General features: G+C 33.7%; 3 protein-coding genes across 5 annotated transcripts; 1 reads left to right on the top strand and 2 right to left on the bottom strand.

The window, feature by feature from the left end:
- Positions 1-3,576: 3,576 nt before the first annotated feature.
- On the top strand, positions 3,577-30,232 carry LOC134236377 (fibronectin-like). Its single transcript, XM_062718539.1, is given in 6 exon segments — positions 3,577-3,760; positions 16,679-16,972; positions 21,732-21,843; positions 22,025-22,199; positions 29,170-29,373; positions 29,663-30,232. Coding segments are annotated over 6 exon segments (1,539 nt in total).
- Positions 30,233-36,770: 6,538 nt separating this feature from the next.
- Positions 36,771-43,412, bottom strand: LOC134236390 (uncharacterized). Of its 2 annotated transcripts, none has more exons than XM_062718559.1 (2): positions 43,333-43,412; positions 36,771-38,305 (listed from the first exon to the last, which is right to left on the bottom strand). In XM_062718559.1, the coding sequence occupies exons 1-2, from the start codon at positions 43,408-43,410 to the stop codon at positions 36,962-36,964; spliced, it is 1,422 nt and encodes a 473-aa protein (XP_062574543.1). In that variant the 5' UTR covers positions 43,411-43,412; the 3' UTR covers positions 36,771-36,961. The 2 variants fall into 2 exon arrangements, with proteins under 2 accessions (XP_062574543.1, XP_062574545.1); XM_062718561.1 differs by lacking the exon at positions 43,333-43,412 and adding an exon at positions 42,982-43,115 and having other exon boundaries at positions 36,773-38,305.
- A 6,665-nt stretch (positions 43,413-50,077) lies between these two features.
- On the bottom strand, positions 50,078-54,575 carry LOC134236389 (kinesin-like protein KIF21A). 2 transcript variants are annotated; one of them, XM_062718557.1, is made up of 2 exons: positions 54,246-54,575; positions 50,078-51,319 (listed from the first exon to the last, which is right to left on the bottom strand). In XM_062718557.1, exons 1-2 carry the CDS (start codon positions 54,252-54,254, stop codon positions 50,171-50,173), a joined length of 1,158 nt encoding a protein of 385 aa, XP_062574541.1. In that variant the 5' UTR covers positions 54,255-54,575; the 3' UTR covers positions 50,078-50,170. The 2 variants fall into 2 exon arrangements, with proteins under 2 accessions (XP_062574541.1, XP_062574542.1); XM_062718558.1 differs by having other exon boundaries at positions 50,078-51,316.
- Between the last annotated feature and the right edge of the window lie 546 nt (positions 54,576-55,121).

Genomic DNA, 55,121 nt, shown 5'->3' with positions numbered 1-55,121 from the left:
TAACCCAAATGTCAAACTTTCGTACCAAAATTAGGGTCATATAAGTTTAAACAGAATATTTTCAACTAAAATTATTAAATATGTAGTTCCCAAAATATTCCTGAATAAAGATCGTTTTAAAATAAAATCTAACTGCGTCTTTGTGACATTGTCTTTTCACCAAATTTTGGAATTTTCATTACGTAATTTGAGTGGAAATAATCCATAATTTCTCCAAGATAAGCTTACACGGACCTCTAAAGCAGCATAGGTGTGATCAGGTGCCATTTAAAGTTTCTTTTTAAATTATCTGTTGTAGAATTGCGCCTTTTACATCCCTCAACTTGCAATCATGGTATGCCTTGATGCCTGTATACTAATCATTTTTAATTAAATGTAACAAGCATTATGAGAGTATTGTAGAAGCAATACATGTCCCCTACCGAGATCCCCTTTTATATCTCTAGGGTGTCATTTAACCTAATTTAACGCCTATTAACCTGTATATGATAAAGTGCCCCAAAATGTAGATATATCCTAGAATAGAAAGATTATGTAAATTTTGTTCAATGTCAGAGGTTGAAGACGAGTATCATTTTATTCTGGTTTGTCCATTTTTTTCTAATGTTAGAAAAGAGTATATTAAGAAATATTATCACCAAAAACCCTCTACCTTTAAACTTGTTCAATTGTTGTCGACAAAAAATGTAACAGAGTTATGTAAACTGGGAAAATATCTTTATAAATGTACAAAATTAAGAGCAGATGTAAATTGAATTGATATTACGACTTTATCCTCACTACTACTATTACTAAACTATATTATTGTGCTTTTTCTGCTTTATGAATTTAGAATGAATAGTTTGTAAAATTTTTCTATGATCCTGCTTTACTTAACGTTCAAACGATATTGAAATGTTATACATATACTGTACAACTGATTTATGTATATACGTTAAACCTATGAACTGTATGGTTCTTGGTAATAAACAATACAATACAATATCGTTTGTTAACTATTTCTGAATGAAATGTTTTGGAATTCAGTCGATCTGTCTTACAAAGAGGTGGTTGAGTGCCATTAAACATACATGCATGCTTTGATAAGAACATATCATTTTACAAAGTTGAAAAAACAATTTTATTTTTAAAAAATCAAACTTGATCTCTGGTTTGACACTGTAAAGCTACCCATCAAGTTTAAAGTCATGGATCGTTGATTTAAAACTCGAAAATGTCATAAGACCGTAAAAAAATTAATGAAGCGGAACGAAATGTAAAATTGCTCTATAACCCATCAAGGTAAACTTTCGGCTGGAGTTGCACGGCTAGGAGGCGCGTCCCCCGGGTGGCGGATAGGGGATCCCTCTGTAAACGAAAAGCGCACCGGATAGACGGAAGAAGGTTCCGTTGACTAACACAGCATAAGAGAAGGACTCCCTGACAGAAAACCACTGGTCCTCCAAGCTTAGGGGTTGGGCAGGAGGCCGACTACCTCCTCACAGAAAAAAAACCCCACAATTATTGAAACAATGGACATCAAACAGCAAAGATGACCGAGTGAAGCGGGGACCGCCAATAGTGGCAGTAAGACGACGAGGGGTAAAAGCCTTAGGAAAGCCCATTGTCCGACTAGATCCCATGTGACACCCAAACACACATTCACCATCGGACACTGGAATGTGAGAAAAATGCATAGAAGAGGAGATTCAGCACAGACTGCCAGAAAAATGGAAGGATACGAAATGGACATTTTGGGAATCTGTAAATGCAGATGGATAGGAGCTAAGAAGATGAAACTTGCCTCGGGCCAGACCGTAATATACAGCGGAGATGAAGAAAAGATGGAGGATTTGCCATAATGATCAGCCAGCAGGCAATGAAATCACTCATGGAATGGACACCTGTCAGTAAGAGAATCATGACAGCACGATTCTATTCAAGATACAGGAGAGTGTCGGTGATCCGAGCATATGCGCCATATAATGAAACGGTAGAGGAGGAGAAAGACCAATTCTATCAGGAGTTACAAGAGACCTTGGATGGATGTAATAAGAAAGATATCATTATTATCATGGGGGACCCCAACGCCAAGGTAGAGAGTGACAATAATGGATATGAAAGAACTATGGGTATCCATGGAATGGGAACACAGAAGGAGAATGGAGAAAGACTAGGTGAGTCAGACCAACGGACTTGTGATTACGGGAACATTGTTTTATCACAAAGACATACACAAAGCAACATGAGTGTCTGCTACTGAAACAGTGAAAAACCATATTGACCATTTTCTCATTAGTGGACAGTGGAGACCTTCTGTTCTTGACACCAATGTTCAGAGGGGAGCAGATGCAAACAGCGATCACTACCTGGTGAAGACCCGAATCCGGCTACGGCTCAGCAAACACAAGAATAAAAAAAAGTTGAAAGTAAGATTGGATGTAGAACGCTTCTAAAATAACGAAGTAAAATCAAAGTTCAATGACTGTGTGAGTGTGATATAATGAAATCTATTTTTATATGTATTTATTCGTTTTTATTTATTTTTTCATATCGTTTTGAGAAATGTAATCTTAAAATTTGATTAACCAAATGTTCGATTGCGCATCTGGATTGAGTTGCCTGAGTAAAGTTTTATTCTATGATTTCATTGGTTCTTTAATTTGATTGGTTATTTCCTATTTTTTCATCCAATAATACATTTTCATTATAAGTATAAATTTACCGCGCTTTACCTATGTATGTCAGAGCAGTAATACGTTTTCAAGAAAGAAGTATATTTATAATCCAGTGTCCATCATACGCATCTTATGGTATGTAACTTATATATTTGATTATGTATTTCCTTACCATATAAAAATTTGATTTACGTAATTATTTTGATTGCAAACTTTTTACTTTATTGTATTTTTGCATTCAAAGTTGTAACTGAAATAGGAATGAGTCTGTAAAATTTTAATTTGAATTGTTTACAGTACACATTTTTTTCATAGAGTTCATTTTTTCTTAAACATATGCTGTAGGTAAATTATATGTTATTCTCACAATTTATATACTTTGTTTATTTTAGATCAATGCCTTTATATCCTCAATAAACGATGAAAACATAACATCTGCCTTACTGCTCGGTTACATGAGAAAGAAATAAGAAGAGCACAGGGAAAAGACTAAAGATATCTAGAAAATGTGGGAACAGCAGAAGATGGCATATGTAAATTCAGCAAAGGAAGTACTTGGCTACAGAAAAGGCAAAAGTAAACCTTGGATCAGCAAAAACACCCGGAAGTTGATAGATGAAAGAAAAGACATGAAGACAAAGATAAAGAACACAAGATCAGAAAGAGTCAAGACTAGATTGAAGAAAAATTACAGAGAGAAAGACAAAGCAGCCATGAAAAGTGCGATAGAGGAAAAGAGGAGATGGCTGGCAGAGAAAGCTGAGCAAGCAAAGAAAGCAACCGAGAACGGGAGGCATAAGAAACTGTACAGCATAGTAAAACAGCTGACAAGAAACTTGAAGAAAGAGTAATAAACAACCAGCACTTTGAGGAGCAAAGATGGAGAGCTGCTGAAAAATAAAGAAGAGAGGCTACCCAGATGGAGGAAAAATTTAGAGGAAGTACTCAACAGGGACACTCCAGAGTTACCACCAAAAAATGTACAGGAGGAGGGAGAAGAGAGATAACTGCAGAAATGTTCAAGGCAGATCTTGATAAGAGCTGCCAGGAATTGAAGCACACCTTTGACCACATATGGAAGGAGGAAAGGGTGCCCAAGAGAGGTAACATACATGACTGCAGAAACTTGAGGGGTACATTGCTGCCACTAGCCAGCAAAGCACTCACTCAGCAGGGTCATCATCAACAGAATACAGACTGGAGTAGACCGCATCCATAGGAAACAGGAGGCAGGGTTCCGGAGAGGGACTATCAACCAGACTTACATCCTGGAACAAGTCAATGAGTGGAATGCTACACTGTACATCCATTTTGTGGAGAAAGCTTTCGATTCGGTGCACAGAGACAGCCTTTGAGCATAATGAAGAAATATGGAATACCCAGAAAAATGATTACGATGTTCAAAGCCCTGTATGACAATTTTCAGTGTTCTGTGATTGATGAAAACGAGAGACAACAGACCCCTTTCCTGTGATGACTGGTGTCAGACAAGGATGCTGCATGTCAGGCTTCTTGTTCCTCCTAATGATAAACTTGGTTAGGCAGCAGACTGTCAGAGAAAAGAGAATAGAAATTGGATGGGACTTCACCGCTATGCTTGAAGACCTTGACTTTGCGGACATTGCCCTATTGTCATCAGCAATGAACATTTTCAATTAAAGACAACAAAACTGGAAGAAAACTCCGCAAAAGTTGGATTCAAGCTGAATGCCAAGAAGTGCAAAGTGATGAAGATACGAGGGCTGTTCAATAAATAATGTCCTCGGTGCTCGGAAAGAAGCAATAGACGCTTATCAGATTTTGTCTTAATGATTTAACTTAATATTCTCTTTCATTTAAAACACATGTCCGTAACATTTTTTATCCAATTTCTGATTGTTTTTAGAACTCATTTTTGGGTATGACCCTTAGTATAATGGAATATGGCAGATCCTATGATTTCCTGGACTTGCTTCTTCCTTCTGAAAGGTGTTTTTTTCAAGTTTAGAAAATGAAACAAGTCAAAAGGCGAAAGATCTGGCGAATATTTTTAATGTGAAAAACTTTAACTTTCTAATTATCCCAAAAATCATTTACCCTTCAGGACGTGCGGGTTTGGACGCCGTCATGAAGAAATTTAATGTAGTGGATTCATGATTCCGGTTCCTTCTTCGATTTTTTGCAAAAAAAAATGCTTTCTAGACTCCTACAGAAATTAATCGGTCTCCCCAAATACGAAATTGAACAACAAAACCGCTAATCGTTAATAATGAAGAAAAATTCATATAAATCTGTCTGTGTGCTCTTGCAATTCTTTGCTCTTCTTAGACCTTTGCTGTTTTGTCAAGTACATCTTATTGTAAATTTTGTTTTGAGGGTTTTAAGCAATATATTCAAGTTTCATTATCTGTTTGAATTTCAAACAAACGTGGATAACTACAATTACTAATATATTAAAATAATTGTTTAGGTATTCTTACACGCTCTCTTCACTCAGTTTTCAAAACATATGGTGATCTTTGAGTACTAAGCTTTTTTACTGTCAAACGTTTCTTTAAAACATTGTAAATTACCCCCAAAATGATGCCTATCAATTTTGCTATGTGTTTTAAAGTCAATCATACATCATTAGTGATTATTTGTTGAATTTTGGCAAACAGTACATTAGTAGTTATAATTCTTTGTTGGCAAGGACGGTGCCCATTTTTGACGCCCATTATATAATTGATTATCATTGAAATCCACCTGCTTATTTGTCTATAAAACAGACATTGGTTGCCGTAAATTTTACATATTTCAGTGCATATTTCTTTGATATTCTTAACAAGTTTTGCAGCAGCTTTAATGAAGCGTTTAATTTCACTCTAGTTTACTGATTCTCTACCATTCATTTTTAATGCAGTGTCTCGAATAGCCCTTGTTTTGCAGCTTCTCACAATGAAACTATGTGATGAAAAGTGGTAACATAAACTGTTATGAATTCATTAAAGATTCAATGAGAGAAAGTCAAGATTAATGTCATATGATATCTGTTATATATGTCATACAGTTCAGGACATTTATTGAACAGCCGTCTTAAATAGCAAGAGTGAAATAAGCTGACAATAGGAAACAGCGAAGCCGATGGGGTGGACAGCTTCACTTACCTCGGCTCCAATGTCACCAAGGATGGAGGAGGAACTGCTGACATCAGGGAGAGGATAGCACTGGCCGGTGCATCCTTCAGGAGGCTAGCCAACATCTAGAATACTACAGACATCGGTAGAAACATAAAAGTCTCCTTCTTTAAGAGCCTGGTCCTCTCTGCATTGTTATGCGCATGTGAAACTTGAAGCTTACGAAGACAGAGGAAAAGAAAATTGACATCTTTCAGAACAAGTTCCTCAGAAGGATTCTTAAGTTCAGATGGCAGCAGCATATCCCTAACAAGACAGGTCTGTAGATGGGAGAAGCAGAAACAATCAGAGGCTAGGTGAGAAGGAGGAGATGGACTTGGATCGGCCATGTGCTTAGGAAGGATCGCACGGATTACTGTGTTGTGGCTTTCAGAAGGACCCCTAACGGGTTAAGGAAGCGAAGCCGCCCCAAGATAACATTGCTGCGGATGGTGGAGGTGGAGCGAAACAGAGCAGGCTGGAACTCCTGGAACACGGCACGCCATGTAGCCTCATACCGGTCCTAGTGGAAAAAAGATGTTCAGGCCTTGTGTGCCTCCTGGCACGGAGAGAACTAAGGTAAAGGTAAGGTCATAAAGGTAAAGTTACCTTCCCAAAAATAGCTCAATATCTGCAAGCTTTTTTGGAAAGAATGCAGGAAACATTAATAAATTAAAAAGATCGTAAAACCATCAAAATCATTAAAGTGGAACAAAATGCAAACTTGACCAGTAACCCATCAATATACACTCACATACTAAATATCAGCTTAATATCTGCAAGTGTTTTGAAATAAAGTATGGAGAACCAAGTGGGGCAGACTACAAGAAAGACAGAGGGACAGACGGACGGACTCAGAGGAAACTTATAGTCCCCTCCGCTTAAAATGACATGGGAACAAATTTTAACAAGTATTATATAAATTTAATTTCATTTTAATCAATAACATTTAATAATTTACGAAGGTTGTGCGAAATCCATTTGTGATAAGGCCAACAAAGGGCATGAATTGTAGACTTGTGACTAAAGCTTAAAATGATAAATTTATGGAAATTAATATGCTTCTGAATAAAAATTGACAATTTTTTGCAATTGAAGAGAATTCTTTTTTAAAATCTAACAATGTAGCTTTGGGACCTAATCCGCACCGGATTCATTTTTCCTTGCCTTGTTTATCTTAGACTTTGTGAATTAAATTCTAAAATTCAGAGAAAGGACAAATTGTTTTACTGTTTATTTATATGAGACACATCCTGTGGGGATCCGGGTTAGAATAGGTCCTCCCCCCTTGCTTGTCGTAAAAGGCTTTGTGGGCACAGCAGGTGTGGCATGGCTCAAAGGCCGTAAGTGCCGAATAAAATTTGCAGCCCTTCACCGGCAATGGTGACGTCTCCATATCAGTGAAATATTCTGGAGAGGGACGTTAAACAGTATACAATCAATCATATATGAGACGCTTACTCCCTTACTTTGTGGGCTATGGAGAATAAAAGCAAGGACAACACCTCAGGGGCCAGAACATTTAGAGGTATCGTGTAGGAGATCAGGAGTGTGAGTAGGATGTATTCTCCAATGTGTTCTTCAAAACCACTTTCCTTTAAACCTTTATAGTTCTAGTTATTTTGCTTTGTTTATATGTCCCCTGCTACAAGGAATTGCATTATATTTTTTTCAATATTTGGGATGTCTTTGATTTTGATTGTAACCCAAAACATGGTTCATATCTTTAGTCCTCTGCCGGTGAAAACGGAGGGGACTATAGGTTTCCTCCCCGTCTTCCTAGCTGTCCCTCTGTCTGTTTCTCAGTCTTGGTTTTCCTCACTATTTGCACGCGTGGCGTAATGTTTGGGCGTCTGCTCTATATTCGCGAAGATAGGAGCTGATCCCTACGTCGCGGATTCGAATCCCACTGTGGGACGTGAAGAAGACTGGTCCTTTGGATGAGACCGTATAAAGTGAGGTATTGTCGCAGTAGATTCTGGCACGAAAAATATCCCTCACTGCTCAATGGCCGTAAGTGCCGAGTATAAGACAAAATTAATTTCAGCTCTCGAGAGGGACGTTAAATAAAATACAATCAATTAATTTGAAAACCTGTAGATATTGTGTTGGGGTTTTTTGGTATGTGAGTGTAACTGTATGAACTAGAGATTAAGTTTGCATTTCGCCCCCCCCCCCCCTTTATTTTTTTTTTAAGTGCTTCCGCAACTTTTTTCCGAAACGCAAGCAGATATTGAGCTGATTTTTTTGTATATGTACGTTTATTTTGATGAGTTATAGATCAAGGTTGCACTTTCTCAGTAATTTTTAACAGTATTGTGGCATTTTAGATAGGGAGCATATTACACTTGCCGGTAGGACACAGCAATTGCTAATGCAATGCTTTCAGAATGCTTTTCCTCCTAAAATAAGTAAGAAAACTACGGTAGTAAAACTTCATAGATAACGTAAAATCAGAAACAGTTGATCATTTTGACTGATTTCTTATTTTTGTTTCTCAATCATAAGTCAAAAGGCGTGCACTTTCACGAGTCCCTGACCAATTTGGAGCATGTTACCTCAAACTTACAAGGTTCTTTTCTGATAATGTCTCATAAATAAAACAAAAGTAATAAACAAATCAACTGACTAGTCATTGAGGGGTTAAATACACTGACCTATCGGAAGGCAAATGTGAATCTATTCCAAATTATATTGTTCTGAAGTAGCTTCGATAAGAAGTTCGAGGCAAAATGTAATCTTATCCTCGATGAATTAGCACGTATGTAAAACCTATCACAAACCAATTTAGAAATTAACAAGCAGCAGTATAAATCATGATAGGATTTTTATTGACCATTAAGTACTAAGTAAATACTATTAAACAAGATTGTAAATTTATCTTTGTTATTCTACTCCACGGTTACTGTTTTAATAAAAAAAAACAATTTTTGGAAACTTGAAACGGGGTAAGTTTTAGGCAGAGTGAAGATGTAGTATTTATTAATTCACAAGTCATGAATATGGAAAGAACAAACGTTATGTGTAGAATATTAAAAAAACGAAAAGCATGATTTTAATATACATCAACAAGATCTGATGCTGCCCCTAGGATGCACGTTTGAGAAAACTTCAGAACTCCTACGAGCATTTAACGCTGTCTAATTTACATTGATCAAATAACATTGGTTATTTCCCGGACTTCAGCTTATGCAAACATTATGCTTGAGTTTCTGATTGACAATATCTATGTAGTTATTTGGAGACCTAGTCCTGGAATTTCCGTGGGTACCAATCGCGTCCCATTATTATCAGAGCTTTTTGAATTCATATGAAGCAGAAAATTTATTAAATATTTTATAATCGAAACGGAAATTCTTGCTGTGGTCAAGTTACCATATAGACATTTTGACGACATATTATTTGATGATATTAACAATGGTTACTTCCATTCATTTGTCGACGTGATATATCCCACTGAGCTTGAAATAAAGAGAACACGGGGTCTGTTACATCTGGTTCAAAATTTCATACCGTATTTTACTAAAAAGATATATTTATTTATATGGAATGACAGCAAAACTTTATGAGAAGCGTAATGAGTTAAAGTTTTCAATCGTCAACATCCATTACTCTCTTTTTACCTGCATAATTATATGATTTATGTCTCTCTGTTGATTACATACGCAAGAGCATGCTCTACATACAGATAATTTTTAACACAATGCAAGCTACAGACTAAATAGTTGATGAAACAAGAACACTTTCAGTTTCATTTAAAGTTATCATTTCTATGAAACCTCATATTAACATATATTCAAATATTAGAACCTACTGTATTCTACAAATAATTGTACCTAACTTCAATTAATTAAACCTTTCTCTAAATGAATTGAAGAGGTTACATAGTCTTCAATTTATTTAAAGAAAGGTACAATTGAATAAAAGATAAGTACAATAAATTTATAAAAGGGTACAGTTGAAACATATCCACAAAGGATTTGAAGATATGTACAATTCTATTATACTTCGTGATCTCTCCCTCCAACACCGACTTGAACATGAATGGACCTGCGCGGGTATTTTATATTTTATTTTACCAGTTGTTTTTGTCAATATATTTTTGATTAAAGATAGGTTCAATTTAATTTGACCTATCTAAAAATCATTTACACCTATCTTTAATTTGTGGCATTTGTATTTCAAATCAATAATATCTGTCTTCAAATCAATTGCACCTATTTTTAAATGAATTAAAGATACTTACGTTTTTATATGCTAACTTTAGGTCATTATACATTCATACATAATATCATTTCGGTCGTTATGCAGTCAATTATCTATGGGTTTTCACACTTTCACGATCATGACAAGGATCCCACTTCGGGTGTGAATGTTCGACAGGGAAACTTACTCCTCCATGGCACTTAATCCCACCTCCTGTGTATTAAGAGGTTTGTGTGTTCTGATCCCGATTTATATTGTGTGTATTGTTTCAGTGGGTTCTTGGCTTGTTAAATGTTTATTATCTTCATTTTTAAAAATAAATGTATTTTTGAAATTTTGACGCCCGCCAGCTGAAAGACTGGAATTCACTACATTTTTCCCCATTAACTTTAGGTACCTCACTAGTTGTGAAGTGTCCAGCCAGACATTAATTAAATGGTGAAGAAGAACATAGATATACATAAGAGTTATATTTCAGACACAATTTAGAGCATTGAAGTGGTAAATTTTTTCGTTTGAATTAAAAGTTCGGGTGTTTTTATCGAACGTTAGTTGTTAAATATATTGACACACCCATTTCTTAAAAAAATGAAAAACATTTGCCATAATGCTTCAGGACAGAGTTTGCGACAAGCAACGTGAGATTCACTGAATTGGATTTTTTTAATTAAAAGAGAGATCTAGAGTTAGAGACTCTCTTATTATGTAAAACACGTATTAAAAAAGTACTGATATGAATATGTACATAATAATGACTTTATCATGTTTGCTGGAGTTACCATAACACGTGTTAGTCAAATACGTGCTTACTAATGCCTTAGTCACATTTCCCGGCCGGTGGCCGTAGACTGGTGGTAATCCTTGGTAATACGTGCTACGAGCGATGCCGCAACATCGGTCCACATCGGCCTTGTAGTCCCTAAAGTATCAGTCACATTATCCAGCAATGGGGTAAACAATGAAAAACCAATGCGTTTTTTTTTTGAAAAAACGGCGTGGTTGCCGACCGGACACCTAGAGTAATCGGACGGTGACTGAAGCCATTTGGCGAATCAGTGGGGGTCATCGGTAGGAAATAAGTTGTAGTTAAAATCAGCGATGTCTCCACCGATGCCCCACATCGCTCCTCATCGGCAACCAATCATTAACACATCTTTCAAGGATTGGCCGATGTATGGCCTAGCATCGTCAAGTGTTTTTGAATCTGAGGTCATTGGGGGTTGAATGGTGGGCAACAGACATCAGTCGATGTTCGACCAACATAGGCCCATAGTCGACTGGCGTACAAACGATGTTCACCAGTGTATGAGCTATGTAATATACATCGGCCGATTACCCTCGAACACCACGGATTACCACTGATTACCACCGGTCTACGGCCAATGGGAATTGTGACTAAGTCATAAAGAATCAGTCACATTATCCACCGATAGGGTACACGTTGGGCAACCAATGCATTTTTTGATAAAAATGGCGTGGTTGCCGGACGTACTTATGCCTTAATCACATTTCCCGGCCGGTTGCCGTAGACCGGTAAGCCGTGCTGTTAGCGATGCCCCAACATCCTTCTACATCATGCAAGTACATGTAGTTCTTCAAGTATCAGTCATATTATCATATGATGGAGTATACGATGGGCAACCAATGCGTTTTTTAATAAAAGTAGCATGATTGCCGGCCGGACTTATGCCTAGGTCACATTTCCCGGCCGGTACAATCGGTGGTAGGCTCACATCGCGATGCATTGCTATCATAAAACGATGTGTTGGGTATACCAGGGTAATAAAAATGGCGTGGTTGCGGCCGATGTATTTATTGCTACATAAAACGCTCATACGTACATTGGTGAACATCGTTTGTACGTCGGTCGACTGTGGGCCAGTGTTTGGTCGAACATCGACCGATGATCGGCCGGTGTCTGTTGCCCACCACTCAAGCCCCCAGTTACCTCGGATTCAACGGACACTTGACTATGCTCGGCCATACATCGGCCTATCCTTGAAAGATCTGTTAATGATGGGTTGCCGATGAGGAGCGGTGTGGGGCATCGGTGGAGACATCGCCGATTTTTATCTGTAACTTATTTTCTACCGATAAACCCCACCGATTCGCCAAATGGTCTCAGTCACAGTCTGATTACTAAAGGTGTTCGGTCGGCAACCACGCCATTTTTTCATCACGCCATCGCTGGATGATGTGAATGATATTTATAGGTGTCCGGCCGGCAACCACTCCATTTTTTTCAAAAAACGCGTCGGTTTCTCATTGTATACCCCATCGCTGGATAATGTGACTGATACTTTAAAGTGTTTACGTAGACCGTCAATTTGAGTGGCTATTGTATAAAAATTTTATGGAAACAGGTTCTACAGGTATTCAAATGAACCATTAGACAGTTTTTTTTCTTTTCTAAAGTATCAGTCTCATTATCCAGCGATGGGGTATGCGATGAGAAACCAATGCGTTTTTTTTTTGAAAAAACGGCGTGGTTGCCGGCCGAACACCTACAGTAATCTGACGGTGACTGAGGCCATTTGGCGAATCGATGGGGTCATCGGTAGAAAATAAGTAGTAGTTTAAAATCGGCAATATCTCCACCGATGCCCTACATCGCTCGTCATCGGCAACCCATCATTAACACATCTATCAAGAATTAGCCCATGTATGGCCAAGCATCGTCAAGTGTCTGTTGAATGAGGTCATCATTTTTAAGGTACAACTTAATTTCTACCGATGATCCCCACCGATTCGCCAAACATGGCCCATACCGTCCGATTGCTAAAGGATTCGATGTTCACCAATGTATGATTGATGTAATATACATCGGCTGATTACCCTTGAACATGTTTGATGATTAGTAATGCATCGCTGAGCCTTTGTAAGTCCAGTCGGCAAACACACCATTTTTTTCAAAAAACGCGTCGGTTTCTCATTGTATACCCCATCGCTGGATAATGTGACTGATACTTTAAAGTGTTTACGTAGACGGTCACTTTGAGTGGCTATTGTATTTATGGAAACCTGTTCTACAGGTATTCAAATGAATCATTTGACCGTTTTTTCCCATAAGAAATGGATGTGTCATTATATGAAAATCAACGTGCTAAAGATGGCTCAAAACGTTCCATATCTAAAACGAATAAATATACCACTTCAATACGCTTCATTATAATTGATATGTATTCAGTGTAGAGTGTTTAGTGATACAAAATAATTGTTACCTTCCATGATTATACATAATTGAAAAAAAAGGTTATAATCACCAAAGTTTTAATTTAAATTTTACTAAAAGTAGCGCTAACATATCTTGAACCGATACATTTTTTTATTTACAAGACAGTGTTGTTTGAACTAGTTGAGAATAACATTCAAGACTGCACCTCCGAACATAAAAGTCTTTAAATGGACAGTCAAACTTTTATCGAAATTTTGAAGTACATACCCATTGGATCCATGAATAAGGCCATATAATGGGACCTATTTGGTCATATAGTGTTATCAGAAATTTTTAAAAATTGTTTTGTGATGTGCCTTTTTTGTTCAATACATCTTTAAAAAGAAACATTTAGATATTGAGTCTATTTTTCTTTATCAACGAGCAATATTTGTTTATTTCTAGATTATAGTTTCATTAACAGTCTTTTTTATGTATTCCCTTCCGTTCTCCTTGTATACTAATGGTCGATTGCTAATGGGTTTTGTTGATTCATATAGAACAAAATATTGAAAAATGGAAAGGAATTTGGCAGAGGAAGAGAGCTGATATTACTAGGAATGTAACACCATTTTCTAATTTAATGTTTTTCTTACTGATCAAATATCCAAGTCTGCCTCGATCTGTTAATTTTTTTTTTACAAGGCATATAAACACTTTTGTCTTACTGAATTCTTTTTAGTACCACTTTGCAAAGTAGACAGTGAAACAAAAATTGGTCAAATATATATCACCAAATTCAACAAAAGCTTACTTACACACTGCTTAAATTTGATTTCTATTTTCAACATCAATAATTTTTTACGTCATCAGGCAACAGGAAGTATATTAAATAAATAACAGGTTGTCCTTGAAAACTGCATGTATCATTAAAAAGTACAGGGTATTGACATTAAAAAAAAGCAAAAAAAATAAAATGAAATATATTTTATGTTATTAATCCAATATTTTATATTAATGTGTCGTAAAAAAATATCGACTATTTCTAAGAACAGTACATGTACGAGTATATACAGAAAAAGCATTAATTATATCGTTCTTAAAATCTCCGCCTCGTACGGAGGGATGGAAAGTTCACAGTCAAAACTTAAAGTTCGGTTTCAGTAACTTTCCAGGGACAATTCCATATCATATCTTTACTGAGGAAGATAGAGCGACCAAAAATATTTCGGAGATCTATTTTATTTTTTCCCTGAATTCTGCAAGATTTTTTTTCAGATTTTACGCTTTCGTGATGGTCAAATAGTGTTGATATTGTATTCTTCCTTTAAATGAGTATTGCTTCGTATTATTTAGGATTTTGAAAGTCCATTTAAATTAAGGATGTGTTTATCGATTTGATGAAATAAGCATGTACAAGGACGATGCTTTAGAAAGTGGTAATCCTCTTCCTGGATCAGCTTTAACAATAAACAAACAAAATGCTTCCTTGAGATCTCGAAGAATATCATTTGTATTTTTGAGACCATTAAAATGATTATTTACAAGTGTCTTAATGCTTCATCTAAAATTTCCAAGGTGTGAATGGTAAATTTTTTAAACAAACTAGGACCTCCTTACGGAATTAAAGTTTTCCGTGCTTTACGTTAGAAAATTATTGCAAAAAGTTCATAAATTAAAGAACGGTGGACATTTGGACTTGCTTGCAGGTATGGAATGTGCTTGAAGGGGAGAAATTATCCAATAAAAGACCAGGAAAAGGTACCATGTGATTTATTTTTTCTGGACAAACATTCCCAGCCGAATATGGGGTCCTTGGTTTGGAATCGTGGATTTTTGTCCGATAGTGTGATAGGAATTCGTTAAACTCTACAGTTTATGGGGTGAAAGAAACATGTAGTTTATAAAGTGTCAAGAGTCACATTTGTTCAAACATTTAACTGAATGGAATGTTTTATGCTGAGCGATGAATTCAGTTTAGGAGAAACAAAGTCACCTTGATCCTAGTTTGCAATGATTGTGCAAGTTTACACCAGAGATAAGATACTGCAGGTTGATTCCATAAGAGAACTTTTATTGCAATAACTTTAAAAGCAGTTTTTACAAGTAAATGTGGAAATGGGGTATAAGTATTTTAATCTAATTATCCCCTCTTTTACGATTCAAAAGAATAAAACAAGATACAATATGTGGATAGTTTTTTTTCTAGATCTTTTTTTTTCAATTCTATACTTTTGCTTAATTCTGGATATTCATAGAGTAGCTTCAACAGATTACACTAAAATGGAACATGATTTTGATTTACGTCAGGGTTCGTTTATGGGATTATCGGACATTATCAGCGGATTTTTGGATTTGTTTGGCGGTGATGCGGTCTTTTATCAACGAGATGAGGGTCTTGTCAGAATTTGCGCGTGATTGCCTCATACAATAAAGCCCTGAGAAACGCCATGGTCCAATAGGGGTCCCCAGTAATTAACATGACTCCGTTGTCATCTACAGCACAATAAGCGACCACGGCTTGTCTAAAGCCTGTTCTTCGTTCATTTCTCAGTATGGGTGTAGGTTTTAATTAATATGCGAATAATGTTTCTAAAATATACAATCGTAAATTACTCAGGCGACCTTCCATATATGATTTGGTCCTTATCTCTTGATACCGTAAATAAACAGGGTAGGCAGGCCTCATCCAATGAAAGCTTTTTTTCCTATTTCAATCCTGAAATTTATGTCGTTTCTGTTTTAAATACTGAATGTGTAAAATGTCAAAAAGTCAGTAAGCCTGGAGCCCTTTGACATCTGTTGGAAATATTATGTGGACAATCGAAGAATGGTTAATACTTATTTCAGAAACCTTTATCTTGATTTGACATTAGCTTTTATTTTTTCGCTCTGTTTACAATATTGCTCTGGTGAGTATTTGAATTTATTTCTCCATATATTTCATCATCAGAAAAAATAACTTTGTTAATTTTATATTTAGCATATCTAGAGACTAACATACACATATAAAAAAAAATATCGGAATTCAAAGACTTTATAGCGTTAATCTTCCTGGAAACAGTTTTTTCTTCGCACGAAAGAGAAATACCGGTAATAATATGTAAAGTATTTTTAATTCAAACTTCGAAGTTGAATTTAGTTGCAAGTGATATGAAATTACTTTATCGTAGTATTCAATTATTTTTTAAATAATCAATTTCAGAAAGAATTGATACTGTGAAATTACATTGTCTACTACCACTTACACCGTATATATGTATAGAGAAACCGATTCACAATTAATACAAATTAAACAAAAATAATTATCTGAAAAACTGAATAATTAACTACCATCAGCATCAATTAAACAGGTAAATTAAAGACAAAAATTAAAAAAAAAATTCATGCTTTTTATTACACCTGAATCAATTTTGACTTGAATTGAAAAAGGACTCTATCAACAATACATTTATAGATCAGTTTTTATAAAATGCTCCTCATATACATTTTTAATCAAAACTTTCATCAGGCATATTGTTTTGAAGGTTTCTGTAATAATAAACCATCGGGTGTTCGTGTATCCCAAACTGAACCGAAAAAGATCAAAATATCCTGGGATATATCTGATATCAGTTGTGGGATACTTCAGTATGCTGTCCATTATGAAATTAAGGAACCTCTCACGGTATTTCTCGGGGTTAATGTGACCGACCTCCAACAGAACAGCGTGACTGTCAGCGTCACGCCGTCATTTACCTACAATGTCTACGTCAACGGTCTGACAGCTAGTGCGGAACCGCCCACACCGGGGTCCGTGTTATACACCGTCCCCAGCATACGTAAGTAACTTCATTAATTAAAAGAGTTCATCATCTTTTTGTTTAGCATAGAATAATGTTTAACTAATGTACATTATGTATAATTTATTATATATTATAAAATCTAAATGTCGAATTGAAGGATAAAAAATGGACTCTTTTTTATGTAGAAGATTTTGAAGAAGTTTTGCTTCATATGTATGCAATGATAAGTCTGTTAATAATGGAGTGCAATTACGACCCATGGAAATTCCAATCGATTATTGGAAGACTTCTTATAAAGATATTGTCAATCAGAAACTCAAATGTCATTTTACGGAGTTCCTGTGAGTACCATCAGAATGATTTCTTACAAAATTATTCTGCAGAAGACCAAGATATTGAAATTTACAAGTTCTATTTCTTAAGCAGTTGCTTATGATATCAAGAAGCCTGGACTTAAATTTATATGTTTGCATAAAGTGATGACAATTCGTACGTTTTGATGTTTTTTGATTTTGTTAGTTTTTGAGATATCAAATTTTCAATAAGTTCCTTGCGGTTTCCACATCTGGTTTACACTACTTCTAAAGTAGATTGCTATATAATAATCTTGAAATTTTTCCTTCATTGTTTTTAATGTTTTAGTGAGAATTATAGAAAATGGTTTGGTAGAACATTAATTAGAACCTGCTATGTAACTTTGTAAGAATTTGCATGTACTTTAAGAATCCATTGCAGGAATGATAAGTCAAATTTCATTTGAATGTGGAGAAAATTAAAGGAAAAAAACATTTTACAATTGCCCTCTATACTATTGAAGAATTTGCTCTTGATAAAGGAATTATGATATTAGATGGATTACCACTTGCACAATTAAATCAATTCCCCCTAAAATACAGTTTACATAATGAGCTTTACAAAGACAATGATGTTACCTTTTCATTGTTTTCTTACATATTAATTAATATACAAAGAATGGTGTGTTTTTATATTGCGCCTAACCGTTGAATGCGAGCTTTTTAAAATTCCAACTGATGCGTTTAATCCATGCTGATAAAGTGCAAATGTTTGGCCCATAGCACAGAGTAAATTGTCAATGAATTCATAATATTTATAACATTTTGGTACAAGTATCAGATGTGGGGAGAGGTTGAGGTCCTCAATACTAACTATAATCATGTCACCAATAATGACCCAGCGGGTCCATAGTTGTACGAAGAAGGAAAACAGAGACACGTTAGAGGAAATGTTTAAGATGTTCAATTTTTTTCTAGTAAGTAAAATTATATAAAAGAAATAATCGAGGAATATTCATAGTTTAATTCTACCCTTACGTTTTCTAATATATCAGCCTCTACCGCTGCATTTCATTTCCGGAAATATTTTTTTATTTCATTTCCGACATTTTTTGTTTTCATTTCCGACATAATTTTGTTTTCATTTCCGGAATTTACCTGTGCGGTAATTCAATGTTTTCTAAGTGAAAATGGAATTTTAAAAGTATTTATTACAAAATATTGATGAAAAATTAAATAAATAAAAAAAAAACATCAACACATTTAAGCATTCTTGAGCAATAAGTCTAGGTAAAAGAGTTCAATGAGCATAAACTTTTTCACCACATCTAATATGCATTAAATTAAATGTCAGTGACAGCACCACACTTATGTACAAGTCATTGATAGATTTACAAAACTCAGATATTGTATTTCAATGATTTATTTATGATTTTTTCTTTAAATTTATCATAAGTAAAGTCTTAAGATCTGTTACTAAAAGTACTACTTATGTTTTTGAAAATTGTCGGAAATGAAAACAAAAAAATGTCGGAAATGAAAAATAAAAAATGTCGGAAATGAAAAGTTGATAATTACCAAAAATTCCGGAAATGAAATGCAGCCACATCTACATGTTGTTGTTAAAATGTTTATCTTTAGGATAATGTAAACGGTACCCGAAATCGGACGAGACTATAAGTGGCCTTGTCCTCGGTTTGTTAGTCTGTTTGTCTGTCCAAAGATTTTAGCCATACTTTTTTTTAAACACTTGAGGCAAGAAGTCTTACGTTTTATATAAAAGTGAAACTTGGTGAGTTGATTTGTTTTCAACATTTTCTCTCCTATAACTGTTGCAATTATTTTGCTGCTTTTTGGTTTGTGAATCTATTTTGATGAGTTATAGACCAGATTTGCATTTTGGAATGAGTCTTTTTTAACTTTTAAGATGAACGAGATTAGCCTAGCTGGTAGGGGATTATTATTGCTTGTACATTAGTCACAGAATGCTTGTTTATGTTTTATTTCATGCTGAATATTCTAATGTAATCACACTTAATATATCTAAAAGTTGCAGTATTATGAACGTTTTCAGCTAACCATTCATAAATTATATCTAGTGAGCTACAGTGTACTAGTAGTATTAAAAGTATGGTTTGTCGGAATTTTTAAATAACATAACTGATAAATGATATTTGAGATTGCATGGATTTTATTTCATTTGCAAGTTTGATTTTAAATTCAAGGAATGCAGTTTCATTGTGCACGTTTGAATGTGTTGCTATATTCGTTGTTTGCCAACAGCCTACAGAATCCAGGGCATTAAATAGACAATCCCGAATGTTCATTTTGTTGGAATGTTTGTATTTTCCCTTTTATTAATGATCTATAATTTATTCCTGTGATTGGGGGCGATATACCACAATGTCAAAGCACCAATTTCTTCTTTCCTGATCATTATTTACGACCTGTGTATATTATACATCTTATTATGTACATCATTTATTTATTGGCACTGGAATTTAGAGTCATCTTATGACGGTGCAGGTAGTGCATACCAGGATGAGTCGGCGATTTTATCCATTGACTAGTATCACTGAAAATAAAGTTAAATATTCCGGACAGGAATTTTGCAAAATTTGATAAAACTGCTTCTGGAGAAGAAATTGGTGATCGAATAGTGAGAATATAAATCCAGAGTTTTTATCTGAACATATTTTAATTTTTAACACAAAAGGATCAGAAACAATTTTTACAACTTACAAGTCCTTGTCCTGGTGTTAGTAAAATTGATACAGTTAGTACAATTGTCATAAAACATTGTTTCAAAGTAAAATTTTTTTTTATACAAAAAACCTTGTCAATTTCCCAACAAAAATCATAAACATAATTTTTTTTTTCTATACCAGCCATGTGTCTGTGGAAAGTAATGATATTTATAATAAGTATATGTTTGGAAAAAAAGTGGGGGGGCTAAGTCTATACTAAGTATACATTTGGAAAGAAAGTGGGGGGGCTAAGCCCCCCCGGTTCCGACGCCTATGTAAAAATAACATAGTAAAATCCAGAATTATGATGCAAAGTTCAGTATCAAGATACTGGATTGAGAAATCTCCTCCAAATATGAACATTCTGAGAATCTAGTTCAGTAACTCTCTTTTTCGTCTTTAAAGTATTACATAGAGAAGAACCAATTAATAATTTAAAACCGAAAAAGTTAGTTTAATTGTACTCATTATTATCATGTTTATACCTAACATAATAATCAGTGTTATTTATTTAAATATGATAATTACAAAATTATGAGAGAAAAAATTAACAAGATATGTTTGTGTAAAGTGATACCCCCTGATGGCAGCCTGTGGTGAATGTTTAAGTTTAAGTTTCTCAAATGCAAGTCAAACTCCAAGCTTGATGTCATGCAAGACATCAAAATAGTTCGAATTAAAGAAAGGACTTTTATCACTGAATTTACCTGTGAAATATGAATCAGCCGTTCACAATTTGTGGCCAAGACTAATTTTTTTAAAAATTGAATCATACTTCAAATTCAAAATTAATGATGCTCGGAGAAAAGGCGTTTTACAAAGTTAAGGGCTTTTTAAGTGGGTTAAACTCGAAGTCAAAGGTCAAAATTGTTGATATCGAAAGGAGTGTACATATCCTGTTACAAGGATAATCCTGTGAAATATGGAAGACGTAGTGCTAACCAATCAAAAGATAAGGCCAAGGTTAAAGTTTTTTTTAGTGGGCCAAAGTCAAAAAGTTAAAACTCTAAATACCCAAGGAAAGGTCTTGTCACAATGAATATACGTTTGACGTATGAAAGCCACAGCAACAAAAACTGCACAAAAGCCATGGCTACGGTGAAAATTTCATAATTTAGTATGTCAAGGTCAAAAGATTAAAAAATATTGACACCCAAGGCAAGTTTTGTCACAATGAATATATACTAGGACACATGAAGTCCGCAGCAAAAGCTGCACTAAAGATATGGCTGGGTTTAAAATATGATATTTTTTTAACAAAAGTTTGTCAAACTCCAAGGTCAATAGTTTAAATATATTCATACCCAAATAAGGGTCCAGACACGAGGACTAAGCATATGAATTGAAATATTAATTAAATGGCTCCAATTGATAACAAATTATGAGCAAAGTTAGAGTTTTTGCAAACAAACAGACACACAGACTAACAAACAGCTAGGCGGACGGACAAGGCAAAAACTATATACCCCCAAACCTTCTAAAATGATAAGAATATACCATTGCTATTTTAAACTGCCATAGATTTGTTGTGTTAATCGCTTTTAAGAGTACATACATATTGCAATGATGTAACCACAGTCACTTGACGTTTTTAACCTTTTTCTTTATTGGAAAAAATATTTCCATCCTATAATAAAATCAAGGTTATTATTAAAGTATGGGAATATTTTTTTAAATAATTTTCTTCAACGTCAAATGCCGGTGGAAGTAACTTTGTACTTCATATTTGATAATACAGTGATATGTTTTATTCAGCCCCAGACGACTTTCCTCGAATCCACGTGACCAGTAAGACTTTGACGTCACTAACAGTCGAATGGAGTAAACTAAGTATCTACCACAGATGCGGCAACGTCACCGGTTATGAGTGAGTAATGGAATTGCATATAATGAACTACCCACAATTTAAAAATTTAAATCAAATGTTAACTTTGCAAACTCCGAAAACAATTACTTATGACACACCAATTCATCAGAATACAATACAAAATTTATATTTTCATGGTACTAAATATTCATTCAGTAATATTATTCATATTTCATTGCAGTATTCTCTACCAACGTCCCGACCAGTCAGTAGTTCAGAAATCAGTGACGGGCGAGGACACCACCACGTACACCATAACTGGTCTCAGCCCTGGAACCTCGTACAATATTGTCATACGCGCAAAAAATGAGGCTGGCGTAGGAAAGTGGAGCCAACCATTTGTCACAGATTCTACTGTAGCTCTAAGTATATACGATGGAAATATCAATATAAATAAATTTATTCGTATCAATTGAATTTCTAACCAAATCATTTTCAATAATTTAAAGGTTATTAAAAGACTAGAGATACTGTGAATGAATTCACAATTGATCTTAATGCTAAACGTATACTGAATATTATGATCTAATTCCTTTCTCCTCAGCCACTAAAGGTTCTACTCCTACAACAAGCACATCAACTAGTTCATCAACAACTACGACAACAACGACAACAACGACTCCAGCCCCAACAACAACGACAACAACTTCATCAACTAGACCTACCACTACGACAGCAACAACAACAACAACAACAACAAGTAAACCAACGACATCATCGACCACCACCACCACCACCACACCAACGCAGAGCACCGCCACCACGAAACCCACAACAACCACCAGGACTCCACCTACAACTCCCTCAAACCACACCACACAAACACCAGGTACCAATAAAATAAAGACCTCACTGCAGTGGGAGTCACAATCAGTCACAGTAATATTTCTGTAAAGTTATGCCAGTTGTAAGGTTTAGTTGTTAAAAAAGAATCCAGTGTGTGTTCATCCAGAATTCATCGTACCAAGCAGACCTATCTTTATATTTATATGAAGCAGAATTTGTTCAAAGTCTTTTTCATAAAAAAAGAAAACACATTCTGTGGCCTGCTACTGTACAGCAGGAAATTAACTCGCGGAGTTAATTTTCGCTATATTCGCGGAAAAAGAAATTCCGCGAATTCAACATACAGTGAATAATTCTTAAAAAGTTTTATAAGGATAAATTGAAATCTAATTATTTTCTGTGATTAGATGTAGATTGTCTTTATAATTATGCGAGTGTCTGGATCAATTACAAACACGTAGTTGTTGCTGTTTTTAAAGCTTATTGTTTAATTCATTTCTATAGATAACGATTAATTTTGCCATCTAGTAGACTTGAATGTGATTATTTAATAAAACATGCTTGTGCGTATCACTCAGTCATTACCTTTAATCAAGGCATTTACTTAGTAAACAGGGTAACGACAATTAATTGATTTCAATTATATGATTAAAAGTTCAACATTTTTAGTACGGTATAATTTTTTTCTGATTTGGACCCGGAAATAAAAAAAAAATAAATGCGTAGCATTAATTTGACTTCAATTCGGGATCAGTCCGGTGTTTAGTTATTATTCAATCGGGATCAAAATCGACACAGTATATAGACTTTACTTTTCTGTCTGATATGCGCGATATACATTACAGACTTTCGTAATATACTATAGAGACGGGAAATAGCAGTTCACACAATATATACCTACAGAAAAATGCTTGCAAGTACTGTTTAAAAAAATTATGGTTTTTCCTTTTCCGCGAATTCAAACGACCGCGATTTGCTGAAAATTGAACAAATCGCGATCTTTTCCGACCGCAGTATTAACCTGCTATACAGTACTCGACAATTAGATATAATCGACGACGTATATTGTTAATTAACAATGGTTATTTCCATTCTTATGTTGACACGATATTATCCCATTGAGCTTGAAATAAAAGATACCACAGAGTCTGACACATATATTTCATATTTTGATATTTTACTAGAAAAGACGCTAATGGTTATCTAACAACATTTTAGCTTTATGATAAACATGTTGACGGACCTCTAAAACATCAGAGGTGGGATCGGGTGCCATGGAGGAGTGAGTATATACTCTGTCGACTGGTCACACTCGTCGGGTGCTCCTCGTCATGATAGGAAAATAACGGAAAAATCCGTCGTCAATTCAGTGTGTAATTAACGGCCTAACAGTTAGTGTGAAAAACAAAAGTAATTGACAGATTGTATTTGCTGACAAGGTCATTGTCATTGAGCTCACGAAATGATAACTTTAAAGAAGACATCTGATATTCTTGTTTCCTCAGCTTCTTTGTCAATAACTTATTCCTTTTAGAAATTGTTAATGCGTAGAGAATGCTCTTGGTATGTAATTTACTGAGAGATATACATCCCTTATGCTCGTGATAAAAATTAATTGCTGCTCATATGTAAGGGAAGTTCACAATTGACTATTGGAAAGTCTGTATATCATAAAGCTTTGTTGTTAGATTACAATTATATAACGTATTTTCGAGTAAAATATCTGAATATGAAATAAATAATTTAATTCATAAATTTATGCATAACTGTCTTGCAGTAGCATCACCAAAATTTATACAGAACGGTTAACCTAATGCTAAGAACCGGGATAATAGTCAAGAGCAAATTTTACTGACTTTAATTTTTTGCATGCATGGCCAAATTTATTTTCATGATAATTGAAAAATCTTTTTTGTTTAACTTTTTGAAGTGTATATATTATGTCTAACATTGCCTCCTTTTTTACCCGCCCTAAACCTAGCGGAAACCATGATTTACTTGTTTGTAAAGATACATATACGTGAGACTTATGCATGTACACACACCAACTCAATCATACATAACCAATAATGATCATATTCTAATGCAATTGTTTTGTAAAACACACAGTAAAACGAGCATTAACGAGCGTGAAAGCTTTTTCATTGTGACGTCATAATAGAGCGACGCAAAAATGCAATGCTCCGTGACGTATTTCATGTAACAAAATTCAACAAAATAAGACGTAAACAACAAACAAAATGCATGGATTGCATTAGAATGGGAATAACAAACTTTTAATTTGGTATTTGCATGCTGATTTAACGATCGCAAACATGTTTTACCGGCTCCGCTTACGCGTCGCCGGTAAAACTTTTTAAATCAGCATTAACGGTGATTCCCTTTTTTATACGGATACATTCGTTGATAAATCAATATGTACATTTCATGGTTCTTTTTTTCAAAGCTGATTCTTTTTGCAGATATTTAAAATGGCGAATATAATATATATATACATACTATATAAAATATAGTAGTATCTTTTCTTTGATAATCTGACTGGTCCTTATTCTGAAATATGACTTTTAACAAGCATTTGCTACCGAATCTTATTTTAAGTCTGCATAGTAAATTACACAAAAAGGTGACTTAGTTATCGCTGCTCTGATGAATTGAATATGACATTGACTCGAATAAAGGGTACTGACAATTAGATAACCGCATTGAAAAAAAGCGTCAAAAATTAGAAATACGACTGGCTATTTGGAGACATTACTCACAATAAGAACAAGTCTATCTAGACAGGTGGTAACTCCAAATGCAAAACAAATACGTAAAATGATCTGTGTATAAAGATTTGACGAATGCATTACCCTGATGGTAGCTCAACGGCGGCCTAAAATCAGCCCTAGCGATAGTGCCAAACGCCTTGTCACATCAGTTTCTTTGTGCACAAAAATTTCAATTTCTTTCAAAATAGCTAGATTAATTTGTTTTTAGTCAACCTGCATTTCTCATTAATATATATGTGACGCTTTCACAACTTGCCCACCTAAAGATTAATGTGGAAAATATACCCCTTACCATAATGGTTACCCAGAGTTTTACGAGCTGTTCTTATACGTATTATATTTTGATAACCTCGAGTATTTCAATTATGTTTAATTAAAAAAAGGCTGTAAAAATCTTGACATGAATAGAAAAGCCATAATATGATTTAATTTGTTGACATTTTGTGCAAGTTAGCAAAAGTGCAGTTTTAAAAAATGTAATTTTGTCTCCCCGGCGCCGTGTGCTGATGCAGTTTGTTTGGATTACTTTAGTTTGCAAGGTATTTATTTTTAATTAACATGGTTAAAATCTACTCTATTTTCTTAACTTTTTGAAAAAAAATCGTGAACAATTTTTTTTAATTTAAGCTGCATTTCATTGGTACATTGAGAGTTATTAAATATACACGCCAGAGTTTCCAGGAACATTTTGTCAGTTTTGCTTTTTGTTTTACTTTTTTAATTTAGTTTTTTTTCAGGCAAATTTTTTGAAGAATTAATGATTTTTATTTCTTTTTTTTTACGGTTTTAGGGAAAATTTATTTTATGTCACAGTCAGTTCATTATGACAGTTATATGGAGCTCATCCATTATTTCTTTGTTTAGTTATTTTTAAAAGATTTGTAAACCTATGGAGTATCTGAGCTTCAAACAATAATATGAGATTTAGTGGATATTTACATTTTATGAACGTTCAAAGTAAAATTTTCACCAATTTTGAACTTCGGTAACCTCGCGTTTCTTTACTTATATATTTTTGAATGACAATAATTAATTATACATGTACTTAAAAGGAATACGGTTTTTCTGCTATGTATGTTTCATCATTTCCACATATTATGTCTTTTTTCCCCTTTATTTTACTTCAATCATCGTTCCTTATTTCTGAACCAAAATTATTTTTATGTAAAAATTAAAGTATAAATAGAGTAAAACTGAAATAAATATGCTAACCGAATCTTACAAGATGTTGGACCTATAAATACATGCATTTTTCATTTATTTATACCATCCGATTCTTTCTTCATACATGTAGATTATTTCAAAAATGATTGATTTGTTATTTTGAAATTTTGTAAAACGTATATTTCTGTATTTTGAATAAAGAAAAAATATTTGACCTTTTCAAATCGTGTTTTGTCTTTGTACGGTAATAAATATTGATATGATTTACTTCATTTTACGCATTTTTGAATTATCAATCATATGATTAACCAAGTTCGAGTATAAATTTTCAAGAATGACACATATGGATATTACTATCTTTTCTATTTCGTAATTATGCCAGTCTTTTTCTTTGAAACTTTTTTATTTCTCTACGGCCCTCAACAAAGGCTACAACTGTCACAATATTTTAGACATATTACGATTTCTGCAAATATATATAGTTTCAGATATCTAAAAATAGGATAATTTTCTGGGCAAAGTAACATTAATACATTCAATAATTAAAATATTTTGGAGACTTTATTGAAATTAACTTTCTCAACTTTAATATATTCGTTAATGTACCAACTTACTTTTTTTGATTTTAAATAACACTCATATAAATATATGATTAACCAAGTTCGAGTATAAATTTTCAAGATTGACATATATGGATATTACTATCTTTTCTATTTCGTACTTATGCCAGTCTTTTTCTTTGAAACTTTTTTATTTCTCTACGGCCCTCAACAAAGGCTACAACTGTCACAATATTTTAGACATATTACGATTTCTGCAAATATATATAGTTTCAGATATCTAAAAATAGGATAATTTTCTGGGCAAAGTAACATTAATACATTCAATAATTAAAATATTTTGGAGACTTTATTGAAATTAACTTTCTCAACTTTAATATATTCGTTAATGTACCAACTTACTTCTTTTTGATTTTAAATAACACTCATATAAAATATTCATAATATTTAATATTCATAAGTAACCATTAGGACTGGTAAAAGCCTCTGGAAGCAACATGATATAAACTAAGTGCAAATACAAAGATATATTCTCCTTTTTATCAGGCAAATTTGCAAGAATTATCTTATCTTGCACCATTCTGCAATCCTGTTAAAAATTTTGCATCAATTTCTGAATGATTCAATCTGTTTAAAGTTTTCGTATTTATTACTGTTAACTGTTGTACTTTAGCTAACCCCTGATAATTTGTTGAAGATTGCTATTAGAGTTGTCCTTCTTGAGAAAGATAAATCTGTCCCTCATTTAAGGGGTGTTAAGAAAGTTCGTTCCGGGATGAAATATTTTCAAAAATTTCAAAAGTAGTGCTTTACTAAAGAGATGAATTTTCAAGTCTACAAAATCACAAGAGTGTGCTTTAAAATGATTTATAGCAATTCATTTCTAGCAGAAAATTATAGAATTTTTCTTCGATATGAAAAAATATATAATATCTTTAAAGCACCCGAATGATAGAAATGCTGGTCATTTTGAGTGAAAATAAAGGATAATTTACTTTTTTTTTCTTCATAGCTTATTTGTATCAGACAAGCTGATGAGCAGGTATTAGAGCAATAAATCACTTTTCAAAAGAATAGGTTTGTCATTTTGAATTATTTCAAAGATTTGACAATTTTTGAATAGTATTTGAAAGGATGTTTTAACCTGTATGCCTACCATATCTCACAAATGTGCGTCATCCCTGATTTTTCTGAACAAACATCATCTGTTTTAATACCTGCCCTCCCTTTATTGATTCAACAAAAGATAGTTAAAACCTTATCAGTAGCAAGAATGGACTCTGTAAACATGAAATATCACAAATTGTAAATATCTTCTCATCGTATTTCTTTTTGAAAATTAAATAAAAATGTGGAACGAACTTTCTTAACACCCTTTAGAAGCAATTTAAATTTAAAAAAAAAAAAAAAACAGCCATTCATTGCATCATCAAGAGAGATGGTATCTGCAAATTAGGAGTTAATGTTGATTATATAGCTCTATAAACAACTTACAAATGATTGTAAATTCGTTTACGTTGCATCGAGCTGGTACAGTGTAAGATTGACATTACTTCTGTATCCTGAAAAACCAGGTCCCGTGCTGGTCTTTCGATGGTGATTGAATATGGTATTCTTTATTGAAAGGAAATTGCATCTGCACTTCTTTGCTTTCTGGCGAAACAAAAATATCCAGAAATATGTTTTAGTGTTTAGACAGTTCATAGTTTTATTTGGATCCAAAACTGTTCATAATTTATACAGAATTATCTTGTTAAAAAAATTGCAATCGCCAATTTTGGAGACTTGTGGGATCTGAAAACACAGGGTGCTCTGAGAGGGGTTGAAACTTTAGATTCGTACCCGAAATGAAATATTCTAGTATATTTCTATTTTTCCTTTTTGGTATTTGAGATTACATGTACTAGTATATTATATGTATTTAATAATCCCCTTTTAGACTAAGTTAGTCTAAGTAGGGCAAGTTATATTAGAAAGTATTTATAAAAATAAAAAATAAATGCAATTGTACAATTTAATTTATACATTAGCCTATTCTAGATGAGCGCTCCAGAATCCCGCCATGACGTGAAATTCTGTTTCTCTTTCCAGCCCCTAGTGAAATGAGTGTCCCGTTTCTGCTAGCAGTGGTAGGGGGTTGTATTCTACTACTGGCCATTCTTATCCCCGTCGCTTTCTTCATCTGCCGCCATTGTTGTAAAGCTCCTGTTGGGGTCACCGAAGACAAACAAGAGAACAAACCTTATAAGGTATACCTTAAACATAAAGCAAATTCTTTTCCCTTCTAAGCTTTAGTTTTGAATTATCATTTTCAAATTGGATGTAAATGTACAGCAAACGCTACGTGACTAAATGTAATGCAGAAAATACTAGTATTCATTTTGTTTAAGATGAGACTGAAAAAGGGAATTGAAACAATGTCTTTGAAAAAGAAACCTATGAAAGTTGTAAAGGCGAAAGTTTACCCAACAGGCTTCATAATTCAGCCGTGAAATAAAGCCTTTACATGAAATCAGATTCGAAATTTGTATATTTCAGAGACAACCAGTGAGACATCCGCGAGAGAATCCGCCAATGGTTAACCTCGATGTCGCTCATCTCGTGGCCGTAGTAAACATTAATCCTAAACCTCCGCCAATGAAAAAAGTTCCAAAACCAAACGTTCAGTACTCCGAGTTTTCTTACGACAGTGGATATAGGGGACTTCAGCCGCATCACACAGGGCAGGATTATCCCAATTTACTCCGAAAAGTGCATAGAGAATCTCCAGTAGAAAAACCCGAGAAAGGGGATTCTCTCCCAATAGAAAATCCTGGTGCAGGAGATGTTCATTACAACAATGTGAAAAGTAAACACGTTTCTCACACAAACAATGTCTACATTCATAACTTCATGAAAACTGGGAGACTATTTACTCCAGACACCCCAGTAACACCATCTATTATTTACCGGAAACCTCGGGAATATTACGATACACTTCCAGTTCCCATGGACCAAGAGTCCGTGGAAAACATTCCGCTCTCACAGTATAGTCCGCTACAAAAACCTACAAGGTTTAAAGCAAGAGTCAGCTTAAATGAGCAACCTCCTCCTAATTATACACCATGATTTATAAAACTATATGTAAAACATATACATGTATATCATTTCATGATTTAGCATCGAAAGTATTCTTTTAATTCTTGCTCATTGAACGTATTTAATATCATTGTATTTATTTATATTTAGTTCTTATTCAATAAAAGATAACAGTCGTAATTTTTAATAATTTTGTAAATACTTGTACATCAGAACAACTAACCAAAATAACGTCAAATAACCCTTAAATTCAATTCTCTTAATATCTTATAAAGCCACATAAGGATCCAAATATTAGCTAGTACATGATTCTCTTGATCTTATTTATTTGTTTATTTTATGACTTAGCAAAATTGTTTGCAAGAATGAAATATAGTATTATTAATTTATGAAGTGTGGTGGATGCATACAATTATCTCTGCGAAGCAGAGAGACATTTTTTTTTATGTAGAAATTTTTGACCACGTGGATTCTCAAGAAATATCGGAAGATTTATTCCCAAAAGATTTCAAAACATATACTGCTCACTTATTGATGGCTGTGTTTGAAAAAAAAAAAACCTGTCCAAATTCTTAATATTTATTCCAATAGGAGAAATTATGACCATACAGAAAATGTTATTTTATTGTGAGAAAAAATAGCATTTAGAGAGATAATTTGCATTTGCAACATACTATGTTTTTGATAAAGATCGAAAAAATTCCCAAGCTTTACTTTTATAGAGATATTGTAATCTGCAAGATAACAAGAAGTTTGGTCTTTAATATATCATGAGGAATGGTTATTCATTATTGAAAATTCATGCTTTGATGCTATTGATATCAGAATAATTCGTGTTTTCAAATTTCTTTTAAGTTCTACGATTTTTTTTTATAATCCTATTACAATAATGATAAAGAAACATTAACCGTTTCAGATTTAGGTTTCATATTTGCCATTGGGAGGATGCACAATGAGCAATATAGTTTAAATCTCGAAAAACCAATTGCGCAAAATTTATATTAGCAAATCTTTTTTGAACTTATATGAAGCAGAATTTATTCAAAAGCTTCTGAGAAGAATAAACCAATTGGTATGGGATTTCAGCTCGACGTTTAGATACATGATTATGTATACGTATCGACAAGGCATTATTAATTAATAATAGTTACTTCCATTCATTTTGTTGATTCAATACATCAAAAAGCTTAAATAAAGTCCCACAGAGTCTCTCTGACACAGCTGTTTCATATTTGGATATTTTCCTAGTCAAATACGTCAATGGTAGCTTAACAACAATCTTCATGGTAAACGAGAAGACTTCAACTTTTCTATCGTAAACTTCCTTGAGTTCGACTTTTTGTCTCCCAGTTGATTCGATTCACAGGAACAAGCTCTACGTACGAACAATTTCTTAAACAAGGCATGCTATTGACCAATGAGTTGATGAAAGAAGAATATCAACAGGTTTGTTTAAAGTCATCAGTGTACAGGTTTTATGGTCGGTATAATGACCTTGTCAGCAAAGTATAAAGTAAACATTAGGTATAATGTTGATAAACATTTTTCATACCTTTTCTGAGGCCATTTTTTACACACTGAATTGTCTACGGATTTTATCTGTTTTCCCAATCATGACAAGGAGCGCACAGCAAGGGTGACCGGTCGACAGTGAATGTTTACTCATCCATATCACCTTATCACTTCTCTAATAATTTTAGATGTCTGTGATTGCTCTGTTCTCAGTTCTTGTTTTAGTCGACTTTTGAGCTTGATTACGGTTCTTCATCCTCATATTCAACCAAATCACATTTGTACATTCTATAAGTAAGGCATTTTGGAAATTGTAAAATTTATATTCTAAAATTGAATGCATCCCTTCATGCAGCATATTCTTAACGAGCTCCGACTTGCTTGATTAAAAATTAGACTCATATAAAATATTCTTAATTGACAAAGTCGTTTTAAGTAGTAGAAACATCATGAACTCGTATAATATATAGAGAATAATACATACCCTTTTCCATATCACATCCTGTATCAGCCCGAGACACCAATATCAGCCAGAAGGCCGAAGGCCCGAGGGCTGATATTGGTCGAGGGCTGATACAGGATGTGATGTGGAAAAGGGTATGTTTTATTATGTTTATTACATACTTAGTAATAAAATACAGTATACATTAATAAAGTTGAGAAGAAAAAAGTCAATAAACATGAACGGACTTCTTACATGTACACGGTCTATTGTCTCATACGGTACGTTTGGGTTTGTTTCTACTTCTATTTCAAATGTACCCGATCCTTAATTTGAAAATATAGTCTTTTTATTTGTCAATTAGATTATCCGTAAAGTTAAAATTAAGAATTTATGTAACCCCAATATATGTGTATGATCACAAATATGAATTTTGAGGTTTAATATTTTCTAGGGGTGTGATATTGATCCGTATCAGCCCTGCAAATCCATATCAGCCCTGCAGGGCTGATACGGCTATTGTGATGTCAGGCATATCGCGTATACAAAAATCCTGTATTTATTACTAAGTGTGTAATAAAAAATAAATATACCTTTATCGCTGGCATTTGGAATTTATATCTCCCAGTTACTTCGTTACGCAAGAACATGCTCTCCGTACGACATATCTTTTTTTATTGACGCAAAAAATATTGACCAACAGTTCAAGAAACGAGGATATCTGCAGTCTTGTTTGAAGTTATCATTTGGCAATACATTGACATTATTATTACGTCTTTACACATTGAAACTTCTCCGGATTTTTTCCGTTTATCCGATCATGACAAGTCGTGTGTGAGCGGTCAATAAAGGATGTTTACAACAGCATGGCACACGATCTCGTCTCCGATGTTTATTTTTTAGGTTTGTGTTTGCTCTTATCCCGACTTGTTTTGTTTGAATTGACTTTGAGCTTGAATACTGTAGGTTATCTATATCACCCCTACTATTGTTATTGTGATTTAAATTCAAGACACGTGGTTTAGGTTTACCTATTCGAAGGTTATAGGGTAGAACCGGTTTTATAAATAAAATTGGCAGTAAACAGGAAATTGCTATAGTCTGATTAATTCTTTTAAAAACAAATCCTGTGATAAATGTGTTTCCAGATCTTTCTGAAAGACTTTCATGATTTCCAACAGAAAAGGGGGGCTAAAGGGCGGGGGGGGGGGGGGTAAATAAAAATATATCTTATCATAGTTTACGGCAAAAATTAGAGCTCACTAGCGACCGCTACGCCGGTAAAAAAAAAAAAAAACTTTGTTTGCCTTATATGGCTATTCCTATTAATGCGCACAGAGGATCTAACCACGAGCAACTGACCATTTGTTGATTGAATACGTTTACGCCAAATGCATGTTCACATTTCACTTTCTTATGAACAAAATGCGTGGTTCAGGTCAATCTATGTTTAATAAAATGATATGTAGTTAGTGTCATGTCTTCAGTGGAGTGCAAAATAAAAAAAAATGTTCTTATGAACAAAATGCATAATTAGAATGATTAGAAACTATGAAAGATGTCACGGGCGTTTTTGATTTGTTGTTAACTAGAAAAAAATGTTTAATAAAATGATATGTAGTTAGATTGACGATGAATATTCACGTGTCGTTATGTTATAATTGACAAAATAGTTTTTAGGTGAGAGAGAGAGTTAAAGAGAGAGAGTTAGAGAACTCCCGCTTATGTAAAACACGTATTGCAACGAATTTGTTCATAATTAGCCAGCACTTCAAGGGTAATATATCTGGAAACGTTTTAGCAGCTTCTCATATGCATTTAAATGGACAAAACATTTCTAACATAATGTAACTATACTCGTGGTCACGTGTTTTGGCCAGAGAATCAACCTGACAATTGTATTCACCGATAGTACAATAAAGGAATTTATCTAGCGTAAAATTCCTGTAGTATTCGTAGTAACCCATGATGCAATTCTCATTCAGCTGATTGGTCAGTTAAAGTCACATTGGTGCCTTATTTGCTAATCTGACGCCAAAAATATAGTCCCTGTTCCCATGCAAAAACATTTGTCAAAAAAGAAATTTTAATTCAAGATAGCAGAAAATTGTGTCATAGAAAATACTTATAATTTAAATGAATGAATTCAAGAGAGATCACTTGAAGTACATTTCTACAGAATGATACTATAGTATTATAGGGTGGTGAAAACTAAAACGCAACATAACTTTTCTGTTTACCATGTCTCCACGTGCTAGTCACTTCCTAGCCCATTTCCGTGAATAATTTACCCTATCTCGCTGTAGTCTCGCGAACTCTCGCCAGAGCCACTGCCAGAGCTACTCTGAACTCATCGGGTTTTATAATTTGTAGAACACCGAAAAAAAAGGTTCCGAACACATTAGTAGGGGTGTATATACATGTACGTGTATTTCATTGTTATTTGGAAATGCATTGTCACAAATCCCTGATCTAAAAGTCAAAGATTAAATTCAAAGACAGTATTTGCAACATAAAGGACACAACTTGTAGTAGGTTCAGTCCTTTACTCATCCATATTATAGCTACAGAAATACTTTTGCAATAAAACATAATGTCACAAGTTCACAAATCAAATCAAATTTGTGAGAAATGTAAAGGAAGTTTGTAAACAATATTAGATTACGATGCTATTATATCTCATATTTAATTGGTCTCTTATGTGGCGCAGACGGTGTTTCGGTTGCGAGTTCGAATCCCACTGTAGAACGAGAAGGACGGTTCTTCGGATGAGACCGCATAAACCGAGGTACAGTGTCATAGAAGGTGCGGGCCGAAAAGGATCCTTCACTGTTCAATGGTCCTAAGTGCTTATTCTAAAATATTCTTATTTTTGTATGTGATCAAAATTACAATAATTTCTAAAAAGCGAGTATTTTTTTTTACAATGGAGTACAGTGAATATTGGCAGACTTATGGGTACATCGTACTTAACGTATCTACATTACTGACGTGGTTTAATGGAAGGTCAAAAGAATGGCAAGCACCTGTTTTCCTGCTTGTATGATAAAACATGCTTTAAATCACATATATAGCCTCTAAACAAAGAATTACACGTCTTCCAGTAGAATCCTCTCTAACACCGCTAGAAGATAATCTGTATTTGCGTAAATCGTGTTATTAGAGGAAACACGGGGTAAACAGTAGATAACTGAGTGAAGTGGTTTTGTTTTATTAAAGGAAATACCATTCGTGTCACCTATAACACCGGATCATGTCACAATAATTGTTTGGTCGCTTGTTTATCGGGATTATCAAACTATTTGGAAAAACGACTCAAGTTTGAGAAATAATCCTGATATAGAAAAGAAGACAGTTTTATGTCCTTTTTGTACTCTTCCATTTTTTTTACTATACACTTAACAAAACTTCTAAGTGTTCACTTTGATAAATGTATTTATTCAAAAACTACTTTATAGAATGGTATGATATTTTCAAATTATTACAAAATATGAGTCTTCTCAACAATTTTAGAAAGAAAATTCAATATCACCGATGAAAACCAATGTTCCGTGACGAAGCTTAAAAACAATAAATTTGTACTTTGTGGCACGTGTTTTGTGTAATAAGCATCTTTTTGTGATCATTATCAATTTTTTAAAACTGCTTTCACTAAAAAACACAAAACATTGGCAAAATGACCATTGCGATAGAAGGGAGAGACGTTGGAATGTTGATATCTGGACCATCTTTGCACCACGTTTTACTCACTTTTAATTTAGTGCTTGATTATACTTGATTTAACTTTAAAAAATTATCAAACAGTATCAAAACCCATTTAAACACAGTTTTTTATAGGCTGTGCTCATTTTTCATCACCAATCTATCACAATCTGAAAGTTTTTGACAACATTTAACCACACCGGAAGAGACCTTGATCCTCTTCTGAGGAGAAAAATTTCGCGTCACAACAGGTTAAAAGAGTATTAAAGTGTCCTTAAAAAAAACTTAGAAACATGGAAACAAACCATTTCAATCGTACGAAAATGAAAAGAAATCGGTGCTCGTAGTATTCTTATATCAGCTCAAGCAGTCTGAATTATGCTAAAAGTGGCGCACTTACATGCTAAACACCAAAGGATATTGACCAAAAGGCATTTGTGTGACGATACACTGTCAAATTTCCGGATCTGAATCCCATTGAACCACATTTCGGATTTTAAAAGAAATGTGAAAGCCCCCCCCCCCCCTTTCCCTCACATTTTCAATGGTTTGGAAAGATTTATGCAATGCATGTAGGTATGGCAGCAGATGGGTCAATCTCCTATTCAGGGGTACATGGTATCCAAAAAAAAAGATTGGTTTATAATAATTAGAGCGAGTAGTGGGTCTTACTCCATCAAGATTTTATTGTGTGAATTTTCATTTTGAGGGCACATCATTTCCTTGACACTTTGCTTAAAATTCTGACGAGATACTTACATGAAATTTAAGCAACATCGAACTTAAATATGCATCATTAATCTAAAATTAAAGAAATTAATTATCGTATGTATTTGTTCTTTAAAACTTCAAAAATGTTAGGTGAACGCTTAGAAGTTTGGTTCAGTGTATAAGCTTAGCTGAAAAATTCATTATTCAAGGTGTCTTACAGATTTCTAACATTTTGATAAAGTACACCCTATATAAAAATTTATTAAATAAATTAATTGCAATTCAGATTAACAATTAATCTTATTATAACATAATATAATGTATATATTTCTAGTCCAGTATCTAGTTTCTATATAGCACCAAACATTAAGCACTAAGCTGTCCTACTGTCATTAATCGATTATGCTATGGACACCCTTCAACAACCCAAAGGCCTCCGTCCAGGATATTGAGTTGCTTCTCTGAGATCGTGTGAGGTAAGTCTCCTCAGATTTTTGTTTTTGAATTGGGGGTAGAATTCTCGGCTTTGGAGACTTGACTAGAGATAACCCTCTTTTTGGTTCATCTGGAGCACTTAGGCTATGAGTGAATTTCAAAGCTTGTGCTTCGTCCATCAACATTGGAAGACTTTTGTTTCGCTTTCTTTGTTTACCCAAGGGCGATAAAACACTTGGTTCGCGGGCTCGTGTTGGTGACAGAGAAAATTCGGACTTTTCTGGAGAGTTTTCTGGTCTTTGATTTGCACCATTAAGATCGAGATTACTTTCTTGTTGATCAAGAGTTCCCTCAAACAAGGATTGTCTATCCGGTTCAATTATCGGAATCGACATTTCAGATTCGGTTCCAGAATCATAACCGTATTTCATTGGGTACAAAACGGATGCTGCTTTAAGTGACATTGATTCGTCTGTACTTCCTCTTAAAATGCTTGAATTTCGGTTCTCTTTTTCTTGTTTCTCATCTACGTCCTTAAGACCATGTTTCTGTGCCAATATATTCACAAGATTAAAAAGTTTCTTTGTATTTGTTGAATGTTGTAGTTTTATAATATCTGAAAATGATACTCCCTGTTTCTTAGGTTTTATAGTTCTCATGTGGTTATTGAATTTAGTTTCAAAGTCACTGTTAACAGAGATCTCAGGAAGATGAAGCTCTTCTTTGACATATTTTTGTTCATCTGACTCCTCTTCGTTGTCTTCGCTTTGCTCATTGCCTTCCATGATGGAGGGCAATGGGACACCCTGAGAGGGCAGTTGTAAATCAGTGCGTTCTTTTCTTTTCACTGAAACTTCATTTATATTCTCTCTTTTATGTTCCGTTTCTAGCGTCCTTCCATCCTCACTATCACCAATCCCACTGTCAGGGGAAATATTGTCGGGCTCGGGATCTCTTTTCCTGATGCTTGGAAGAACAGACGGCTCCCGTAAAACAAAGATGGCAGAAACCTTGCTCATGTTTTCTATGCTTCTTTGATCTCTTATTCTTTCCTCTCTTTTTCTTTTTTCTCTTTCACGTCTTCCCTCGCGCAGTTTGGAAGAATATTTTTCAATTGACTGTTTTAGTTTAGTTTGCTCTTTTCGGATATTTCTAACAACGAATTCCATGTTCTTTCGATGCAGGTTCATCTGACGTTGGTATTCTACCTCACTTCCGGCTACACGAGTTACTGTTACTTTGTTGATTTCACTCTGTATCCCTGCTGCGCGAGCATAAGAAGAATGGGCGAGAACCATTTCCTGCAAAATATTTACACATTTTTACTATGTGTTTATGCAAATCATGACATTGTTAATAACTTCCAAGTCCTTATTTTGAAATACTCGTTGCATTAATTTTAAGACACTCCTTTACCTACCAAATTATTACTTATTTTATCCCTCTGCTTGAAAAGTAGGAGGGTATTTAGTGATCGGGATGTAAGTCTGTCTGTACGTCCGTCGCCCGTGTTACGCTTTGGGGTACCCTTCTTTTATCTGCAACTCCACTTATACCACTGAATGAAATTTAATGCGACTTTCACAGAATCTTTATTACATAGTGCCATTGTGCACCTCTTATTTTACTTTTTGATCCAACACATCGATCTGACACATATTTTTGGTTTCCCTTAGCAAATCATGGACTCTGTCATTCTTTTTATACCCTATATATATAATATCATGATATATAGTAGCAATATACCTTTTTTATCTACATACGGAGTTTATGTCTCTCAATTGATTCGACATGAAAGAGATGTTCTACGTATAAACAATTTCTAAAACTAGGTAAGTTATCTTCAAACAAGTTGATGAGGCAAGAAAATCAACAGTCTTGTTTGAAAACATCATTTAAAAGTTCTTGGGTCGATACAATGACTTGTCAGCAAATATCACTGAAGCAGTGTGAGCTGCATGTTTGAAAAAATTCTTACAAATTTGTAATTAACTATTTAAATGAAAGACAACTAGAACATTTATAAACGTCTGTTCTTCATATTAGCGATGGAAGAGCTTTTCATAAGCTTTGATTGAAGCAAAATTACTATATTGTCGTCCTGTGCAATACTGATTTCTTATATAATACTACATGTTTGATTGTACAAAAATATTTCTGATGAAACATTTCAAAACTTCATTTTGGTCCTATTGATCATAAGGGTTTAAATTCAGTACAAATTCATCCTTATAACACATTTTGCCATCAAAATAAATTTCTCAAAAATGCAGCTCATATTGTTTTAAGTGAAATGTTGAATGAACACACATTATTCACAAATTGAGAGGTCCTCGGATTTTTTCCGTTATTTCTCGATCATGACAAGGAACACGCGGTGGGTGTGGCCGGTCGGCAGGGGATGGTCACTCCTCCTTGGCATTTGATCTATCTCTGAGTCTGATGTCTTTTTTTATGTCTGTGTTTGCTCCGCTCCTATTTTTTTGTGATGTTTAATGGCCTTATGAGCTCAAATACTGTTCGTTATCTCCACTTATTTCATTCTGTATTATTGGAAAATACCCATCTCTTATCCACAATTACTCCTTCTATACCACTGAATAAAATTTAATGATACTTTCACAGATTCTTTATAACATGATTGTGCACTTTCTTTTTACTTTTTGATCTGACACTTCTTTCGGGTCTCTCAGAGCAAAACATGGACTTTGCCATTATAATCACATGGGAGGCAGGTGTATCATTAAGTGAGCTCAATGCTCATAATACCTGTAGTTTCTTCTGACTTTAGAGAAAGGATTTAATATATACATAAATCGTATTAAAATACAATATTAAAGTTTAAAATGTGACATATATTTACAGAACATCAAAGGAAAAGGGAAGAAAGGAATCTACTAACCCTGTAACAAATCGTAAATGTTCGATTACATCTTCATAGCCAAATGTTGAGAGGGAATCAAAGTATGGAACGCCATAGCTGCCTTATGTGGCTATTTCATATTATGCTGTGGTTATTTTATATGGAGATGGTGCTCTTATATATTATGTTGTGGTTATTTCATATGAAGATGGTGCTCTTTTATATTATGCTGTGGTTATTTTATATGAAGATTGTGCTCTATTATATTATGCTGTGGTTATTTTATATGAAGATGGTGCTCTTTTATATTATGCTGTGGTTATTTTATATGAAGATGGTGCTCTATTATATTATGCTGTGGTTATTTTATATGAAGATGGTGCTCTTTTATATTATGCTGTGGTTATTTTATATGAAGATGGTGCTCTATTATATTATGCTGTGGATATTTTATATGAAGATGGTGCTCTATTATATTATGCTTGGATATTTTTATGAAGATGGTGCTCTATTATATTATGCTGTGGATATTTTATATGAAGATGGTGCTCTATTATATTATGCTCCGGTTATTTTATATGAAGATGGTGCTCTATTATATTATGCTTGGATATTTTTATGAAGATGGTGTTCTATTATATTATGCTGTGGATATTTTATATGAAGATTGTGCTCTATTATATTTTTTTATATTTACTATGAAGGTGGTCACTTGGAATTCCTAATATTTTTAAAGACTGGGTTTTACAGCTATTATCTCAAAATTTTGAAAGTAAAAATTAAAATCTATTTGATACACCATTGCTAGTTCCCGCTCTTTTTTCCATAGGCGCTTTGTTTCAGTCAGGATGGTGTATTTTGTGTATTATGTTTTTTTTCTAGCTGTGTCCGAATAAACTCGATAACATAATTTTTTTAAAAATGCTGAAATTAGTACTATTTAAAAATGCCACATTACTGTCCATGAAAAAAGAATTAAATGTACGACAGTCATGCGCGGATTTAGAGGGGGGTCGGGGGGTGGGGGGTCAATTCCCCCCTGGAATTTGCAGTTATTAAATTTATATACTAAACCAAGTAAAAAAAATACCTAAAACTTGGATATGGTTAAGTTGATATGTAAAGTCTTGGTAGGTATGAAGAAGATTTGTAAGTCAGCGACTCCCCCCCCCCCCACACACACACACCCTCACCACCACCACCACCACGAAATAGGATTTTCTGGCGTGTTTTTTTTCTTTTTTTTGCTTGTCAACAAATTACTGGGTTGGATTTTTTTTCCACTGGAGTGGAACCCCCACCCCCTCCCCGGAAAAAATTCCTGGATCCGCGCCTGACAGTTGCAATCTTTGATATTACAGGGTGTCCGGCTCGGTTCACTCTTGATTTTAATCAATATCTAGACACTTCTTCCTACTAGTTTCGGACAGGGTTTGGGTGAAATCTACATTTAAAAGGGAATAAATAACACCCTTCAATCGTCTACCAATTTGAACTTGTCGTATAAAATATGCAGTAAACAAAACGTCTTGATACTTAGCACTGAAAGTGAAAGCAATTGATGGAAGTGACAATTTATAACTAAGTAGAATGTAGAGGCGTCCCGGAATGAAAGAGACAACAAATCCCTCTGGATTTTCCTAAAATGGCAACTGTCGTACCTACACTCTTACATGTACTATATATAATAAAACGACATTTTTAAAACGGGCTAATTTTAGTGATCGTTTTTATTTTTATGTTTTCGAGTGTATTTAGACACACCTAGGAAAAAAACATTAATACACAAAATACGTCAACCTGAAACCAAGTGCCAAAGGAAAAAAAAGAGGAACTAGCAAAAGTGTATTCAAATGATTTTAATTACATAATTTACTAGTACTAGTATTTGTTTTACTTCCAACATTTCGAGATAATAGCTGTTAAACTCAGTATTAAACTCAATCTTCAAAAATATGAGGAATATCTTGACATTAAATATTTTTTAAAAACCACCATCACATGAAATAACCACAGCATAATATAATAAAGTACCACCTCCATATAAAATAACCACAGCATAATATAATAAAGCACCACCTCCATATATAATAACCAAAGCATAATATAATAAAGCACCACCCTCATATAAAATAACCACAGCACCATCTTCATATGAAATAACCACAGCATAATATAAAAGAGCACCATCTTTATATAAAATAACCACAGCGTAATATAAAAGAGCACCATCTTCATATAAAATATCCACAGCATAATATAAAAGAGCACCATCTTCATATAAAATATCCACAGCATAACATAAAAGAGCACCATCTTCAATAAAATAACCACAGCATAATATAAAAGAGCACCATCTTCATATAAATAAACCACAGCATATAATAATAGAGCACCATCTTCATATAAGATAACCACAGCATATAATAATAGAGCACCATCTTCATATAAAATAACCACAACATAATATTATAAAGCACCATCTTCTCATGAAATAGCCACATAAGGCAGCTATGGCATTCCATATCAAAGTCTTACATTTCCTGTGTTATACAATGAGTGAACAATGAGACAGATCTTCTTGCATTAGAAACTCTGAATACCGGTACTCTGAACTTCACAAATGATTGGCTTCCAAATACATCTTTGAATTAAGACGAGATAAAAGAGTATTTGGTGTACAAACCAATACTTTAAGAACGTTTGAAGATTTTTTTTAATCTGAACCACAGATGTAGTCGATAATTTCGAATGAGAAGTAATTCTTCAATGAAAATAAAAAGTTTATTTTACTAAATGTCGAGTAGGGGCGACATTATACCGGGGTATATTTTTAATAAGTAGCAATGGAGTTCTAGCTCCTCTTGGCAGTTGAAAACATTTGTGGTTTGAGTATAAGGACCATTAATTAACTCTATCTAAACAAGAGGGTGAAGAAGTAATGCTAAACTGTTCAAGAAAATAGGAATTTTAAAAGTTGAAAAATAGTGCAGATAATTTCCCTGTTTTTCAATACACTTGTCACTTTTCAGATAAGTGTTTATTTATGTTATTACTTTTGAATAAGCTTATTTTAAGTTCTTAACTTCTTTTTAAATTTGAAGAAATACTTACAAATAGTGGATTTGTTTTTCTTTTTAGTATTCAGCTAAAATCAATTCCTATCTAATTCAAAATCCAGCAGAAACAACTCTTGCGATTTTTATTTTTATTTTTCTGCTTCTTAAGATTTCTTGCGCAAATAAATTGCGTCTGAAACTGTGCTAAATTTGGCCAAGAAAGCTCTATTTAGACTATTTTCTCATATAACCCACTTGGATACTCGAAACACTCTTAACATAAATAGACTCAATGAACCTGTCACGTAAAATCTTTCATCAATCAACTAAATATATTTTATATTGGCTCTTCATACAAAAAAATTGACATTGTAGATTATAAATTGTATGATTTGAGAAGATTTACCTTCATAATTGATTCGCTCAATTTTCCGATGAGTTTTGTAAACTCACAAGTATTTTCTCTCTTCCTCAGAATCATCATTAACTTTTAAACGAAACGGTGAATATCAAAAGACAAACTTTGCATGATCGAAGTTCAATCAAAAAAAATCTTTGAAAAAGATGCAGTGCAATGTTTTTTAAGTCAAGGCTTTTTCTCCCAAAACACTAAACATGAAATCTCGACATTCCAGAGATAACCACTAAAACAATCTGGTATAAGGTTGGAAAGCTGGAATATGTCTGATGCCGTATTTGTTGTTTTTATGCTATAAACGGAGGGAGAATTACGGGTGTGGGCAAATCACCGACATTTGTGACAAAAGTGAGCCATAAAACTTGAGAATCTCCATAATAAAGCAGAATCGGGCATAGAAGTTACGTATAATCTAACAGAATAATGCTTACTTTCTGTCCTAACGATTTTGATAGAACTTATGATTCCTAACTTGATCACGGCATTGCTAGGAAGCAGGGAAGAAAGCTGTTAGAGGGATATTGGGAAAATGACGTGGACACAAAAGAACCGGGGTTGTGTTTATTTTGAAAATATCGGGACCTAAAAGATTTGACAGCACAATAATTACAATGTTACTTTTGAGTTTAGACATGTTCTACGTGTCATTACAAAACGTTTTAGTTAGTTTGTAAAGGTTGATTTATGATTCGCTGAATTATCACTAATTGATACCTTATATCTAGCTTACTTAGGAGCATTGCAAAAGGAGGGTAACCTCTACTTTAACTAGGCTTCAGCTAATGTACAATTAAGTTTTAAGAATGACTTACATAGATCGTAGTGATAACGAAATTTAATTTTGAATTTTAGAAACAGATCAGGGAAGAGAAAGAAAGTTCGGTAAATATCAAAATATCCCGATTAATTTATTGCAAAATGAATTTTAATTGATTTCTAAGAAATTATTTTCATTCTGTGAATTTTATAGTTTAAATAACCTTAAGGGAGATGCATATAACCTTAAAATGTTAAAACCACATTTATGTATTTATCTTCAGTGAAGACATAACACTTGTATCTGTTGTTTTATTTTACTTGAATGGATTTTAAATATTTTCTTAACAGGCTTTTGAGGACTAGACTATTCTATAGAGGTATGGGTGTAAAGGGAGATAGTTACAATTTCTACCTTATCAAGTACCCCTCGAATCCAGTAATTAAACTGGTCCCCTTGTTCTCGCCACCGGAACCTGGCCATCATTCGTCTAATTGTGCCTGAGAGTTCATGGAATTCGGCAATGAAGAATATTGTCAAAATCTTATGATTGTTCAAAGAACCTCCCGACCCTAAAATCAGATCTATCGAGGATGTGACGCAGTGGAAGAAAAGGAACAGTCAGTTTTAGGAGTGACTTGAGACTTCGTATCACGATAAGGCAGAAACAAGCTCTTAAATGAATTGTTTTCTAATTCCTGTGTACTCTTTACTTGCATTGAGATTTATACAGCTGTAAATGAAATGTCCTAATGGAAAAATCAATGCTGACGCACTTATTTGGGATGTCTTGTTAACCTCGAAGCTCATTAACTTATATATTAATGATTTTATAGTTTTCCTGGTTTTGTGTGTAATCGTCATTTTCTCCTTTTTTAGATTTTATCCGGGTTATCAGATTGTAAATAAAGTTACAATCCATGGCCCCATTTTTTTTGTTGGAAATGTTAAAGACCCCACAGTGTGAAACATTTCAATAAATATTTTTTTAATGATAACTACAGCAATTATATCATATTATAGATGTTTTTTTATGTATGTTCGCACAAAGATGGCATGAAACACAAAATGATGCTCTATCTAAGGTATTTTGTTTGATACTGGAAGATATTTTTCAAAAATCTTCTATATGACGTTCTATTTAACATCGTGTTTCTTTGTGATTGAAAGTTTACATAAGTATTTCTGTACGAGATGTTGTAAAATTACTGTTGGTGCCTACCTTTAGAATATTATTTAGATAAAAAAGAAATATCATAACTTGATTTTGGAATTAAATGGGGATTAGTCCAAGATAATTTTTATTGCAGATAGCCATAAATTATGAAACGAAACTCTGAAGACATGACATGACACACATCTCTGAATAACTTTATATCTTTTGTAAAATTCTTCAAATTGTCGACATATCACCAATTTAGCAATTAGGAGCATTTATTACCTATTATGTTTTTTCTTTAAATTTTTAAAATTGTATCCCAAAACAATATACAAATTTAGAGTCACTTGTAAAGGCAATATTTTTGTGGGGCTTGATTTTCGTTAATTGTTTTGGGACTTTGGAATATGGTTATTTAGAAGATAATTTTTATTGCTTAAATTATGATCTGAAGACATGAAACACACATTAAAACTTTATATCTTTAGGAAAATTCTTCTAATTGTCGACATATCATCAATTTAGCAATTGGTAGCATTTATTACCTATTACGTTTTTTCTTTAAATTGTATGCCAAAACAAGATACAAATTTAGTCTATGGTGAAGGTAATATTTTTGTGGGGCTTGATTTTCGTTAATTGTTTTGGGGATATGGTGAGATACTTTTTATCCATGAAATTAAAACCCCTGGAAACAATATTTTTTTCTTAAACCATGAAAATAAGACAGCACGAAATATGTGACTTTACAGTCTTGAATCATTTGAATTTACACATGCGCTGCAATTTACAAATTTAGTTTTTGTTTCTTTTATGAGGGGATGAAGGGTTTGAGGTTTTGTTGGAAGGAGTGCCTTAAAGTTCACTTTTTAATACACATATCCTTAAACTAAATAACTGCAATATACATACAATAAGGTTTTTGAAATATATAAATTCAGAGTTATATGTCCAATCGCTAATAGGCTTATATAAATTGATGTACTTTAAAAAGACATGATACCTTACAGGATTTACATTACATTTTCTTTGCAAAAAGTATAGACAGATTTATATAAATTCCTTGCGCACTGAAATCAATTATGATATATTAAAATTTGAACTATTTCATGAGGTATTTGACGACGGCACCCTAAGAGTAAGGCGAGTAAATCGATATTTGACGACGACACCCCAGGACAGAGGTGATTAAATCGATAGAACTACTATAGAAGAAGTTCTGCCCATAGACAATATTGATTTTACACGTGATTGTCAGTTGATAAATCAGCGGCAGGTTATCGGTGGTGATTTAAAGGTATTCAAACTTAATTCGTCAAATCTTCAAATATTTACTTTTTCACGAAATCATCAGATTTTTCCACACTGTATAAACTACTAAGACATATGATCAAAATGTTTGACCCACGGTTAGATTTGATTTCAGAAAACAAAAATGTCATGTTGATAAGGTGTTAATTCAATACAGAAAGTTAAAATTATATATGCTGCTTAATTGAATTTCAAATTAAGAAAAGAATAAATCGATATTTTAAAGAAGAATTTTCCTTCAACCTTTATTAAATGCGGTTTGTGTTCGTTGTGATTTAGTTTTCGTGAAAATCGTGGGTGCCTCTCATCAACGAATTTATATTCCACCACGAATAAATAAACTATGGTTACAAATTCATATTTTCGTTTGTAGAACTTATGAAAATATGCAAAATTTGGTCCCCGCGAAACATTAAAATTTCATCCAGAAAAATTCGTCATCGCGAATTTTAATGATTTCACAGTATATATCTTTTATATTTATATTTACTTTCTTCATTTCTAAATACTGTAAATCACTTTTTATTCAAGAATTATATTCGCATAATTACGCGAGATATTGTACTTACCAAAGTTTCATTCTCGTTTATATTAGCATTCAATAAAAGTACATAGAGCATTGACCATTCGTGAAAATTTTGTCTCTCCAACAATGAGTTAATGACTATCACGTGAAAATAAAATGTCGCAAAAATTTAGTGATCAAAAGTATTAATTTTGTCATGTATATTTATTTCCTAATCACATTTTTTACAGTGTACAAGTTTGATTTAAAACAGCAAATGTTAGTTAATGTTGGTTGCCTTATTTTTTAAATATTGTCAACAAATACAATACCTAGGATGGATTCTTGAATTAATGTTGTAATGTTGATTAAATATACTGTTTACACAAATTTAGAAATACAAAATGACTATAAACTACAGTAAGTCCTCACCAGTATACATTACTTAAATATTCGTTAAAATTGAACCTAGACAATATCTTACCTTATGCATTTTCTTCCCTGGTAATTCCAACACCTAGATTCTAAATGGTTGAGTTTTGTAAAACTGGAAAGTATGTAGAAGATACAATGCCATGTTGTTCGTCGACGTTACATTTTATTTCTGAAAAAACATCATAAATATTTTTCACATTCTAACTTTTAAAAAAAATGCCTGGCAAACTGAAAAGAGTTCTTAGAGAAAGTCTTTCGCTATAATAAATTCACGTACATATATAACTCGTTAACGTCGTATTCCCATTCAAAAAAGAAGTTGATTGAGGGTTACTGCTTGGCGCAGAAATGCATATGGCGCGTATAATCTCTACCTGACTAGGTGATGTTGGCTCCGTAAAGCAGGGGTTGTTAAGTCTGTATCCATACAGCCTGTTCTACTGAGATTACACCCACCCCTATAACGATCTTGTACTCGGCTTTTTATCATACTAATTTGTCAAGAAGTTGTTTACAGAGATTTCTAATGATTCAAGTAGAGCTGCAGCAGTGTGTGCTCATTTACATTACAACTTACCCTTTGCCTTATTGACAAGAATAAACATTTGACTGAAAAGATTTTAAACTGACTTAATTGACAATTTTGTTTACTTTTTAAGAATAATATTTGAGCTCTTTCCATACGTTTCAAAATTTAATTTTAAAAATCGATGAAAAGTGTGCTAGAAACGAGATTCGCTATGTATAAAAATTTATTTAAAGCAGTGAGATATTTTGATTTTTTTTACATTCAGTTATTTGATGTGTTAATTAATGTTAATTAAATGTTTATAATTGATACAATCTATACGATTTTTGCACTTGTTCATGTTAAACATATATTGTCCCTTACATACTCACCCTTTCGTCGCAGTCCTCGTCTTCAACCGTCAGTAGATCTAGCAATGTCCCGACACGTGTTATATATTTTGGTAATCTCTCACACGTCCAGCAAGGTGTTCTTTTTGAGCTATCTTACTGTATCGACCCGGATATTATCTCTATTTATCTGTTTATAATGTTCAAATGTCATTGAATATCAGAGAGTTAAAGAAATGTGAACTGCACTGCTAACGTCAGTTTTAGTGTGCTTGTTCGTGTCCTATTTGTTGATTGGTACCTTCACTCGACATCTAGATACTAGTACATCAACGACGTATTTTAAATAACCAATAGTTAATTCCATTCTTATGTCGACTCGATATATCCCAGTGAAGTTGAAAAAAAAGATACATGAACCTCAAAGTCTGATACAGCTTTACAGAACCAACATCACCATGTCAAGCAGAGATTGTTCGCGCCATACGCAATTCTGACTAGGTCTTTGCATCGACCATAGAAATTACGAAATGATGACTTTAAACGAGACTGCTGATAGTTTTGTTTCATCAACTTGTTTGTCAATAATTTACCTTTTTTTTTTAGAAATTGTTCATACGTAGAGCAGGCCCTTGCGTATCGAATCAACTGAGATAAATAAACTCCGTATGCAGATGATGACGGTATATTGCTGCATAAGTAAGGAAAACTGACGATTATAAGGTTCAAGTCATCACGTTTATCATAGAGATTGGTTGTTGGATTACCATTAACGTTTTTTTCAAGTAAAATATCCAAAATGAAACAGATGTGCCAGACTCTGTTGCGTGTCTTTTATATCAAGCTCGATCAACGGGATATATCGTATCGACATAAAAATGGAAATTACAATTGTTAATTGACAATACATCGTCAATATATCTAAATATCGAGTTGAAGGTCATAGCAAGTGTTTGCTTCTTTTCAGGTATAAAATTCTGGACAAGTTATGCTTAAATAGGTCTGCTTATAACGGATTGTTGAAAGTCACGGTCTCCAAAAAACACATAGATATTGTCCATCAGAATCTTAAACATTTTTTATGTCAAATTCAGAGTACTTGTGGGTACAATCAGAATGTTTATTAACAAAATATTTTTTGCAAATGACCAATGACAATGTAAATGAATTTACGAGTTACGTTTTTATTGAAAAAGCAGCTGCCAATGATATCAAAAAGCCTTGACTTTAAATTATCGTGGGAAATGGTTATGAATAAAGTTGAAAAGTTTTTATGCTGTTGATTTTGGTAAAGTCTTGTGATTTCAAATTATCCAAAAGTTTCTTGGAATGTTTAAGTATCAACATCCGATTTACACCACTTCATGAATATATTGTTGCACAGTACTCTTGAAGTTTCTTTTTACTACAGCTAATATAGTGAGGAGTACTTTTGAAAAGGGGCTTGGTTGAGCATTCACTGAAACCCGCTATCTTTGTTTGTAAGGATTTTTATGACGTTTGGTAATCCAATATAGATATGGTAGTTCAAATTCATTTTGGTTCGTTGGGATATTGAAAATATTCAAAACTGACATTTTATTTTGAAGAATTCCTTCCTTAGAAAGGAAATATGAGTATATTAAGTTGAATTACCACAATTTAATACAAAAGTACACAATTTTTACTGATTACAAATATAAATAAATGATAAGATAATACTAGTAGATAGAATACATTTCACTCTGGATTTCGACTACAGAAATGTAATAAAAGATTTCAATAAAGCCATGTCTGAATACCATGTTTGGTTTGAATACAGTTATAAGCTATGCACACTTTTAATTAATGCAATAGCCTGAGTCCAGGATATGGGTCCACGTTTTTGTGGTCTTTTGTGAGATGAAAAACTTTCTTCTGGAGGAACCTTATGAATTGACGGCAGAATGATTGATTTCGGAGACTTCACCACGTGTGAATATATTTCTGGACTTTTCTCTGTACTATATATATCGTGACGACCTTGGGCGTCTTCCAAAGGACTCTCATTTAATAAATGTCTGTCCACTTTGAGCGAGGGAATTGAATTGTCTTGCCTACTAGCAATGGTGTAGCCATAGTTCACTGCATGCAGACCAGAACCTATCTTTGATTGCACCGATCTTTCTTGGGTATTTCTAGGTAAGTTTGCCTTCCCATGTTCTAAGCCTCTGTCTTTGACTCCATGCTTTAGTGCCAGTTTATTCACCAGACTGAATAGCTTTTCGGGATTTGTAGAGTGTTGTAATTTTATGATATCCGCATAAGAGACAGTTTGTTTCTTTGGTTTTAAAGTTCTGAAATGTTTACTAAGTTTATTCTCCCATTCGGAAGTTACTTTTATTTCTGGAAGTGTTCTTTCTTCCCTCGTCACGTGGTCACAGTCCCAGTCAGAGGAATCGACGTTAGTACTTGTTAAAGGGGCGCTGATTGGAGGAAGAATGACTCCACCTCTGTCCTCGACCTGCTCTGGTAAATCTTCAGCGTGTTTGTCATCTGTCTCTTCATCTGTCTCATCCTTCTCCTCCTCATCTCGTGCCTCGGCTGCCTTATGCTCCTCACTTTCTAATGATACATCATTATTTTCTCGGACGATGGACAGAATTTGTGTATCTTGCATTTTCATGATTTCTGATACTTTTTGCCTGTTTTCGAAACTTTTTTTGTCCCTCATTCTGTCCTCGACGTCCCTTCGGGCTCGCTCACGATGGCTTTCGTGTAGTTTTCTGGAGTACATGAAGATCGCCTTTCTCAGCTTCTTCTGTTCTTTGCGAAGGTTTCTAACGACAATTTCCATGTCTTTTCGATATAAGTTCATCTGACGATGGTATTCCACTTCACTTCCGGCCACGCGTGTCACTGTGACCTTGTTAACTTCACTCTGGATTCCCGCCACTTGGGCATATGAAGAGTTGGTAAAAGCCATATTCTGCTGCAGAAATAGAAAACAATTATCAACATTTCCCTTTGTCTCTACAGGTTTATGTTTTATAACAGAGATATAAAACGACATTATATTTTTGATACTGTCCTTCCGGTACAGTATCATTTAAGGTGTTTTCTTTAATGAATTAAAAATATTTTCTATTCTTGAAAAAAAAAAACATTTTTGTTCATCGCCTTTCAAATACTAAATATACAACACAGCGTTATAAAAGAACTCTTTGGTTACATTTGAACATTTTCACATTAGGTTTCATTACTGAATCCTTCAATTGGTTTGTAAAAGAAATAGAGATCCCTTTAAAATACTGTAGGTTATGTACATTAGATTTCATGTTATCTAAAATTTTAAAAGAATTTTAATAACTTATTTCATTTCGGATAATATTCCCTGAAGCATTTTCTGTTAAGAAAATACATTCAAGTTGTCTTGGGAAATACTTGTAATTGGAATTTTTAAAATTTGATCGCTGAACTGATTCCGTGACTAGCTATTACCTCTGTTTAACTTCAAATTACTTAATGCAATAAAAACTGGTCTTTAAGGTCGTCTTTATATAACATGCTAATTTAAATGGTGTCAGTCTACAGACATGACAAAGCATAAATGTAAAAAGATCCTGCCTTAAATTAACATCAAAGAAGGGAAATTCGCAGTGTGATCTTGTAAATCAAATAGTCGTGACTTTAAGTTCTACAACATTCAGATTTTCAAATAAAAACCCACTACATTTTTGTATTTAAGTCTCGACAATAAGTATTATAGATTCTATAAGTAACAAAATTGTAATTGCAGATATTGAAACATGAAAGAAAATGGTATGTTAAAAAATGTTGAATGAGTAATAGTTAACACATATTTCTCGGCTTTGAATTAAACAACCTTTCAATCGAAATTCCGAAATTACATCAAGAAAACTTTTTAAATTCTACCTAACATCTGATGTTTCAAGGATAGAAAAAGTTACTTCTGAGAGCGATTTCCATTACAAGTATATTTCAACTGAAACTTTTTTCTGATAGACTGATATGCCATTATAATAGTTGGACTAGACTGAAGCTAGCAGCCAATAACAGCAGTCACTAAGCCCGTAGAAGCTGTAGCAGCCAATAAGGAAAGGACTGAGTATCTGCTAGCTTCAGCCTAGTACAAACTCTAGCAAAGTATTCTGTTCCCTCACTACTCAATTGTTTTTGTGGAGGATTTGTCCAAGGTAAACTACAAATATTTGTCTTTGTACACCAGGGAACAATTAAATTTAATTTCCTTGGGAAATCTGTGTACTTTCATGATCAATGACGCAGTAAGCGAACAGTGGCGTATCGAAGTATATTGAAGTAGACGTGTATACTTTCTCTCCAGGCATTTCAGTGGCGGGGGATTAACAGTATACCTACAGTATTACGACACAATCCAGACCTGTTGTTATATAGACTGTTGACTGGTCAAGTAGATTCGTAAATGTGATACTTAGTAGATAAACTGGTATTGGAAAATAAGGTGGTTGATTTAAATGTATTTAAAATTAATTCCTTAAATCTTCAAATATTCTATCATTAAAATTTGAGGCTTCTCAATCTATGAAAGAAAAAAAAAACAATATTCCAAGAATCCGTATAAATACCGGTTTCTGGTTTTACGAAGCTATCTCATTGGTTATATTTCTGAATTTTTTAAGTGGTTGACAGTTTTAAATTAATAACCACCATTGATTTTGAAAATACATAGGGTAGGTCGATGTTTTAACATGTGTTTAATATAAAAGAAAAAAAAATTAGAATTGAAACGAGATGTACATGAAGGTTTTAATCGAATGAAAGGACACAGTTACTGAAAAAAGGACAATATAGTGTAAATTCTATAACATACTATCGTTTTACTAACAGCGTGACAGTTTGCTTGATAGGGCGTGCTAAAATTCCGGATGCCTGATTATCATTTTACTCATCGATTGGATGTTTGATTTCAATGGAATCAATAATACTTTGCATATGAAACACAGAATACAGCAATACCACTGACAATACTGACCAATCGCATTTAATAAACAACAATAACACGTGAACGGACTAAGCAAGTTTCACTTCCTATAATGATGATAATGATAGAGCAACGTACATATATAGTACAACAGAAGCAGAGTAGCCTTACTAATTCCATTCTTTAAATTTTCTTAATACGTATTTAAAAACCCATCCGGCCAAATCACAACAAATATAATTACATGCTTTTTTCAGGACAGAAAACGGGCTTTTACTGACCACGTGTTGCTGCTGACTACAAATGCTGTACTGGTCAACAATCATTCAATGTGATTGGTCAGTATTATCAGGCTATTGTTGTATTCCGAGTTTCATATGCAAATTAGTATTGATTTCATTGATCCAATCGATGAGCAAAATGATAACCAACACACAAAATTTTAGCACGCCCCATCAAGCAAACTGTCACGCTGTTTGTAAAATGATAATATTTAAAGAGTATCCAATTATGTTTTATGCATCTGAACTGTTCTGATGGATAGAATTAGAGTGTATCCTTTCAAAGTTCATTCTCAGATCTATAAAACTGTAAAAAAAAAAAAAAAAATTGTTATGGACATGATAATTCACTAAAAGATTAGATGAATAAGGTAGTTTTTCGTAAATTATGCCTTCTCATTAAAACTTCCACTGTAGTGAGATTTTATTAAGAAACACGGAATATGAAATTTGATCACATCATCAGCTTTTATTTACTTTTTTGTACTTTTCCTGGACTTCTAAAATCAAGAGAATTGATTAAATTCTTGTTGAATTGTTTTATGTGTATTGTATTTATATTATTGGGTACGAAATAAACTCGTATTATTACTCGCAAATTGTATTCTATTTTTTTTTTCAAATGAAGTTAATATTTTTTTTTAGTTTCTTACCTTATGCATTGTTGAGGTTCGCCTTTTGACACAATGTTTATTCCATTTAAGGTCTAAATATTTGCCATGAGATGGTCCGTCAGGAGATGCCTGGGGAGAACGCCTCTGTAGTACATTAACTCAGCAAAGGACAAATAAATATCATGTTTTTTACGTTCTGAAAGAAGAAGACTTGGTCTAGTTTGGATATGGAAATAAAAGAAAGTTGACGCACAAATAAATAAAACTCTTCGTGACTAGAAATTTGATCTACCCGTCGAAGACAGTTCCATTCATCAACATCTCTCTCATTCAACTCCAAGTTCTCTCTTACAGAGGACGACAAGAGATTTTGTTTTTCCTTCTGGGTGTTGGTTTAGTGTCTTTTAAATCAATTTAAATACTGCCATTTCCTGACTAGTTATGTTAATGGCTGACCTTCTAATCCTAAATCTATTCCTTCTATCGTCTGGAATCCAGCATGTCGACCCTTTCATCTCTCTGTGATTTGTCATTTTCCTGATTTTGCCTTTTATAAAAGTACGTTTTCTGTTATGAGGTCAGAAAACCGATATTAAGAAGAACTGTACATCTTTGAACTCATTTATGTACTCTCTCAAGTACTCATTCAGAAGTTACTTAGAAACATACTTAAAATAAGTAGCAGGAGACTCTTTATCGTTCTGTCAGCTTTGTATGGGGCTCAGAGAGCGCAGTCTTAGGAGGAATAATTCAACACTGGTGTCAAAGACACGCTTGATTTAAAAGTATGTTAAGTTTTGATGTTATTGGCCAGTTTGATAAAACATGATTTAATGGGAATGAGGCACACACATATATTGGAAAGGCACTTTAAGTCATCAAATCATACCCGTAGGTATCCTAATTTAACATATC

This window comes from Saccostrea cucullata, unplaced genomic scaffold, assembly GCF_032062105.1.
Source record: "Saccostrea cucullata isolate Sc308-1 unplaced genomic scaffold, CSIRO_AGI_Scuc_v1 ctg270, whole genome shotgun sequence".
In the NCBI taxonomy this organism is placed as follows: Eukaryota; Metazoa; Mollusca; class Bivalvia; order Ostreida; family Ostreidae; genus Saccostrea; species Saccostrea cuccullata.
Note: the sequence above shows the minus strand (reverse complement) of the source record. Positions and strands in the feature narration are given on the sequence as shown.

Coding starts and splice junctions, on each gene's coding strand:
- LOC134236390 (XM_062718559.1), bottom strand. CDS start 43,410: ATGATGATTCTGAGGAAGAGAGAAAATACTTGTGAGTTTACAAAACTC. Junction 38,306..43,332: donor TGAGCGAATCAATTATGAAG/GTAAATCTTCTC, acceptor AATATTTTGCAG/GAAATGGTTCTCGCCCATTC.